At 37.7% G+C, this 60948-nt stretch overlaps 4 long non-coding RNA genes across 4 annotated transcripts in view; all 4 read left to right on the forward strand.

The window, feature by feature from the left end:
- LOC121640066 overlaps positions 1-1013 on the forward strand; it is a 2688-nt gene extending 1675 nt beyond the window's left edge. The window contains exons 3-4 of the long non-coding RNA XR_006010320.1: positions 1-689; positions 730-1013. The exon at positions 1-689 is cut by the window's left edge and continues 707 nt beyond it. This is a non-coding gene — a long non-coding RNA (uncharacterized LOC121640066). The remainder of the gene's footprint in view (positions 690-729) is intronic.
- A 6098-nt stretch (positions 1014-7111) lies between these two features.
- On the forward strand, positions 7112-8138 carry LOC121640069. The gene is made up of 3 exons (XR_006010323.1): positions 7112-7238; positions 7792-7969; positions 8095-8138. It is a non-coding gene; the product is annotated as an uncharacterized LOC121640069 (long non-coding RNA).
- A 17413-nt stretch (positions 8139-25551) lies between these two features.
- Positions 25552-27774, forward strand: LOC121640094. Its single transcript, XR_006010348.1, has 3 exons — positions 25552-25606; positions 26695-26884; positions 26996-27774. It is a non-coding gene; the product is annotated as an uncharacterized LOC121640094 (long non-coding RNA).
- Positions 27775-44885: 17111 nt separating this feature from the next.
- LOC121640084 lies at positions 44886-52540 on the forward strand. The gene is made up of 3 exons (XR_006010338.1): positions 44886-45010; positions 46329-46506; positions 51888-52540. It is a non-coding gene; the product is annotated as an uncharacterized LOC121640084 (long non-coding RNA).
- The last annotated feature ends 8408 nt before the right edge of the window (positions 52541-60948 follow it).

The following is a 60948-nucleotide window of genomic DNA, read 5'->3' on the forward strand; positions in this document are numbered from 1 at the left end:
GTGCATTAATATCTGTATTACAAGAGTGTATGAAATATAAATAAAACTCAGGAACACCAGTGCTTGAAAGAAATGCTTTTAAAACAGTAACATTATAATTATATTAAACAAAAATAAGATAAAAATAAATCTTTTTAAAGTGAAAAAAATAATGACACTTTAATATGAGACATTTATATATATAAAAAAAACTAAATTTAAAAAGATATGTAATAGTAATAGAATTAGTATAATAAAACAGAATATGCAATAACCTGCCATAATCATGTGACATAGAAGGACTGCACTGTGCCTGGGCTTCGCACACAGTTTTATTGTCTAAAACTCTCAGAAGTGAAAACAAATAACATATTTTGTATCAAGAGAGTTGTGTCTCAATATTCAAAACAGTGAACCCAATATTTTCACTGGCTCCAGAGTATCAATACGTCCATCCCTACTTTGCAACCATGTAAAAGAAAAAGGAAAAACCTGCTGTAATTCTTGTAAACTTTTCCTTTTAGATCTGCTTAATTCTGCATTAAATCCAAACAATTCATTCCCCCAAATTTATGCAAATTTAAAGTTTAAAGTGAAATGTGTGATTTAAAATGTGAAAAAAATGAAAAGAAAAAACAAAACAAACATTTTTCATCATGTGACGATCTTTGACCTCGCCTGCTCCTGACCTTGTGTTTTGTCTCCGCTCCGTTCAGTATTTGGACCTGCTGCCAACGGAGCTGACAGCAGGTCCAGATACTAAACGGGGCTGGCCCAGAGAAAATGAGCCTGCCTGATAAGCAGGTTCCACCCAAATCCCTGCTGCATAGTTATTGAGCAATCAATTGAGTAATATATCTATCATTTCAGCAGATTAAAGTTAAATCTTATCTTATTGGAATGTATCATAGCCTCCTGACTACCAGAAAAAAAAATTGTTTAATCAATATTTTTTTTCCCCGACTGTTTGAAGGGTAATGAGAAAACTCTGACAATGAAACTCGTTCTTCTTAATTGAAAAATACAGAACAAAATTCAGGAAATAGCTACAAATGTCCACTACAGAAGACAATTCTCAGACTCTTAAATGTTGTGGTAAAATGTTGTTATATTCATTTAGACAATGGTTTAATGTGTTCTCAAGAGATATCATAAAGAAATATTACAATAATACTTCAGGACTACATTTGCACAAAAAGAAGTTATGCACTTACTTTTCCTCTTCTTATGAAATGTGATTGTGATAATGAATGCCATTTTCCTTGAGGAAAAACAGGATGTTCCCAAAGCCCCACCCCTATAAATGTGGTACCATTCAAAAGCCCTGGATGTCCTTTTTAGAGAACAAAATGAGTGGGTTTATTAGCGTGAAAGGGGGATGAAGACATTCAGCTTTACAAATGTCCTCCACAGAGGACAAATTTATACTACTGGCAGTCAGGAGGTTAAAAAGATATTCCCTCGCTGTAGGCTTCATTTGGACACGCCTCCTTGACTCGATGCAGGCTTTGGGGCTGTTTTGTCAGACGTAGCATCACTATCGCTGCTTTACCAACCAATCCACTGGACTCAGTGTAAAACATAATAAAGTTTGTTCTTTCCTTTTCCTTTTCCTCAGTCTCACTGTGTTGCACTTGTGTCCACACCATTCCTGTTACAATAATACCCTAAACAACACACGGGGGAAATACTCTGAGGCTTTATCTGACCATAGTCTGGGAGGCAGAATTTCAATACTTAGGAGTTTCTAGACATGGTATACGCAGCAACGGTGGAAAACATCTGTAGGAACAGCAAAGGACCAAATAGTGTAAATTTACAGTGTAAAATGAGAAGTACTGTGTGTGATTATAACTTAGCGGCATGTTGGCCTGCAGCTGTTTTGGGTTAAATTTTTTGTCATTATTTTATTATTTATGTTACATAAAAGTGTCTTATTATTGGTTTAATTATTTGTGAGAAAGGGGCAGATAATATCAGATTTTCTTCTTTCTGCTCTTTTTCATTCAGGTGTTGATATTTTATTGTTTTTTTTTTTTTGTTTTGTTTTTTTTTCCTTGTTATGAATTATATAAATATTTTTAAAAATAGCATTATAAATATTGATGATGGCTGCGTGTATTGGAAAAATGAGGAAGTGTATCACAGATGGATGAAATAGTTTGCTGAGACAACTGGATATTTTGGATTTCTACTACATTTCACCACTGTTAGTTTACATATATACTGCCTTGATAAATTCTGGTTCATATTAACCATTTTTTATCATTTAAAGTATGCCTCAAAAATTTTAAAAGCCTAAAGGGTTAACGTACTGGCCGATTTGAACGTGCACCATGGCTGATCCATCAAAGACACATGAGAGCACATTATTGGAGGAAGAGAGTAAATGAAGACAGAAAGAAACAGAGCAAGAGATAGGACAAGAGTCAACATCATACTGAATTAATGGCCGGAGAGCTCACAGTACAGCTAGGATGCAAGATGCCAATTTAGATGTGGAAAAGGGGCACACCACTAAGAAATTAAATAGTGCTTCTTTAATTTTGGGGGGAAAAAATGTTTTTTTAATTTCTTGAAGTGAATGCAGTATGGGTCTATAGATACGGCAGATCTGTGCTCCATCTATCCATCTGTTTTCTTGCCACTAATCCAGGGTCGGGTTGCAGGATGGGCCAGATTCCCTCTCCATTACCACTTCTTCCCGCTCATGGGGGGATAATTATTGCATCAAGTGTACATAAATACAGATTTTCCTGTTAACACTTTTTCATGTTTTCAAATTTATTTGGATTACTATTCAATATTCCAAATTTATGGTAAATAACTCATAAGGATAATTTTTAATGATTGAGTCAAATGCATCAAAGATATCAAATATTCCCTTTATGCTCCAGAGACTCCGGCCCTGTCATGCTGATATAATCACTGTGATGTGTAGTTATGTTGAACTGAATGTTGATTTGATGATTTGAAAAAAAACATGTATGTTCAGTCGGCTGTATCATGGTTGGTCAAATATTTAAAATGTACATCCACACAATGACAAATTGTGGTCATTGCTGAAAACTGCAATAAAGTTTATAGATGCATTGTAATATTAATAAAGAAGAATATGAAAATCAGAATGGATTCCAGTTTAATGGTTTATTGACTGATTTTTTTGTATTTACCATTGAGAAACCAAATGTGTACGTTCTTGTAAGAGAATATAGACATGGTCTCCTGGCTGCAACTGCAGACAAACTGCATTTCCTCCATAATCGGCTGTGTCATACTGTGACTGGTGGTTATTGGTAGTGGTAATTATTTTGCCATTCTTGAACAGTGACACCACTGATTTAAGATATCCTTTAAAATGGGAACAGAAGGTAAAGTAATAAACTCCTTTGACAAGCGCTGTGAAGATACCTGCAAAAACAGAGATATTATACTAGAAACTGGAAATTCAAATGCTTATTTATTTTTATTTCATCAGACTGAAACATCTCAGTACGGATGAAACTGATGGACACAATGCATATCTGCTTTATTGGCTTAAATTTTAACAATTGTTTTTTAAATAACTAAATTCAAACGACTGCCTACTTTCAGAAAAAGTCAGGAGGTTGTGAATCTTCAAAAACAGGTGAAGATAACACACACATTCCAGAAGAGTAATACTGGGTGCTGGACTGAAAAGAAAATATCAGTCCGCACACCAGAAGCTGCTCCTGAAAAATCTAATATGAGTGATGTTTCAGGCCCCTGCCCCACACATCAGGGACCAAGAGGTGAATGCAGGTAGCTGTAATCTCCCCCCACCAGCACCGATGTCAGCCAGCCAGTACCATCTTCTGTGGCACAGCAACCCTCTCATAGAGTGAAGGTCTAGCTCTTAGAGAGCCTTGTTCCACAGAAAAGAATTTAAAATATATGGAGGTCAAATAGGCGATAATGCAACAGACATAAGATATAGTAATATCTATAACACTATAGATGAAGAGACAACAGCACTCAGACAGTGAAGTAATCCAAGCAGGCCACTTCAAGAACATGTTAACCACCAAACATGAGATAAAATAAATGATCTGAAGAGGTTCCTAAGGTCTCACATGGGGGGAAAAAAGCACAAGGAGATGATTCCAGCCTAACTACTTGATCACGAGAAACAACCACAGTTTTGTATAGGATGGTGGGATTTAAGCAGAAAGTCATCCATACGTCACAAAGAAATTAAATTAGAGGCACTAACAGAACATATTCATGCATAGTTTCCAATCCAATCTACTTTACTTATAAAGCACATTTTAAAAAGGAGAAAACCCCAAGTACTGTTGGGGATATCTGAAAGCTGCTCAGGTTTCTAAGCTACTTTAGAGCTTATGTGAAAGACTTTGCCAAAGCCATTTAAGACCTCCTGTAACTCAGCCTTAGCTTAAGACTAGTAAAGGGAAAGACGGCCTGCTGGACTCGAGGGTCCCCATACAGTGGACCCAAGAACATAGGGAGTCCTTGACCAATTAATCTACATGCTTTCCAGTCTGAAAAGCTGACCCTACTGTACACAGACGTTTCTTTAATTTGTACACCAGTCCTGTACCCCCACCAGTGTCACGATGGTTCAGAGTCCCAAACACCATGAAACTCGCCCTTCCCTTGCTTGTTATGGTTCCTGACCCAAACTTGTTCCCGGGCAACAACGGAGCAGCATCAGCTTTCTGGTCATTATGGGTTTATACTGTATCTGCTCAGCTCTTTTGGACCTTTTATCCCCGGTCATAGTCATCACTGATTTTGAGTCCCTGATTTGTGTGATCATATATGAGCTTCAGTGCAAAAGGCCACAGGTCTGAACTCAGTAATCCTTAAGTGAGCCTTTTAATTCTGGGCTGACTGGTTCCCTGCTTGTAATTCTTAGACTTTAAATTAATCTGCATGCCCACAACATGGTCTCTTCACACTTCTGCCATCAAAGAAGAACACGACTCATAAACAGCTTTAACCCATCAGGCTCCTGAACACACCATCATTGTCCTCCCCCCTCTCTTGATCCCACTGATTGTTGACTGGTGCACAAAAGCAAAATACACTTTAAATCTTACTCAGTTTTACTTTTGAAATCTGATATTTTTGTCTTCATTTCTTTTATTTATTCTAATTTGTTATTCCTTTGTGTGTCAGTGTGAGTTAAGGGGCACAAAGTAAGAATTAATTTTCAAACCGGTTTAACTGTGCATATATCTTGAATTGTACCTGTTAACTGATGCTTCACAATTGTTTTACAAACTTTGAAATAGTGAAACCTGAAAATGCTTTGCAATCCTACGATAATCTTGCCAGCTCTGTAATTTTCAGGTTTTAGCAGTAGGATGGTGAAGCAATAAAGATGAAGGAGTGAATTAATTCAAGAAACTTTCAAATTTGCATCCCTTTTCTTCTAATAATTGCAAAGTCATAAAGGTTTAAGCTTTTTGAGACGTGTTTCAATTTATCCGTTGATTAACTTTTTTGGCCTGAACTTCTGCATTTCTTTGTAGTTCTGCTTTCTGAATGCATGTTAACATGACTCTTAACTTCTTATCTTAATGTTAATGTGAAGAAGAACTGATGAAGCAATGTCGATTTTTACAGACATTCTATCCTGAGATAACTGGTGTTTTTTAGAAGATGCGGGGTAACTGCTCATATTATATTTATGTTGGTGTAAAGAAAAAAAAGGGAAAATGAGGCAGCTAAATCTAATCTAATCCATCATCTTGATGGATGGACAGCATTGCTTCAGCGTTGTAGTAATGTCCAGCAAGGGAGGTGTGCAGTGGTTGAATCTGAGAAGCTGGGACATGTAGAACCATGTTTGGAGCTAGCGATGGCAGCAGCTGCAGAGAGACCAGCAGGACGAGCGGACAAGCCAACGCCGCCTAAAACATAACATCCGCCTTGGCGGTGGTATAATAAATTGAAACATTTAAAACATCCTTACTAGCTAAACAGTACTGAAAAAAAAAAAAAAAAAAACATATGTCCTCTAAACTATTACATTTTTTGCTTTAGCAGCAGAGTTGCAAACATCTGTTGTAAAACTAAGGCCTGGTACACACATAACAATTTTTGGGCTGTTTTTGTCTCGATTTTCCCTCTTCACGGTCGGCAAACACCTGATCATGGTGAGATTTCCCTGTCCAATTATCATTTGGTCTGTGGTGTGTTTCGAGCCGATTTGTCCCGATAATCCGCTCTGAAACGGGTCGTAGCCAACAATTGGGAGTATTGAACATGTTCAATATTTCGGAGCCGTTATCTGAGGAACGCCAACGACTCGTTCATTCTGACTGTGTGGATGGTGACGTGGTATGGAATGTAGCCAATCAAAGAGCGAGCTGGCTGGGGAACAAGGAAGTAAATAAAGTCCGTGGTCACGCCGCCTCCAGTCTGTTATTTTTTCCAGTTCTGGCTTTTTCTGTTAACAATAGTACAGACCACCATCATTCCCTCATCCTATATATCCCCTTTCATGCTGTGTGTTGTGTTTTCCGATTGTTACAATGTTTCTTCTTCTTCGTTTTTTGCTGGTTGTTGCTATGGTTCTTCTATGTTTCAACGTTTATCCGGCTCGGAGGACTAGACTGTAGATCAGTTGCGGGACAGCATCGTTATGTGTGTGTTGTTCTGTGATTACATTTTCGGAGCACACCATACACAGTACAATTAAAACTGATTTTTTATCTTCATGTGTGAGGTCTCGACCAGATAAAAAAAATCTCATCAGATTAAAAAAATCATTATGTGTGTACCAGGCCTAAAAGATTTGATTGACATTTGGTGTTTGGGGTGAGGACAGACTAATCAAATTAGTTGAAGTGGATATAGGTGTTGCCTGTATCCACTTCAAAGAAACTTATAATCTATATTGAATACTTTATAAATAAAGTTTGCTTGCCCTCTATTCAGGACCTGTACACCTTCAGGATTCCAAGGAGGGCAGGGAACATCATAAAGGACTCCTCTCATGCTGCACACAGTCTGAACTGCAGAACAATTTTAGTATGATTGAGAAACACCAGATTAGAAGAATTTGCCTGATGCAATGCAGTGTTGGTAATCATTTCCCTCTATGGTGACATACATATATAAAATATTCTGTTTTGACATGATTGGTTGTTTTATTGATAAGCGCAGGTTTAAAAAGGAACTGATATTTACAGCCTCTGTCATAAACTTCACCTCCAGCTGATATTGACTTCCTTCAGACAAACAGCCACGTCGACAGTCCAGAGCAGGTGAGAAAACCTCTTTATAGATAAAAAATTATTTGTTTCAACAAATTTATCATTTTACTGATCAAAACAGGTTGTATCTCTTACTGTCTCCCAGTCAATATTAAATATAAAGTAAATGTTAGATATTTATAGACCAAACATCAGACCTCACATTAAAACTCAAACTGCTTTTTAAGAACTCATCCTCCAGAAAAATCGTCATTTAACATTCATGTTATTTTGATTTACTGATCCAACAGCAGTAGGTTATTTGCACTTTGAAAGTTTCCTTTACAGCAAAGTATTCCTATTTTTAATTTTGTTTTTATTAGAAATTAAACACTAAATTCTCTACACTTGAAAGTTACTGTACACAAGACTAAACAATATATTTGAAACTAAATAATTCTGATTAATACATTTACAAATTACATAATATCTACACAAAAAATAAAAAGAAGAAAACATTCTGTTTAACTTGCTAATTTACTGTTGTTTTTAAAATACTGCTTATATTGTTTGTTACTTTATGAAGTACAGATAACATGTTTAATATTTCATCTTTTCTCTCTAGACAAGATGAAGATGGCAGTCATGTTCACTCTCGCCCTGGTTCTGATCCTGGGTAAAGTCGAAGCTTACAGTAGACATCCGTGTCAGTACAACTCTAACAACAATGCATACGACAATTTTTTTCGGAAGCACTTTCTTCAGTATTCTTTTGACACTGCTTTAGATGAGGAATGGCAAAGGTAAGTTTAACTTATGCTTCTTTCGCTGAGAAATAAATAAGTACTTTTTTTTATTTTTGTTTGATCTTTTTTTAACTCACATAATATTTTTTCTAACAATTTTGGACATTGGTCTCATTCTTCAGGTACTTGGAAAATAATGAACTCTGCCGCACAAACAGACTACACTGTTAAAACCCCAACTACTAATTTGTTACTTTAACATGTCTTTCTGAGTTAGGAGAGCAAATAGTTTTAAAAAGAGCTGAGCTGACTCAAAATGCAAAGTTTATAAATCGTTCGTGCAATGAAATCAAATTCTTAGGTTGAGAAAACTTCAGATGATGAGTTATGTATCCGAACGTTCAACTAAGGACTGACGTCACTTCCACCAAGCGCCTAGCACACAACGCGCATGTGCAGATCTTCACAGGAGCGAAGAAACGCAACGCTAACGTTCACCAACGTTTCCTCTGTCTGTGCCTGAACAGCCGTTTGCAGGTAAGTCTGTACATATAAAAATACGTGTGTTTTAGTGGTTGCTTTTTAAATTCCTCTTTAAACATTAATAATTTGTTGTCAGTTTTGTAAAACCCACCAAATGTTTAACGTTCGCTTCATTTGAACTTCAGGTGTTGACCAAGCTACATAGGGTTAATTTTACGTGTTTGAATTAGCGTACTAATATTTTTATACAAGCTCACTAACCTCTAGTGTTCATTTTACAGTTTACATAAAATGTTGTAGAGTTAAGATGAATTTACACATCCTAAAATTAGGTTACAGAGTTCGAAAGTCCCCCCTCCTTACAGTGTTTAGCGGTAGCAGGAAAAGTACCGCGTTGAAATAATTAGCAAGTATCACTAAGGAACTAGATCATAATTTTTTACACCACTGCGTGGCTTCTAGCTTATCAGTTTTTCTATCAGTGTTAATAGACACATGAATGTACAATTTCAGTGAGTTGTCTTGGCCATACGTCTGCTTTGATTAGCAGCTCCATGTAAACCACATGCTGAAGACTTCTGAGACATGATTCAGCTAAGTTCTGTTAGTGAGATGTTAAAAATGTTTTAATTTATTGGGTTAGGGTTAACCCTTATTTTGTATTATTTAAACATGGCAAATTGCTCTCTTCAGATGGGTGTTTCCCCCATCTGTCTTTAAAACAGAAGCATTGAGGCCCCTTCTGAATAAGAGTAATTTAGACTCAACTATTTTTAGTAATTACTGACCTCTGCTTTCTTTTTGCGTGTGTAGGCATGTGTAAAGTGTTTGAAAGAGAATCAAAAATATTTTTAAATGCCTTGTTTTTTTATATGCATAAACTGCTTTTTTACTATGTAAAGCACTTCATATTGCTTTGTGGCACGTAAAGCGCTTTTTAAATAAAATATTATTTGATTTGAATATTTTTTTCTATTTATTTTAGACAACTGATGTACTTGCCTACAGGAAGGCCACAGCACATGGAGACCTACTTTCACCCAAAGGAGAAGGCTGAAGGCTGAAGACATGTCTGGTAAGATCTATTGCTATTGCCACCAAACTGACTATGGTTTCATAGAGTATCATAATGGTTACAGAACCTGATCATGTTGTTACTGTTTTTTTTAATACTGTCAAAGGAATACTATGAAGATAAAAATGTGCCAAAATGAACAAACTTGTAGATTTGATGTGAAAACTTGTAGAAGAAAATGTGAGAAGTTGTGCATCAAAAATCTGAACTTGTATGTCAAAATTTTCTGCTGTAAAGAAAACTCACACACACGTGAACTGTATTTGAAGTTACAGAGAAAAAATAGTCCATCTGACAAATTATCTTCCATAGTTTACTTGTAATTAAATTTTTTTTCAAGTGTTCATTTTGCTTGACAACCTCAACTTAGCGATTACAACTTCCTGAATCTGCTGCTGCAAGTCACAGATGTGCTCTCGCGAGTCACAGCGTGATAAAACTGTGGCCTGACTTTTGGCTCATTCCTTGCGAGATATTTGTGCCAAAACTAACTTGTGTCTGAAGATGTGAGAGCAGAGGAGGGGGGGTTCAGGGCTTAACCAATCAGAGTGAATGGTCGTGAGACCAACGTCTCCAGAGTTTCTCTTATCGGACCTCTTTGCAGCTATCGCTATGGCGCACCAACCTGGGGAAGGTTACTTCATTAACCATCGTTTTGACTACCCCATTGTGTGTTTTAGGAGTAAACGAACATATGCTCTAACAAAATGTATAAAGAATTACATTAAGATCAAGTGAATACGCTCTTTGGTGTGCATGAAAGGTGACTGCTGGCTAGCTGAACAAATCTGAACAGTTCTAACTTATAAATGACCAAAAACTAGCCCTGCATGGTTCCCATGTATATAATCTACATTCTGTACCATTTGCGTTTAGTCATAATTTGACTAGTAAACCATGTAAATACTGTATTGCCAAAAGTCAGGCCACAGTTTTATCACTCTGTGACTCGCGAGAGCACATCTGTGACTTGCAGCAGCAGATTCAGGAAGTTGTAATCGCTAAGTTGAGGTTGTAAAGCAAAATGAACACTTGAAAAAAAATTTAATTACAAGTAAACTATGGAAGATAATTTGTCAGATGGACTATTTTTTCTCTGTAACTTCAAATTCAGTTCACGTGTGTGTGAGTTTTCTTTACAGCAGAACATTTTGACATACAAGTTCAGATTTTTGATGCACAACTTCTCACATTTTCTTCTACAAGTTTTCACATCAAATCTACAAGTTTGTTCATTTTGGCACATTTTTACCTTCATAGAATACAGTCACTGATCTTTACATTATGAATATTCTGTACTGAGGGAATACCTCTGTGAAGCCTACTACTGTTCTCATGGAAGCTGCTTTGTGTAGCGTCCTTAAAACTTCTTATATTTCTTCATTTTATGTTCCTGTGATTCCAGTGCTTTGGAATATTAGAAACTGGCCTTCGAGTGAAACAGGTTTCTCAGTTTTGGCCTCTAAACCTCTCTGTATACGCTTTTGAAAAGATGCCACACTTGCCAAAAAAACACTTGTACCCCTTCTGTTCATGACAGAAAACCCAAAATGGTCACTGACATAACTTCAAAAGAAAAATAGTTAATTAAAAGGTGACATTACCTTGAAATTGTGCTGCAACAGAAAATTTAAAAACAACAAAAACAATGAGACTTCTTTGGCCCATACTCAAACTGCTCCAGTTGTCTCAAGTTTGAACGGTTTCTTCTCCAAACTGCATGCAGATTTTAGGTCCAGGTTCAGTGAAGGCCACCTTAGAATAGCCCAATGTTTTGTTCTGATCCATTCTTGGCTGTTTTCAGCTGTGGTTTAGTTAACTATCCTGCTGGAGGATCTTTGACCTCATTCTTTCTGTCGTCCATGTTGAGTGTAAAACACACTCTGGGCCAGTTGTTCAAATGTAATCTGATCAGATTTTGTTTATTGTATTGGATCAAATCTTAAAAATGGTTTGTTCAAAAGGGAAAGAAGGATTCTGAAATTGGATTGGAATATGTAATTCAGTCCTAGTTATGATTTGGATAAAGGCTTCAGTTTGTGTTGTTCAAAACCTTTTAGACGGATTTGAATAACTTTTATCTAAGAAAACAAGATTATCCTGATCCCAAGTGGGGGTTGGATTTCAAGGTGGAGTGATAATGTAGATAACGTAGACCTATTAAGCCCTTCAGCGCAGTAAAGCAAAAAATTTAAACATAACATGATCTTGTCCCCATGAAAGAGACCCAACAAAGAAATTTCAATAACAAACACAAAAAAATAATAAATTTCCCTGCCATTCACTGCATGATCAGAGAAGAACCTGTCAACATGTCCAGTCAGTCCCTTATTCTGACAGAAAGCCGGATGATGGTCCAGTTCCTCCAAACGGGGCTCAGGTGCATAACCAGCATCGTCACAGAGATGAAAAACCAGAGAAACCAGAAATCTGGATCAGAGTGATCCAGTCCAATGCTGCTTTAAAAATCCGGCATAAGAGTAAGACAGATTACCAGATCTTGGATAGCAAAAAATGGGATTCCCAAATGTGGATAATTTTGATCCAGATAAAATCTTTTGAACAACTGGACCTATGATACCAAACAGCACACATTGACAAATTTAAATCTTTTTAAATATGAAGTAAGCAGTATGTTAGTGTGCATATTTATTTGGTCTAATAAAACTGTATTTTGCATATTTTGAAATTCTTGTTCTTCTCTGCAGGACACTGACCTGGAGGAATTGTCAGTTAAAGGCTTGAAACTAGATATACTCACTGAAGTGGTCGAAGATTATGTTGGAACCTTCAACTCTGCTTCAACTACAAGGAGCATTGCCTTGGTTATCGAGGAGCAGATTGTTGTAGATGACATCGGCCACTTGCCTACAGCATTTTCTCTTTGGCCTCACATATGCTCTGAACTTGGACTATCCTAAGGACCTTAAGTACACTTTTGAGGCAGTTCAGAAGGTGTTCATGAACTTGGGTACCCACTGCTCAGCCAGGGTTTAGGCCCTAAAGAACAATTTGCTGAAGTAGCCCGTTTTGATGATACCAGTGATGTGCTGCACTGGTAAGTGCTGACCAGATTGTTCACTAGCTTACTTTTTAAAACTTTACTAAGTTGTTATACAATTCAGAGATAGCATCATTGGAGTTATTGTTTGACACTTGTTTGTTCTAAATGCAATAATCAAAAAATGTTATTGATGAATGCTGATGAAAGGATGACATAAATGCTCTTTTTCTTTATTCAAAGTTGATGTTGGCAGCTGTTTTCTTAAAAGGTTATATTTATATTTGGTAAACGGTACAAGCTGGGATAATAGGAGGGTCTTTGGAAAAGCAGTACAGCATTTTCATAAGAAGCAATAAACAGTGAAATAGAAATATAGATTGCTGAATCTAATTCCAAATTCAATAATTAAATCATACAATAAAAACATTCTTTTGCAAAGTGTTTTGTAAATAAAACATTAGTGATTTCTTTTTCCATTTCTGTTTTCTATTCTCCTCTGCATTTTCAAATCCCTCCTTGATGGTTTTCCCTTCATTTATCTTTGGGGCTTTGAGCAGTGAAAACCAAGTTAAACCAATCACAGCTGCTTCTCAACTGTAACCAGCTCTCTTAACGGTTAGACGCCACACTTGTGCCTCTGTCTTGCATCTCCGATTTGGTGAAGTAACATCTTGCTAACAGCTCACTAACTATGTTGGCGGTACCGATGTTGATATGCAGGAGACTGCTGCAGATAAGTCAAAACTTTAAAGAATCTATCCAGCATACAGAATATGAATTTCTCTAAAGTTTGAGAAGGTCACTTTGCAAATTTATATTTTTATTGTATGAATTATTAAATTTGAAATTATATTAAGCAATCTATATTTTTATTTCACAATTTATTACACCTTATGAAAATGCTGTATTGTTTTTCCAAAGACCCCCTTGGTCCTCCACAGGATAAATGCTACTGAGTGTAAAAAAAATTTACAGTTTTTTGGGGGGTGGGGTAAGGGGTTTAACAATCCCATAATGCACCTTTCATTCACTTAATAGTTGACTATTTTTTTATTCATTTATAGAGTCCATTGAAACAAGTTTGTTTTCTATAATTTATTTAGTTTGTCATTAGTTTGATTATTGCTGTTATTTGTAACAAGAAATCAAATTATTTGACAACTCGATTAGTTTTTATTCTCTTTTAAAAGGTGGCATTTGTTTTTAACAATACTGAAAAATATACATCTTCATATGTTCATGTTACCACTTTAACTTGGAACATTTCATGTAAACTGCTCTTCAATTTCTCTGAATAAATTATTAATTTGAAGGGGTATTTGGATTCTTAATTGTAGACTTCACAACTAAAGAATGAGAAGTTCAGCCAACTTAAAAAAGTAAGGCAACCAGCTGCAAAGCGTTTTTGAGTAAACTCAACAAACAGGCGTGTGTTGAATCAACCTACATCAAGAGGGTAAATGTGAGTTGAAAAATAAGTTGGGCAAACTCAAAACTACTCTTCAAACATATTCACACTGTTAAGTTGAGCCAACTTGTGTTCACAAGTTGACTCAACTTTTTTAAGTGTATTTCAACTGAACAACTTGAGTTGATTCAGCTCAAAGGTATGAGTAGACTGGACTTGCCATCTTAAGTTTATTGAACTTAATATTATGCATTGATTTACCTTCTTAATTTAGGTTCACACAATGCAAAAGTCCTTAGTTGAGTTTACTCAAAAACGCTTTGCAGCTGGTTGCCTTACTTTTTTAAGTTCAGTCAACTTTTCTTTTCTTTTCCTCATGAAGGACTGTATACAGTCCTTCATGAGGATGGAGGATCAGAACCTTGTTGTCCAGACCTGTAACGGCAGTGGCAGGCGTTTAAAGCAAAACTTATGCACCAGTAACTCAAAAATGTTGGTGTATGAGGTCACTATCAATAACGATTGCAAAGTTACAAATAAAGAGCAAAGTATGAAACATGTGGTTTTGGCCTGTGACAAAGTGGCCAACGACTGTCGTCCTGTTCATTTTCAAACAAGTTTCAACAATCGACCAAACCGCAGAGTTGTGTGTCAACCTTAGCTCTGTAAAGCTTAGCTAAGTCATTACCTCCTGCTTGCAAAAGAAAACCCAGTAAAACATATATAATGAAATGCTGTTTTGTAGTTTGGTAACATGAAACCATTTATGACCGATAAAATGCTTCTAATTATGTTAAGGATGGATAAATGGTGGAGAGATTATTCACTGAGTGTGGTTTTGTTTTACAGCTAAAGCTTCTTTGCAACCATGTATTAAAAAAAAGAAAAAAAATGCTGTGTTTCTTGTATTTGAAAACTATTCTTAACTTTGCATTGCATCCAAAAAAGTCATTACTCAATAAATAGAAATAAACCAACATTGATCATTTGATTTTCTCTCTCTCTCTCTCTCTCTCTCTCTCTTTCTCTCTTATCAAAATGTTCACCAAAACTGAAGAAACATCACTAACACAGATTTTGTAACTAATGTACAAATTCTTGTCTCTTAATTAACAAACAAACAAAGTCACACTGAAACATTCTACACTAAACTGCTACAAAAATGATGAACAGTACAAAATAACTTAGTTTGGTGAGTAGTTAAATAAATGTTATGATACTATGGGCGGGGCCCCGGGGTTATTTTTTCAGATTAACAGGCCCTTATGTATCTTTATACGTTATATTATATTATTTTCTATTATAAGTATTTTGTGATACCTGAGTATTACCTCTTAGAAATCAAAATTAGTCGGTGCCTCCACTTGTTAATATGTAACTCATAAATATGAAAAATCTAAAATTAAACAACTTAGGAATAAAGACATGTTATTTGAACAGAAACATAAATTTTACTAATACAAAATAAAGATTAAGGGCTTTTCATACTCCAATAATATATATATATATATATATATATATATATATATATATATATATATATATATATATATAAACACAATTAAATTATAGCTCTTAAACACATGTTTATACCTTCTTATTCAAAGATAAAAATAATATTAAATAAAATAACACCATAAAATAATACCAGCCTTTGGAGCTTTTCCAAATCTGTCCTTAAATTAACTCAAATAGTTGCAGGCCTGAAGCAAAACTTGGGAACGTTGTGGTCTAAAACTGGATGACCCTTTCACTTGCAAGCAAGCAAAAAAATAATATTGCACATGCAAATTGTTTTGGTGACTCAACCTCTTTTATCAGTCAGCTGAAACCTCCGGAGTTGAAATGGCATGATGAGGGATGACAGGATATTCTGAATTGATGTTGCAGACAGACGTTGGTAGCTGCGGACCTCCACGTGGCATTCGCTGTCGGCCAGAACTCAGATTCTCAATGCTCCTCACAAATCCAAGGAAAGCCTCCCGAGCCTCTCCCTTCTGCCAGAGTTACAATGTTCTACACCAAACGACAAACTCGGCATGCACCGTGATCAGGGTCGAACAATTTGTTTCTACGACAGCCTGTCCCTATGCACACCATGTGTCTGCTTAACAGGCTGTTCCCCTACAGCACACACAACAGTGCTGCTGTCTAATCCCGCACTTCTTACTTTCTGCATTGGTCTGTCAGCTTAGCAATAACCAATCAAATTACAAAGATGTCAAACCATTCTATCTGACATTAACTCAAGTTAGATTGTGCTCAACCTTAAATGGCTTACTTTTATACAAACTAATTAATAACTGACTTTAACATTGAACATATGTTATATATGAACTGAAAATAAACTTTATCAACTAACAATGACTTAGGCACTTTTTTTTAGACATTTTCTAAACTATTTATTGTTTTAAGCTTTTTGCCCAAAATACACGGCAACTGTATCTGGGCTACAAGTGCAAAAGTCCAAGGCAAGAAATGACACAAGTGCACCCTTAAAACAATGTAAAACTGTGCAATCGACACTCTGAACTATACAAAACGCTACAATAATGATAAAACAAAATAAATAACACTTCCAAGTGTAGTGCAAAAGTCCTGGGTAAGACAAGGCAAAAGTTCAAATCCTTAAACAATGTGAAACAGTACATTTAAAAAACACACATTAAACTACACAAACTGCTACAATTCTAATAAATAAAACAAAATGCTGAATTAACTTACATTCTTCTCTGAGAACCTCTGGTGAAGACAATGATGCCCTCTCTAGCAGCCACTCTAGCAGCTTCTACAGGTGCCCGTTGATGCTGCAAAATTTTTTTAGCTCATCTGGACAAATACAAATTTAATACATTACTTTAAATTTAGAGCAGCAGAATTAAATAGCAGTGGACTACCCTTACAATGAACAAACAGTTGCATAAATACTGCATTGCAAATATAATTAGAAAATTATTACGTCAAACTAAACCTTTTCATTATGTAATTTGGCATTATGACATGCATGCTTTTTATTGCATAATATAGGTGGTACTTTAATTGTTATGTTGTAAAGATATTGTTACAAGACAGTAGCATCTATGTTAGCTAGCGTTAGCCCACTGTCGGTGTCAAGGTGAAAAGTTAACACACACGCTGCCTTAATGTTAATTAACTCAGACATACCTCTACTTTGTCCTGTTGTTTCATTTTATGTAAGCAGCACCTGACCGCTTGTTTTATCTTTTCATTATAAACTTTTTAAAATGATTTTCTTGTTGTCAACACACGGCAAGGTGACGTCATCCATCAGTATTATCATTACCTGGATGTGCCACTCCCTTCCCCCCACTCTCTCACCTTGCCAGCCCACAGCAGCGGGTCAGGTCGTCATTACAGAATACTGTACCTTCTTTTAGTTTTTTATCATTTGTTTTGTCTAGCTATTATTTATGAGGAAATGTAATGGAAATCACATAGGCGTACAAAAAAAACAACAAAAAAAAATAAAAAAATTGACGCAATTTGGCATCCCTTCCAGCAGATGGCGCCCTAAGCATGCCTCCTTGGAGATGTATTCATATTTGTACAATCACACTCCTCTCTGCTTACTCCTGACTCCTCATACTCTGCATGCTGACGCAGTCATTGAATTGTCCATTAGGTTTATATAGAAGTTATTTTTTGTTCAGGGTTTTCTTTTATCTTTTTTATGTGTGTGTCTTTGGTACTTTGGTTGTCATGATACATTTTGTTGCTGTTATGTTTTTTCTTTTTTTTTTTTTTCAGGAGTTCCTAATGACTCAGCTTAATTCACCTATAAAGACTGTAAGAAATTCTCTGTTTCTGTACAGGTGTAAGGCAAGGACAAAGCAAGGCAGTTTATTTGTATAGCACATTTCATGTACAGGACAATTCAAAGTGCTTTACATAAAACAAAGGCATTACAGATATTAAGAAATAGTAAAAGGCAGCAACACATAGCAAGAATCACAATAAAATAATAAATTACATTAAAATGATTAAAAGCAAGATAAGTTAAAAACTTTCCGTGCAGATTTCATGCATAGGCGCATAAGAAAAGAAATGTTTTTAACCTGGATTTAAAAATGTCTACATTTGGTGAAAGTTTAATCTCCACTGGCAGTTTGTTCCACTTATTTGTAGCATAACAGCTAAATGCTGCTTCTCCAAGTTTAGTCTGGACTCTGGTCTGGACTAGTTGACCAGATTCTTTGGATCTAAGAGCTCTGCTAGGTTTATATTCTCTGAACATATCACAGATGTATTCAGGGCCTAAACCATTCTGGGATTTGTAAACAGTCAGAAGGGTTTTAAAATCTATTCTGTGACTGACTGGAAGCCAGTGTAAAGATTTTAAAACTGGTGTGATGTGTTCAGATCTCTTAGTCCTGGTTAAAACTCTAGCAGCAGCGTTCTGGATGAGCTGCAGATGTTTAATGCTCTTTTTAGGAAGTCCTGTTAAAAGACCATTACAGTAATCCAGTCTACTGGAGATGAATGCATGGATGAGTTTTTCTTGGTCTTTCTGGGAGACTAAACTTTTAATTCTGTTGATGTTTCTGAGCTGGTTAAAAGCTTCTTAGTGAAGCTTTGATGTGTCTGCTGAAAGTCAGGTCTGAGTCTATCAACACTCCAAGGTTACAAACCTCAGTTTTGTCTTCATTTAATTGTAGAAAATTCTCCTTCATCCAGGTGTTTATTTGCTCCAGACTCTGACACAAGAAGTCTATTGGACTGCAGTCATCTGGTGACAGAGACACATAAAGTTGTGCATCATCTGCATAACTTTGATAATTAATGCTATAGTTCTGTAAAATTTGACCCAAAGGGAGCATATACAAGTTGAACAGAAGAGGTCCAAGGACTGACCCCTGGGGGGTCATGGCCACTCGCTCAGATTTATAGCTGTCGATTTAACAAAATAACTCTGGCCTTCTAAATAGGACCTGAACCAGTTAAGGACCGCTCCAGAAAGTCCAACCCAGTTTTCCAGCCTGTGCAACAGCATTCTGTGATCTACAGTATCAAACGCAGCACTGAGATCCAACAGAACCAGGACTGATACCAGAATCAGTATTCAACCTAATGTCATTTAACACTTTGACCAGAGCTGTTTCAGTGCTGTGATGAAGCCAGACTGAAATTTATCAAGATTTCCACTTTCATTTAAAAAGTCATGAAGCTGGTGAAATACAACTTTCTCAATAATCTTGGAAATAAAAGAGGGGTTAGAGACAGGTCTATAGTTGTTCATTATAGAGGCATCTAGAGTCCTTTTCTTTAGGAGTGGCTTAATAGCAGCCATCTTTAGTGACTTGGGAAAAATGCCTGATGCCAGTGAGCTGTTAACTATCAGTAGGAGATCACTTTCTACTGACGTAAAAACTGTTTTTAAAAAGTCGGATGGTATCATGTCCAGAGTGCATGATTTCAAATGCCAAACAATTTCTTTTAGGATTTTTAAGTCGACCATATTAAATTGCAACATAACATCAGAAATATTTCTGGGTTTTAGACACAGACTAGTTTTCTTGATTGACTGTGTGGAATTTATACTTTGTCTAATTGTTTTAATTTATTGGCTTAAAAAGTTGGCAAATTGGTTGCATTTCTCAGTGGAAAGGAGCTCTGGGCTTATCTGTTTAGGAGGATTTGAAAGTTTTTCAATATAGCAGCTGGTTGGCTGGTGTTAGGTTGGATTGAAAGCCACTGTCCTTGTGTGAAAGTTAATCCAGTTCAACTCAAATGGATTTCTTAAAAACATAATTCAATTGTATCCAGTACTACTGGATTAGTTGGTAAAGAAGCAAACCGCTGCATCCGTATTAACATTTGGACTAATGTCTATTCTAGGAAAAGAAAAAAAAATCTTAGGAAGTTTTTATTTCTGTATATTGTCCACCAGCACCCACACAGAAGCTGCCTCAAACACAGGAATGCCAAAATCTGGTCCTCAAGAGCTACATTACTGCAGCTTTTAGATGCAGCATGAATCCAACGAATGGCTCGTCAGCAGGCCTCTGCAGGACTGAATGACATGCGCACAAGGGAAGTCAGCCATTTGATGCTTTCCTCTGATAATCTTACCAGCTTTGTCATTTTCAGTTTTTAGCAGGAAGATGGTGAAGAAATGAAGATGGAGTGGATTAATGCATGCAGCTTTCAATTTTGTATCCCTTTGTCTTCTAATAATTGTAAAGCCAAAGAGTTCAAGCAAGTTATCATTGACTTTTTTTTCTGTCTGAACTTTATCTGAACTCCATTTTCTGTAGTTCTGCTTTTAAATGCATGTTAACATGACTCTTAACTTCTTATCTTAATATCAGCATGAAGAAATATTGATTTTCACAGACATACAGTACCATCGTTGCAAAAGTGGTGTTTTTTTTTTTTTTTTTTTTTTTGTTTTGTTTTTTTTGTTTGTTTGTTTTTTTTAGAAGATGTGGTAAGTAACTGGTCTTTGTATTTATAATGGTGTAAAGCAGTGGTTCCCAAGAGCACAGGGGGTCCCTGAGGCTTTGAACATTAAGAGTCATTGAGATTCTTGTCCACAAATTATTCCCTTTTTTTAAAGGAAAATAGTAGGCTATATGTTAATTTATTTAACTTAATGTAACTTTGGCTTTAAGGACAGGACTCAGCCAGAATACATCATTTATGGGAGAATTTCACTTTTGAAAGTATGACACCAAATATGGTTTTAGCACAGGGCGGGGCAGGGGGTCCGTGGCTTTTTATGCATGAAGGGAATCCCTAGGATAATAGTTTGGGAACCAGTAATGTAAAGGAAAACAAGTAAAATTGTTAATTACACCTGGTGAAATAACTGAAAATTACTATCAAATCAAACTTTTAGATACTAGATGTGTCTGTTATATTTACAGACGTCCACATATTTAAAAGTGGTTGTAACACAAATTTACTGAGTATCCACATTTTAACATTCTTTTAGTAGTTGAATGAATGAATGAATGAAATGAATGAATGAATGAATGAATGAAAAATACTTTATTAATCCCAAAGGGAAATTCAATATTGTAGTAGTAGTAATTTTTTTTTTTTTTTTTTTTTTTTTAAAACAAACTGATATATATATGTTATTAGTCTTGGGCCTTCTTATTGATTATTGATTTGTTCTTGTGTTTTATCTTGTAAGGTTACCTTGAGTGTCAAGAAAGGTGCCCACAAATAAAATGTATTATTATTGAGATTGAGATTATGAGCCCTCACAGACCCTGAGGTCCTCCAGTACTGGCCTTTACAACTAAAACTATATGGTGAAGGCCCACTTCACTACCATGGCTCTTATCTGTCTGAGACTTTTGGAGTTCTTAAAGAGGCTCAAGACCTAACTTTTTATTTTAGCTTAAAGGAGATATTACTTACCATCCTACTCATTTACTTGCCTATTTCTTTATTTGGAATATTTACTATTTATATTGATTTTATGCATTGCACTTTTTAAGCCATGCCTGCTCAGTTTGCAGGGTTGTTACCCTGGGAACAGTATTATAGCAAGATTTTCAATGGCATGTGGTTCACTAGACGGGTGATCATATCCTTCTAATGTGTGCTCCATTATATTTACCAACCCCATACAGTTGTGCTCATAAGTTTACATACCCCAGCAGAATTTATGATTTCTTGGCCATTTTTCAGAAAATATGAATGACAACACAAAAACTTTTCTTTCACTCATGGTTAGTGCTTGAGTGAAGCTATTTATTATCTAACAAATGTGTTTACTCTTTTTCAATCATAATGACAACAGAAACTACACAAATGACCCTTATCAAAAGTTTACATACCCTTGAGATTTTGGCCTGAGTACATGCAAACAAGTTGACACAAATGGGTTTAAATGGCTACTAAAGGTAACCATCCACACCTGTGATCTGTCTGCTTTAAATCGGTGTGTGAATGAATTTTAAAATGCTTTTTAGGCTATTATACACACGGTTACTGCAAATGCTGTGACTCCAGATTGACCTTTATCATTGCAGTTAACAAAAATTTTGAAAATATGATTGAGAAATACCTGATTAGAAGAAGTTGCCTGATGCAATACAGTATTGTATTGCATTGTATGTATTGTATATAATCATTTCCATCTATAGTGAAATACAGCAGTTTGATTAAAAAATTCTGTTTTGACATGATTAGTTGTTCTATTTATAAGCGCAGGTTTAAAAAGGAACTGATATTTAGAGCCTCTGTCACAAACTTTTATTTATGATTTATGATTTATGATTTCTTGGCCATTTTTCAGAGAATATGAATGACAACACAAAAACTTTTCTTTCACACATGGTTAGTGCTTTGGTGAAGCCATTTATTATCAAACAACTGTGTTTACTCTAATTAAATCATAATAACAGAAAATACACAAATGACCCTGATCAAAAGTTTACATACCCCAGTTTTTATCACCGTGTATTGCCCCCTTTAACATCAATGACAGCTCAGGGTCTTTTGTGGTAGTTGTGGATGAGGCTCTTAATTTTCTCTGATGGTAAAGCTGCCCATTCTTTTTGGCAAAAGGCCTCCAGTTTCTGTAAATTCTTGGGCTGTCTTGTATTGAACTGCATACTTGAGATCTCACCAGAGTAGCTCAATGATATTCAGGTCTGGAGACTGAGATGGCCACTCCAGAACCTTCGCTTTATTCTGCTGTAGCCAAGAACAGGGCAACTTGGCTTTGTGTTTTGGGTCATTATCATGTTGGAATATCCAAGTACATCTCATGAGCAGCTTCTGGGCTGATGAGTGCAAATTTTCCTCTAATATTTTGATAACACGCTGCATTCATCTTGCCATCAATTTTGACCAAGTTTCCTGTGCCTTGCAGCTCACACATCCCCAAACCATCAGCGATTTTTTTGTAGCATTGGCGTAGTAACGGCTTTCTTCTGGCCACTTGACCATGCAGCCCATTTTTCTTCAAGTGCCTCCTTATTGTGCATCTTGAAACATCCACATCACTTTTTTTCAGATTCCTGTATTTCAGCTGAAGTCATCAGTGGGTTTTTCTTTGCATCTCGAACAATTTTCCTGCCATTGTGGCAGACATTTTTGTTTGTCAAACTGATCGTGATTTGGTTTCAACAAACTCTCATTTTCCATTTTTTAAGAGTTTGAACACTGCTGATTGGCATTCTCAGTTCCTTGGATATTTTCTTATGTCCCTTTCCTGCTTTATACAGTTCAATTACCTTTTCCAGCAGATCTTTTGACAATTATTTTGCTTTCCCAATGAATCAGAATCCAGAAATGTCAGTGCAAGGGTCTGTCAGAAGCCCAGAAACTCACCAAACCTTTATACCAGGGCTACTCAATTCGGTCCTACGAGGGCCGCAATCCAGCAGGTTTTCCATGTATCCCTGCACCAACACATCTGAGTCCAATTAGGTAGCTCTAACAGCCACTCAGGTTCTACACAATGACTCATTAATTTGACTCAGGTGTGTTGGTGCAGGGATACATGGAAAACCTGCTGGATTGCGGCCCTCGTAGGACCGAATTGAGTAGCCCTGCTTTATACACACACTGATTGAAAGCAGACAGATCACAGGTGTGGACGGTTACCTTTAGTAGCCATTTAAACCCATTTGTGTCAACTTGTTTGCATGTACTCAGGCCAAAATCTCAAGGGTATGTAAACTTTTGATAAGGGTCATTTGTGTAGTTTCTGTTGTCATTATGATTGAAAAAGAGTCAACACAGTTGTTTGATAATAAATGGCTTCACTCAAGCACTAACCATGAGTGAAAGAAAAAATTTTGTGTTGTCATTCATATTCTGAAAAATGGCCAAGAAATCATCATTTTTGCCAGGGTATGTAAACTTATGAGCACAACAGTATATTAGATTTTTTCCTGTTGCCAAAGGAACCTCTACACAAGGGACTAAACGACATCAGACCTCAAAAAGCAGAAGGGGCTGAAACTGATAAAATTTTGCAAACTTCATGGAGCCTAAGGTTTCAACACCATCTGTGTCTTCATCGGAGTCTGATGGTGTTGAAACATTAGTTTCCATTAAGTTTGCACAACAAAACTGAAAATTCTCCAAATCGACTCACATCGGAGGCAGTAGCGTTAAGGGTCTTGCCCAAAAGGAAAGTGTTAATATTCGCCCCATTGTAAAATGTGACCTGTCCAATTCACAGGGGACACAGTACCCCACCTCAGCCTTATACAATGTTACAGCTCCTCTTAAGAATAAACCCATTTACTGAAGCAATTATCATAAAGTAATGTATTGCAACAAACACGTCCTGAAAAATCCAGCCTATCATAGACGTTAGAGACTAACCCACACCTAGCCTGCCTATTGGCAATTCTAACCCACAAGCCCCTCTAGCTGTCTTTGCTCAGAGTCAGAATCAGACAAGGAGAAGCTGCATTTAGGCTCTGAACAGCTGAAACGCTGTTTATCTAAATCCAGGTTAAGGGCCCACCTGTTCTCTGCTGAATTTTATTAGTTTTTTATTTAAAAGTCCAAATCTGCACAGTTTTTTCTGAACTTGTATTTTCAAACTTGATCATGTTTTTATTAGTTTATATCTAGTTTTCTTTCCTTTACGTTTTACTTTTAATTTTAAATTATGCTTCTTACGTTCTGATGTTTCAATGTCTCAGTGAAGCACTTTGAATCATCCTGTTGTTGTTGTGGAATTTTTAGTTATCAAAGATCACACACTAGGTGAGAATCGAACAAAGTATTATTTATTAAGAGCTGATCAGCAATGAGAGTCCCACAGTCAAAGGAGTTTGTCTGCGTGAGTCTGGGGAGATACAAGTTAGCTTGGTTAATATACTAGGCATGAACTGATAACATCACAGCAGGTCATTGTTGTAAATTCCTCACAGCCTGGTACAAAGAAGAAAAGTAAAAAGGGGGAAGGGGAGCTCACTAAATCCTTATCTGGGTACACAGTCATTCTCCTCCCTAAGTAAAACATAAGCCAAGCTTTAACAATGCAAAGTGTAGTCTACAGAATATAAGGGTATGTGTATAAATTTTCCATTGTTGAATTGTGTTATACAGAAAAACCTACCTTACTATTTTTCTTTTCATCATTTCTTGATGCTTTCTTCCACATCCTGCTGGGATTCACCTGAAGCAAGTAGCTTTGCTTTTTGTGGCCAAAATGTTTGAATTAAACTTCATCCGCATGTATGTTTGCAAAAAGTTTCAGACTTAGATTTTAATTTGCAAAAAAAAAAATAAAATAAAAAAAAAAGTAAGGTATATTCTGTGATGGACATATTTGTTGTGTTTCCTTCTCACTCTATGAAGCTTATGTATGTGCAGCAGTTGATGCACAGGAACAATTGCCATTAACACTGAAGATCCAAACGTTTGTGATTGAATTTTAAAATGCTTTTTAGGCTATTATACACATGGTTATTGTAAATTCTGTGACTCCAAATTGACCTTTATCATTGCAGTTAACAAAAATTTTGAAAATATGATTGAGAAATACCCGATTAGAAGAAGTTGCCTGATGCCATACAGTATTGGTAATCTGTATAATCATTTCCATCTATGGTGAAATACAGCAGATGGATTAAAATATTCTGTTTTGACATGATTGGTTGTTTTATTGATAAGCGCAGGTTAAAAAGTAACCGACATTTACAGCCTCTGTCACAAACTTCACCTCCAGATGATATTGACCTCCTTCAGACAAACAGCCACGTTGACAGACCAGAGCAGGTGAGAAAACATCTTTAGAGATAAAAATGAGCTGTTTCAACAAATTTATCATTTTACTGATCAAAACAGGTTGTATCTTTTACTGTCTCCCAGTCAATATTAAATATAAAGTAAATGCTAGATATTTATTATGACAGCATGGAGCTGTCACCCAAAAAAAAAAAAAAAAAAAAAAAAAACTGGGACCTTCTCACGTTATAACGTGAGAAGTTTATTGTAAAAACGTGAAACGTATCTCATTATAAAGTGATACGTTTTGTGGTGAAAACGTAGACTATAAACCACATTTGTCGTTGTATGGTGAAACTGTGTGTGCTACGTCCAGAGAAATGCCTAATTGACCAAATGGGATTAAGTTTTACTTGGAGAGATTTGATGAAACTTGGAAGACACTGTGATATTGTTGACGTTGCACCCTTAAAGTAGACAGGACCACAGTTTTGTGTCAGCAACTTATTCCTCCTCAGCGGTGCATATAGCCTTTATAATTTTCATTTTTATTTTCAGGAGACAACATGTTATTAACTAAAAGCAGCACACACTCTCTATTGCACCTCAGACACATGCACGCACCGTCTCACTGCGTGCAGGCAGGTGACGCACCGTGTTGCTCATAACTGTCTTGTGTACAATAATAAACCAGGTCTGCACCAGCCTCTTAACGACCCATTTTTGATTTATTGATCCAACAGCAGTAGGTTATTTGCACTTCTCAGCACAGTATTCCCTTTTTTTTCATTTAGTTTAATTTACTTCAACAACTTGACTGCAGGGGGGTGTGGTGGTTAGCATGCCTCCCAGCAAGAAGGTCTCTGGTTCCAACCTGAGCTGGGGAGAGGTTCTCTCTGGGTATTCCAGCTTCCTTCCAAAGTCCCAAGACATGCATGTTAGGTTTATTGGTGACTTTAAATTCTCCTTGCATGTATGCATGAGAGTTTTGGTTTGCAACCTGTCCAAGGTGCCCCAGACCCCCCCCCGTCACCAGTTTTACTTGCTAATTTACTATTGTTTTTAAATATTGCTTATATTGTTTGTTACTTTATGAAGTATAGATAACATGTTTAATATTTCATCTTTTCTCTCTCTAGACAAGATGAAGATCGTCCTCCCAGTCGCTGTCATGTTCACTCTCGCCCTGGTTCTGATCCTGGGTAGAGTAGAAGCTAAAAATCCTCAACCATGTCAGAGAAACCCTGACAACAAAGCATACAAAAAATTTGTTCGCAAACACATTCTTCAGGAGTCATTTAACACTGGATCAAAGAGGGCATGGGAAAGGTAAGTTACAGACTTCTGTCAATGAGGAATAAGTTTTCCTCTTCAATTTTTGTTTTATTTTCTTCAAGTCACATAATGTTTTTATCTAACAATTCTGAACTCATTCTTCAGGTACTTGAGAAAGTATCGACTCTGCAACAGACCACATCAGTCCATCATGAGGAAAGCGGATCAGAGGCTTGTGCAACAGACCTGTAACGGTTATGGCAAGCGTTTGTATGATAACTTATGCACCAGTACCTCAAACATGTTGGTGTATGATCTCAGAGTTAACACCGCCACTTGCAAAGTTAGAATTCTACAGCGAGTAAGCAGATATGTGGTTTTGGCCTGTGACAAAGTTGCCAACCGCTGCCTTCCTGTTCATTTTCAAACAAGTGTCAATCGACCACCAAGCGGCGGTGCTATATGTCACCCTTAGCTCTGTAAAGCTAAGTCATTACTTTGTGCTTTCAAAATAAAATCCTATAAAACATATAAAATGCCGTTTTGAAGTTTTGCCACAAGAAATTTTTTTGTTTCACATCTTTCAAACTGGTCCAGTAACATTCAGCCAAGGGACCATAACGAATCAACCTTGTGTGTCAACCTTAGCTCTGTAAAGCTTAGCTAAGTCATTACCTCCTGCTTACAAAAGAAAACCCAGTAAAACATATATAATGAAATGCTGTTTTGTAGTTTGGTAACATGAAACCATTCATGACTGATAAAATGCTTCTAATCATGTTAAGAATGGATAAATGTGAAGGGATTATTCACTGAGTGTGGTTTTGTTTTACAGGTAAAGCTTCTTTGCAACCATGTATTAAAAAAAAAAGAACAAAAGCTGTAATTCTTGTATTTGGAAACTATTCTTCTTAATTTTGCATTGCATCCCAATAATTCATTGCTCAATAAAAGGAATAAACCCACATTGATCACTTGCTGAAAAATATTTATCTATCTATCTATATATATATATATATATATATATATAGATAGATATAATTTTATTTTTTTTTTACATTTCATTAAAGGGCCAAATAAAGACTTCACATTAAATTAAATAGAATTTATCACCATTATCAGTGATAATTCAACAACAAAACATGATCAGGTTTCTCTGAAAAAAAAGAAAACAAAAAAAAAAAAAAAATGTTTCAGCTGTAATAAAAAAACAAAAACACTGCTGTGTTTTTAATAGCTAATGTGCTCTGTTAATGTACAACATTAACACGACGGGCTACTAAACGAGATATTCCAACATGTCCAACTTGTTCAGTTTAATTCAGTTTTATTTTGTTTTGGGTTTGAGACATTCAGAGACATTTTGATACTCTTATCTCTACATTCTTCAGCCTCCAGTGTTCAAAGAAAAGCCCTGACCCCCACGATGTTGGAAAACAGACAGTAGCTCCACAATGTACCTAGCAGTTATTTGTTATTTAACAGCTTTGTTTCAGGACGTTAAAAAAAAGAAAAGAAAAAAAAGAGTTAAAACACCATTTTGCAGTATTATAAAAAATACCATGTGCTTAATTTGTGTTTAATATTTTGTTTGATTTTCCAGGGAGAGAGGCTTTTCTATCCAGAAAGTTTCATTAAGTCAGAAATATTGGACAGATTATTATTTTTTTCTCTTTTTCATTATCTCATTAATGGAAAAACCATTATTGTTTTACACACAACGTCACACATCAGCAACTGGATATTATCCCTCTAATCACCAAGTTTTCAAAACTGAGAAAAGCATCGGACCGTATGAGAGCTTAAACCTGTTACCCCTTTCCACGACGACAAACACACTGTGGTGTACGGTTCTGCACGGCACCGGAATGGTGTGACACGTGTGTGAGGGGACTTCCGGTGGGAAGTTGTTGTTGTGGTGTGTGGCCACGAGGCTAAATAAAGTTAGTTGACTACAACGCTGTAGTCCGTGTTTTCTGGACATAACACACACATCTTTTTTTTTTTTTTTTTTTTTTTTAACCTGTCTTGTCCTGCAACATGACACCAGAATGATGGTCTGGCTACCGTGTTGTATCAAACACATTTGCTTTTCCATGAGGAGCTTTTAGGATATGAGGGACCCCTTCAATCTTAAATGTTATTCTTTATTATTATTTTATCATTTATGTAATTTGTTTATTGCCAAATTTACACATAACTCACTGGAACAGACTGGAGAAACAACAGAGGAGAGAAGGAAAGAGAAAGAAAGAAACAAGGAAAGAGAAAAAAAAGGAGGAATCAAACCCAAACACAAAAACCAGACAACCAGCAGCTACGCCTGTAAAGAAACAGTAAACATCTTAAGACAGATGAATCTTTAATGTAACATAACTGGGAGGGAATCAAATCAAAGTTAATGAGGAATTAGAGTTTGAATATACGGAGCTGATAAGGAAGAGTTCGTAGTCGGTGATGCAGAGTGGATTACAGAGAAAACACAACATTTTTTCGCTGTTGACAAAGTACTTTCTCAGCTATTAGCCATCTCTGATTCTGGAGGATTATATTTTCCTCCAGAGGATGACGGTTGGTCATCTAGCACCAGTAAAAGTGATGCTTCTGTTAGAAATCACAGCACATCCATCCATAATAATAACCTGAAGCAACACATGTGGGAGATGACAACTCTGAGCCTTTTCCTAACCGAGGTCTGGGAGGCAGAAGTGGAACATTTAGGAGAGTTTCTGGACATGGTTGATGCAGTAGGGGTGCAAAACGTATCACTTAAAGATCTGTTGGAGCAGCATAGGTCCAAATAGAGCTTTAAAATCGGATGGGTGTATTAGAAAAAATGAGAAAGTGCATCACAGGTGGATCAGATATTTTGATGACTGGGTACTTTGGAAACTAACATTTGATAAATAATAAACCCACTGATTCCCTGTTTATTTGTTTTATTTATTTATTTTTCTAATAGCTAATTTTACCACTGTTACTTTACATTCTGGTCTGTTCATTTTGGGAATAAGATATTTTAATACACACGCATGCACACACTCACCCACACACATATATATATATATATATGTGTGTGTGTGTATATATATAAACAAAGAAAACAATGCACATACAGTTAAAAAAATCTCTCAAACTTTAGGGGTGCTGGGATTCAATTTAGGGGTGTTTCAGTACCCCCAAAAATGGGCTGATAAAGCCTATTCCATGATAGATAGATAGATAGATAGATAGATAGATAGATAGATAGATAGACAGACAGACAGACAGACAGACAGACAGACAGACAGACAGATAGATAGATAGATAGATAGATAGATAGATAGATAGATAGATAGATAGATAGAAAGAAAGAAAACCCGGCCATAGCATCTTTGTACCCCCTTAAAGGTTATATAAGTAACTTCTTTTCCTGTAAAAATAATTTTAAATGTTCTCATTTGTTATGAGGGACCAAAGGAAGCTTTCCTATAAACAATCTGTCTCTCTACATCAACAATGTCTTTGTCAAGCTTTTCTCCTTTCAAAATAAGAGTTACGTGATGGACTAACTTTGGTGCACTGTGTAGATCTTTACTACTTCCTGGTTCCTTAACCAATCATATGCGACTCCCCAAGGTCGCCAAACAACAGCACAGCATTTGGTATTGAAGTGTCTTATTCTCAATATTTCATAACTAGAATGAATTAAAATGACATAGATTAGGATTATACTGGGTTGCAGCTTAAGCAGACTGCAATTCGCTAAGAGTAGCGAAATTTAGACTCCATGTATAGACAGGCTGATTGAAGGCACACTGAGGTTTTTACCATTTAAGGTTGTTAGTGTCTCAGGTGACTTAGAAACTGGACACACAAACATATGTGTCTCCAGATGATTGATCAACTCAGGGAATTAGAGGAATGTCTTTGTCTGAAGAAGCTATATTAAGTGCTTCAAATATGTGTTTGAAAACCTAACAAGCCTCGGCATCCTGCTAAAAAAGCAAACGACCAAAAATGGAATAAAAAAACTTTCTCCTCGACAGGTAAACACCTAAATTTTGCTTAAATTAACCATAAAATTTATCTTGATTTACAAAGATTTTATATTTATTTGTCTGCACTCATTAAATTAATTTGTGTGAGTGTATAGATATATTGGTTGAGTAAACTGGTGGCCTATTAGTTTACAACAACAAATGTAATGATGTTTAGGCCAAGTGAATGGTGTGTTTGGCCTTGTAAACTTATGAAATTACTATCAAATTAATTTATTAAGTGAGACTAAGGGAAAACAGCTGCTGCCTGGAATTTATTGATTAATGTAGCTTTTGTTTACACGCTATTTCATGCTAACATAAAAGCACCAACTCTGTTTTTCTCTTTCGACTGCAGTTCTGATTTGAAACAATAGGTGTCATTGTTACTTATTTTGCCTTTAAATGTAAATATCAAAACTCTCTAAAATCAGCAGGAATCAAAGTGTAGAAGCGTTAAATACTTCCAATATTGTAAATTATTAATAAAATATAAATCTATTCTCCATCTCAGTGATGAATTATAGAGCAGCGTCTTCTACATTCTGTTTGATAGAGAAAAAAAACAGAGCAGACATGAGAAATGATGAATAAGATGAAAACTGTTTCTGGACAAAGTGTGGAAACAGTGTCTCTGTGTCTCCTGCCTGCTCTTCTCTTGTGTGGAAGTTAACTTAACCCGGTTTAACTAAAGACTGAATGTATTTTCTTCATTCAATCATATCCAGAATTATTGGATTACTTGGTAAAGAGGCAAACAGCCAAATCAGTATTAACCTTTAGACCAGTGTGTAGCCTAGAAAAAAAAAAAAATATATATATATATCATTCTGTATATTTTCTACCAACACCAACACCAGAGATGTTCACAAGCCTTTTTGCAAGTTCAAGTCAAGTCTTAAGTCTTATGGCTCAAGTCCAAGTCAAGCTGCAAGTCACTTTTAGTTGTAACCTGCTATGTGACACCTGCCATCTGGTCTGCTTAGAAAACTACATTATAACATCCAAGAAATTTAAATCCATGCTCACCCTTATCGTTAGCTTAAACTGGCTAGTGCTCTGCCCCTTGTTTCTTTGCTTTACTGAATTCAAAAAACTTGTAGATGAACATGGAAATTTATTCAGATTAGTAAAAATGCTCTTAATATAACTTAACCAAGAGTTTTTTAATGTGTACAAAATCCATCTGGACCCACAGGGGAATTTAAAATAGTAAAACTAAAGTTCATAACATTTTTTACTGAATGTAGAGAGGCGTGCCAGTATGCTACACTTTAGTGCAGGATAACCAACTGTCCTGCAGGTTTTAGACATTTCCCTGCAGCAACACGCCTGATTCAAATTGCACCTGATTCAAATGACAGCTTTTTGTTATGTTCGACACAAGCCTCTTAATGACCAACTATAATTTGACTCAGGTGTATTGCAGCTAAACATTTGCAGGACAATGGCTCAACAGATCCAAGTGCTGATCCTGGCACAACTGCATGAGAAAAATCTTAATTGTAAAAAAAGCAATAATAAAAAATAAAAATAAAAAAGCTTGAAAAAACTGTGAGATGAGCACAGACTTTATTTATGTATTTATTTATATTAAATTAAAACAAACTCAATATTTTAATTAATTTAGATCCAATACTAACAGGCCCAATAAATACTCTTTACATTCCTTAATCAGCATCAGCTAAACTTTGCTAATTGGCTCAAGCCAAGCCAACTTTATTTATAAAGCGCTTTATGACAGCAGCCCCTGAACAAAGTGTTGAACACAAAATAACTAAAAACAATAAAACATCAAATAATAAAAGACAAGACAATGAAACCAATAAAACATTTAAATTAATACAAAATAAACAATACAAGCAATAAAACGCAAACTCATACTGGGTGAAACACCAACAAAACGAGGTGGGTCTTTGAAGGGATTTAAAACTGAACAGGGATGAAGCCGGTCGGACCTGCAGTGGCAGAGAGTTCCACAGGTCTGATTCTGCCACAGAAAAGGCCCTGCCCCCTCTGAGCTTCCTCCAGGAGCAGCTGATCCAGTAAAACTGCATTGTCTACACTGTCCCAGTTTGGTCCCAGTTTTACGTCGTCACGGCAAAGTAAAAGTTTATGGAAACTGTGTTGAGTAAATGTCTCATTTTTCTTCTAAACACATTTAGTGCAGCCAATCTGATGGAGTTGACATTATTACAGTACAAAGTTAGTTTCAGTGGTACTGAGCTTGTTGCTAACATAAGATGCTAACATTAGCTTTCATATTATAGTGACTAACCTCTCCAGGTGTGTTTTAAGGTGAGTGTGGTGGATCCAGTGTCCTAGGGCCTTGTCTTTCAAGCTGGCGTAGGAACGCCAATCATAGTCAAATTTTGGGATTTATGAAAACCAAACTTGACAGGAAAATGTTCCTACCTTGGACCCTGGCACATAATCTAAAAAAACGGGAAACGGCGACACAGATGGAACAGAATAAAATCAAGGAAATTATGTGAAATGTAAGACATTTGTGCACAATCCACTATTACCTTTCACACCACATGTTAGATATTAAAGCTGTTTGCATAAATTAATAAAGAGACAAATTTGATATTAATTCTCTTAAGAGTGCATGCTCGGGGGAAAAAAACAAACAACAAAAAAAAAAACAGGATTTTCAAGAAAAAGCGAGATGATATTATGGACCTCAACCACTAAAATATGTTCTGTCAATATTCATTCTGTCATGTACCAGACAGTAAAAGAAAATGTGAGAAGCTTTGGTCATTCATTCTAGGACCCAGCTTAGTGGAATGCAGACAGCTGGAACGTCTAGAAGTGATGCAACGCTTATAAAACACACAAGAGGTGGATTCCCTTTTATTTATTTATTCTTACACAACAAAGATTACTTACTAACAAGCAAAGTCAAGCTTACTAACATTAGATTTCATATCACAGTGGCTAACCACTCCAGGTGTGTTTTAAGGTGGATGCGGTGGATCCACTGTCCTGGACTTTTATACCACAGATATTTAAGTTTGCTGCTTATCTATTTTATATTTTTTAAGTTTTTAAAACCTAAATGTTCCAGTGGCGCTGTTGCAACAGATATGTTGGTACTGCTATTGTTTTTATTGACTGCATGTGCAGACAGGTCTGTGTTTGTGTCATGTTACGTCAGTGTTACGTCTGGAGAAATGACAGCACACAATGGAGACAGCAGACAGGTGATCAGAGAGAGAGAAAATCATTTTAAAAGAAAAGAAAAAAAGATTTTTCCCGAGTCTCAAATCGCAAGTCCAAATCGAGTCTCAAATCACTAAAAATGCTAAATAAGTGCAATTTAAGTCCAGACCTCAGCCTCAAATCCCAATATCTGACCTACACACAACCTGCCTCTAACACATTTAGACCCGAAAGTATCTGACTATTAGCTCACAATAAATAACAAATACGCTGTTACAGCCACTGCCTATTGCTGGCAGCTGCGGCTCATTCTGCCATTGATTGCCTGGTTTGGAGGCCTTTCGTTCTACCACCTGGAAGGTTCCCTGGAACATTACGTTGTGGATGACTCAGCCATTTTTGTCTTGTGGACACGTGTGAAGTCTATTGTTGTGAAGGGCTTCCATCCGGCTACTTCCGGTGGAGACCGTCAGGCAGGTCTCATGCCGAGTGGTGAGTTCACTCCGTTTTGGAGGTTGGCACCCGGCAGCCGATATGGCTCAGTTGGAAGTGTGTGTGTGGGAAGGTTGAGGTGTCAACTGGACTTTCTGTTGTGCGGCTTTGGTGCGGGCGTTCTGGCCTAGGGGCTCATTCTGCCGTTGATTGCCTGGTTTGGAGGCTCTCTGTCTGGAGTGGCTGGATTTAACACACCTCAGTCTCCTCCCCTCTGATTGGCTACTTGGTGGACCAATCAGGCTGCATCTTAGGAGAAGCCACTGGTGAAAAGGCTGCAGCAGAAGCCAGTCAGGAGGGGGAAGGCGTAATGGCTCAGGCCGCTTTCCCCTCACTTCGTGCACTGGGTGTGTGCGTGCGTGTGTGTTTGTGGTATCAGGGCGAGACTGGTTAGTGCAGGTGGTCTTGTCCGGATTATGGCAGATTTGGGGTAGTATGGCTTATTGAGTGTTCGCTGTGCTTCGTGGTGGTGAATCATTTGGTGGCGGACCATTGTTAGTGCAGAGCAGGATGATTCCTGGCTGTGATGCGTCCCATGTTGGGACTTCGTAATGGTTCTGTTTTAGTTGGATTAACCGGTCTGCACTCAGTTTAGTTCAAGCTGTGCTACACTTTTAGTTCTGTCATAGTGGGTGTTTGTGTTTAGTTTTAGTGTTGGGCTAGGTTAGTGTCTTTTTGTTGTGACTACAGTCACATTAGTTATGGATCTGCTGCTCTTTTGTTTGGTTTTAGTTTCCTCACCGAGTTTAGGCATTTCTTTATTTGCACTCGGTGGGTTTTGTATAGGGTTTTGGTATATGTTTTTTTATATTTATTTCAGCAGGCCCACTAACCCCAGCACTTGCTTAATCTGTGTATTTTTCGTTACAGGTTTTCACACGTTGTTTCACGGGATTCTAATAAAATGTGCTTATTTTAATTCACCATCTGTCCTCAACGTTATTTTTTGTTGCGCCCAATCATGCCCCTGAGTCGGGTTGTAACATATGCTGATAAAGGTCCTGCCCCAAGTGGAGGAGTGCCAGTATCTCGGGATCTTGAGTGAGAGAAGAATGGAGCAGCCGAACGACAGATGGATTGATGCAGCGTCTGCAGTGACACAGACTCTGAATCGGTTTACTGTGGGGAAGAATTTACCTGTCAATCTACGTTTCTACCTTCACTTAAGTTCCTAGCTGTGGGTAATGACCAAAGGAATAAGATTGCAAGTACAAGTGTGCAAAAAAGTTTCATTGTCGGGTGGCCGGTCTTTCCCTTAGAGATAGGGTACGAAGCTCAGTCATCAGAGAGGGGCTTAGAGTAGAGCTGCTGCTCCTCCTCACCAAGGGAAGCCAGATGAACCAGCAAAGATCAGGCAAATAGTCGGGATGCCTAATGGACACCTCCCTGGGGAGGTTTTCCAGAAATGTCCCACTGGCATAAGATCCTGGGGAAGACCCAGGACATGCTGGAGGGACAACATCTTTTGGGGTGGATCAGCTTTTTTCAAATATGAAGAATTTGTGCATGCTAGTGACAGACTTTATGACCCATGTCTGCTTTCTAACCAACATATTCAAACATGTGAATGAACTTAATCTGGGATTACAAGACAAACACAAAACTGTCATGGAAATTGTGGAACAGATGTGGGCATTCCAAGTCAAACTGGACATTTTTGCGACTGACTTGAGCAGAGGCCGTATGCTTCATTTTCCAAAGCTCTGCCACTGCATCCCATCCACAGCACAGGTCACAGGTCTGATGACAGATTTTACTGCAAGGCTGAAATAAAACTTTGCTAGTAGATTGGATGGATTCTCGCTGCCCACACAGGTGATGGGTTTTATTAGAAACCCGTTTACTGTTGCAATAGACGGGACTTGTCTTGATAAGCTCAGGACGTGGTCCCTTCCACTGATGAGGACAAATTCATACTGGAAGTGGTTAATATGCAGTCATCGATAGCTATGGCACAGGAACTTTGCATCAATGGGCTTGCAACGTTTTAGTTTAATGTCAGTGTTCATCAGCTCCCTAATGTTAAAAAATTAGCTATTATCATCCTCAACATACACATGTGAATCATGCTTTTCACACATGAATTTAATAAGAAGCAGCTCTTGCTGCTCAATGACTTACAGCACTCTTCACCACAGTCTGCAGATTGCATTGAAATCATACAAACCTAAAGTCACTTCTCTTCTGAAAAATGTCACTTTTCCCACTAAGAGACCAAGCAGGTTACTGTAGCTTACATTTCTAGTTAATTAGGCATGTTTAACAATGTCATTTAACACACTGATTTAAAAATAATGTTACTTTCCGTCTGTGTGCATAAGATATTTGTGTGTGTTATAACTTGTTATGAGTTAATTCACTGATAGTTTGATAGAAAATAGTCACTTTTGTATTCTGTACTTTGAGATGTACCTAGTTCAGATATGACCAAAATACTTATTTTATTTTCATGCACTTTCACATGTGTTTAGTTTGATATTACCGTTTTTATGTCAAAAGTTAGGACAGACATAGAGTACACTGCTTCTTTCCAGCATTTTCGTTATTTTTTTATGAGCATTTTTAATTTGCTTGGTCAGATCTGACTTAATTTTAAAAGAGATAATAAACATGACTCATTTTTCAAAGCATTCGTTTGTTTTCTGTTTCATCTATTGATTTGTTTAGCTTTTACCTTCTACTTATTGGTTAAAAACAATTTTTGGCCTTGTTAAATATTTTTTTCCAGAAATCTGGCCCACCTGAGCAGTCCTGCCATAGAGGTTCCCAGCTTTTTTCAGACTTGTTTAAAGTTATCCAATAACTAACATTTTTTTTTTTTTTTTGGTCTGAACTTCTGCATTCTTTTTAGTTCTGCTTTCTGAGTGCATTTTAACATTCAACATGATGAAGTAATGTTGATTTTTACAGACATACAATCATGAGACAACTGGTGTTTTTTAGAAGATGTGTGACAAGAAACTGATATTTGTATTTGTGATGGTGTAAAGGAAATCAAGTGAAACTGTTCATTAAAATTGGTTAAGTAACTCAAAATGACTGTCAAATCAAACTAACAGATACTACATGTATCACTGGTTATGTTTGTGGATGTTCGCATATTTATAACCGGTTGTAATAATGAATAAGCAAAAAATGAGTAAACAAAAAAATAAGTAAACAAAAAACAGGTAAACAAAAACATACATAAACAAAAAAAAAAAACACCACATAAATGTCTGAAAAGGAGTGGGGAGAAGCTTAAGCTTATTTAACCACCCCCACTACATTAACTTAACAGAAGTATAGTTGCCAATGCTATAGATCACATCTCATATAATACTTTTACTACTTGTGCAATATATATCACAATACTAACTCAAAATCACATTTCACAGGACGCAAACAATATACATTATCATTTCATTTTTAACTAGTCAGTCTTCCATTTCAACATAGGATTTCATCATTTTTTCTTAAACATTTTTTTAAACTGAATTAATGTCGGACAGTCTTTTAGTTCTGGGTCCAACTTACTCCAACATTAACCCCAACAACAGAAAAACAAGCTGCTTTACATTTGTTCTCACATGAGGATTTATGAACATTTCACCCCCTCTAAAATTATAAACAGAGTCTCTTTTTTTAAACAATCCCTGAATTTGAGCTGGTAATTTATTATTCTTAATGTTATACATAAATTGTGACATTTTAAAGTTGATCATGTCCTTCACTTTTAAAGCGTTCAGGTTAATAAAAAGCTGGTTTGGTGTGCTCTGTGGGCCGCTTTATGAACTATTCTGATCGCTCATTTTTAAATCATACAGATCGATTTATTAGTTTTATATGTGTTCCCCCACACCTCTAAGCCATAGGTCATGTAGGGGAGAACCAGAGAACAATACAAAAGATATAAATTCTTTTAATTTAAAAACACTTTGACTTTAGAAATAATTGCTAGTGATTTACAGATCTTTGCTTTAATATGGTTTATATGAGGTTTCCAGCTAAGTTTATTTTGTATAATTATTCCAAGAAATTTGACTTCAGTCACTTGTTCTACATTTGTGTTGTTTATTATTAATTTTCTGTCCCTGTTGACAGCACGATTTCCAGAAATTTGAAATTTAGTTTTGTTTAAATTTAAAGTTAATTTATTTAAATCTGTTAATTCTTTTCCGACTTTATCTATCAATGTTTTTAGTTCTGACCACAGCAAAATATATTGGTATCATCAGCAAATAAGACAAACTGTAACTTTTTTTAAATTAAACATATGTCATTTTTTATACAGAATAAACAGCAAAAGACCCAACACTGACCCCTGTGGGAGACCGCGGGTCACTGCCAGCAGCTGGGAATCAATACCATTAATGTGGATATACTGGGATCTGTTCTGTACAGTTTTTTTTAATAATAATTCATGATTAACGGTATCAAAAGCTTTGGTTAAATCTAGAAATACCCCAATAGCATATTGTTTGTTTTCTATTGCTTTTGAAATATTTTCTACAAGATCCACTAACGCTAAGGTCGTGGTCCTGTTGGGTCAGAAGCCATATTGTTGTTCACATAGTACGTTATGTGATTCTATATAAGTATATGTTTTTTTCATTTTTCTGTATTTTACTTAAAGCATCATTTCTTTGGCCAATTTTGGCCCTATATTAGTAAAATAATCATTAAATTGGTTTGCTATTTCCTTAGGTTGATTAATCATTTGATTTTTTGTTAAAAGTTGAGTTGGAATGTCAGCAGTTTGGTTTACCTTTTTGATTCATTTATTTATTACATTCCAGGTGTTTTTAATATTACTTGTATTTTTTTCAAAAGCAGTACTAAAATAATTCATTTGATTTGATTTGATGATACCTGTTAGTCTATTCTTATATGTTTTATATGCACACACATTCTTTAAAAACAAGAGGACAATGTTTTTCATAAAGAGTGGTAAAAATGTTCAGGAATGTTTCATAAGCCATATTTATGCTATCCACATAAACATCGTCCCAATTTTGTTCCATTAATTCTCTTTTAAATGTATGAATAGCCTCTTGAGTCACACACCTCGTCACTACACTGGTTTTGTTTTCTTTTGCTGATTGAATCAGCCTCTTTATTACTGTAAAAACTGCTAGATGGTCAGATATGTAAGTAATCAAAAGTCCACTAGATATTTCACTTTCAATAATGTTGGTAAATATATTATCAATCAAATTTGCGCTATTTTGTGTAATGCGAGATGGTCTAGTTATTGATGGATACAAACATAAACTATATATGGTATGGATAAACTCTGTGACTGCATTTTGTTTTTGAGGATTCAACAAGTCAATATTAAAATCCCCACAAACAAAGATTATTTTCCTGTTATTTATATTCTCATACAGATCAAGCATTAATTTCTGAACTGTATTAATACAAGACCCTGGTTTTTGATATACACAACTTATCAAAGCATTTCTTGACTTCTCTATTTCAATCTCAGCAGTGACACATTCCATAACTTGGTCCACGGCTAAACTCTTGTTACCAGCCAGTTTACATCTCAGATTCTGATCAATATATAACGCTACTCCACCACCTTTAACAGAAGGTCTACTTTTGAAGGATGCATTATATCCTTCCATTTTGAACAAAGAAGTCTGATCTTCACAATGCCAGGTCTCTGAAATTGCTATTACAGAGAATTTGCTATTACAGACTTCATCAGTCTGATGGTGTTGAAATGTTAGTCTGCATGAAGTTTGCACAACAAACCTGAAAATTTATCAGTGAGCTCCAACCCCTTCTACTTTTTGCATGAAAGGGACAAAAGTTTGTGCAGAATGGAGTTAAAGGGGTGGACTTGCATGTTGTGTCTGTGTGTGTTTCTATAAGTGTTTGATATGTTGCATACTTGTGTTTTGAAGACTTGTATTTTTAACATGTAGAAATGGGTGTTTATTATGTGAAGCACGTGTGTTGCTTTTTTGTATGAAAAGTGCTGAATAAATAAACTCTGGTTTGATTTCAAGTTGAAATTTCAAGTCCAAACTTATTTATAAAGCATATTTATGAAAACTGGCTGCTCAAAGTGCTGTACACTAATAATAAAAAATAAATAAAAAATTAAAACAACGAAAAAGTTGGATCAATGGAACAAATAAGAACAATTTTTTTGGAAGCCCAAGGCAAGTCACAGGTCACTTTCAGTTGTAATGAGCAATCTGCCATGTGACCCCTGTTCTCTGGTCTGCTTAGAAGATATACAGTATAACATCCAAGAGGTGGCATGGCTCAGTTGGTAGAGTGGTTGTCTTGCAGCCTGAGGGTTGCCAGTTCAATCCTCGGCCTGTCAGGCTCATGTCGAGGTGTCCCTGAGCAAGACACCAAACCCCAAACTGCTCCTCATGGGTCGTGATTAGCGCCTTGCATGTGTGAATGTGTGTGAATGGGTGAATGTGATGTATAATGTAAAGTGCTTTGGGTATCATTCCAGGTACAGAAAAACCCTATATAAATACAGACTATTTACCATTTAAAAACTCACCCTTTATCTACCTACCAATCTACCATTTAGTAACAGCACTGGTCATTGGCTTAAACTGACAAATCTTAGTCCCTTTTCTTCGGACAATTTCCTTGCTTTACTGAATTGGGAAAACCTGTACACAAACATGGAAATTTATTCAGATTAGTATATATGCTCTTAATATAATTAACCAAGAATTTTTAATGTAAACCAAAATCCATCTGGACCCACAGGAAATTTTTAAATACTTAAACTGCAGTTAATAGCATCTTTTTTCCAGAATATACAGGGGGCCAATATGCTGCACTTTAGTGCAAGATCATCAACTGTCCTGCAGGTTTTAGATGTTTCCCTGATGCAACACATCTGATCCACATGACAGCTTATTGTCAAGTTCTGCACAAGCCTCTTAATGACCCATAAATAATTTGACTCAAGTGACTTAGCTGTGTGTCAGAGGTCTGATGGGCTGACACAGACTCATAACAGAAAGTTCCACCTGGTAGAATTCTGCACTCCCACCATTTATCTTGTATAAAATTAAAAAAAAAAAAAAAATAAATAAATAATACTAAAAAAAAAACAAACATAAAAAAACACGTATTATCATATCACCACTGTGACTGTCTCGAAAAAGCAATAAATCGGGTAGCGCCAATGCAACTAAAGAAACACAACTATAGACGTTCTGAACATGAAATTTAATGAAAAAGAACATGGTATTCATTAAAACTAATTAATACCTTATTAACCCCTCCCCAATTTCACGAACACCCGACCTCCACTGCCTCTGGTTGGCTAACTGTAAAACTGGGATTAGCTGCGTCCTGTCCATACAGGCCGAGGGTATTTAAAGAGAGAGGGAGAGAGAGAGAAAGCTAATCTAAAGAGATGGATGGAGAAAGATACAGCTAAAGACAGAGTTCCTTTTTAGTTACCATGGCTTGGCCTTTTATTGATGACCCTGCAGAGGGCGCAAGCTTCATTCAAAGCTCATTCAGACCACCAGACCCACGGTTTTCAGAAGGAGGACCCCACCAGTAGCAGTGGTCTCTGACGTTGTCTTGGTATCTACAGTGCAACATATTTACAGCGCTACATGTTTTGAACAAATACATTTCTTCAAAGGCTACCTACCACTCTGAAATATGTATTTGTACTTTATTTTCACCTGCTGCCAGATACCGTGGGGACTGTGGGGGGCTGTGGTTGCTAGCTGATAAATGATGGAACACTCTTAGTCTTCTTTTTAACTGTTTAAATAGGCGTATGCACATTATTACAGTTTTACGTTGCTCAGCTGTCTCATTCCCTTTTCCCTCTGCTGGTAGAGCTAACTAACAACTTCTTCCTCTTCCTGTTACTTCTGTCAGTTAAGCTTGACCATTGCTGCCACCATGTGGCCAGGAGTTGTTATAGCTTAACAAACAAATAAACTAAAAAGCTGTAGTCTCCTTACCTAAATCAACTAATAAACAGTATGTAATATGTGTTGGTGGAACGATTTGAGCCTTAATTCAGAGTTGGTGTTAGTTCAAGCAAGGCTTTCCCGAGACAGCCTGGCTCTCTTTAGCTACGTTGGGGGAATGCCCCCCTGGTGCATGTCCATGATAACATAGGCCAGGGCTGAGTCATTGAGCCAAACGGATCTCAGATTGACTACTGTGCTTCAGCCCTGGGATTCTGTCTCCGTCCTCTTAAAGGCCAGTGATGTCTCATACTCCAGCCCTAGTAGAGTCTGCCTGCTACTCCCTTGACTCCACTTAAATCCTGCACCTGTTTCTAGTTGGGCTAATTGAGTGAGGGTTTGCTTGGGCCTCAACTACTACATAAAACTCAACGTAAAAACAAAGATTCCCACCAAAATAAAAATGCCATGCAGTTCCAAATCAAACTCTCAAGAGTACGCTCCAGACATTTTGCCTGGAGTTTGATAAAAAACTGGGATAAGGGTGTCAACCTCTTGCTGTTTGCTGCAAGTGAGGCAGTGCAGGACTCACTTGGCTTCAGTCCAGCTGATCTTGTTTTTGCATAATGTGCCCGGTTCTTTGAAGCTTTTGTGGGAGAACTAGCTGTGTGATGAGCCTCCCAGTCTCTGATTATCTCAATACTTACCGATTTAAGCTCCATTGGGTGTGTGATTTGGCCAAACCGAATCTTGCTACAGCTGAAGATGAAAGCATGGTATTAGGGCAACGGAAACCAAATGTTTGAGGTGGACGAGAATCTATTTTTTCTGCCAGTTCCTGGCCCAAGCCTGCAGGCTCATTATCGTGGCATGTATGTGGACAGGAAGGTGAGTGATACCAATTACAGAACTGCCACACCGGATCGCACACTGCGCAGTCATGGATCTTGCATTTTATCATGTTATTTATTTTAGCTTTTTTATTTCAGTTTTTTTTAAGTTTGTTTTTAATGCGCTTGTTGTTGCTTCCTGCAGCTTGCTGTAATGATTTGTTTAATGTAAAGCACTTTGAATTGCCTTGTACATAAAATGTGCTATACAAATAAACTGCCTTCCTTTGCCCAACAGTGTTTTTACAGGTTCTACCTAAAATATCAATTAGACAACTGTAGCTTATTCAGAATCTGCTGCTTGTGTCCTCACTCAAACCAAGAAAGTGGACCACATCAGTTCAACTCTGAGGTCTTTACACTGGCTGCCTGTTTGTCTTAAATAGTATAGACTTTAAAGTTCTGCTGCTGGTCTATAAAGCTCTGAATGGTTTAGGACCAAAATACATCAGTGACCTCTTGACCCAATATGAACCTGCCAGACCCCTCAGGTCATCTGGTTCCAGTTTCTTATCAGTTCCCAGAGTCAGAACCAGACATGGAGAAGCTGCATTCAGCTTCTATGCTCCACATGTCTGGAACAAACTCCCAGAAAGCCTCAGATCAGCTGAAACACTCAGTTTATTTAAATCCAGGTTGAAGACCCACCTGTTCACTGCTGCATTTCAATAGGTTTTATTTAGAAGTCCAGATCTGAATCGGTTTCTTTAAAGCTTGTATTTTTAAACTTGTTCATGTTTATAATTCTATTTTTATCTAATGTTCTTTTTGTTTCTCTTTTTTTATTTTAAATTATACTTCTTATTTAAGATGTTTCAGTGTTCTGTAAAGCAGCTTGAATCATCCCGTTATTGCAGTGTTACACAAATAAATTTAACTTACCGTGCTTTTTCTTCAAAATCTTTTCTTGATTTTTTTTTCGCATAACTTCCTGGCTTTCAATTGAATGGATTTGTCTATTTATTAGTAAAACACCAAACTTATGATGGCAAAGAAGTTTTGTTGTTGTTGTTGTTTTGTTTGTTCTGTAAAATTCTTCATCCGAAAATTGCTTTGGTTTTGTGGCCAAAAAATTTTACTTCATCCATATGACTGTATCCAAATATTTCCACACTTATTTAGATATTACTTTGAAAAAAAAAGAAAAAAAAGAATAGAAGGTAAATGTTGTGGCAGAGCTGTGTTTCCCTTCTCATTACACTGTCAAACTTATGTATGCGCAGTCGTTGATGCACAGGAAAACAGTCCATTACCACTGAAGACCATTTACTTTTCTTTTTAAGGTATTATACAGACAATTCTCTGTAAATACGTTGCTGGACTCTAAATTAACCTTTATCATAGCGGTTAACATTAATATTACGATAAAACGATACAATACGATACGAAACAACACATCTTTATTGTTCAAACACATCTGAAATTTGTTTTGTCATATCAGTAAGATGTTCACACAGAAAATGTTGTAATATGATTGAGAAACACCAGATTAGAAGAACTTGCCTGATGCAATGCAGTGTTGGTAATCATTTCCCTCTATGGTGAAATACAGCGGTTTAACTAAACTGTTCTGTTTTGACATGATTGGTTGTTTTATTGATAAGCGCAGGTTTAAAAAGGAACTGATATTTACAGCCTCTGTCATAAACTTCACCTCCAGCTGATATTGACTTCCTTCAGACAAACAGCCACATCGACAGACCAGAGCAGGTAAGAAAACCTCTTTATAGATAAAATTGTTTCAACAAATTTATAATTTTACTTATCCAAAGAGGTTGTATGTTTTACTGCTTCTTAGTCAATATTAAATATAAAGTTAATGCTAGATATTTATAGACCAAACATCGGACCTCACATTAAAACTCAAACTGCTTTTTAAGAACTCATCCTCCAGAAAAATCGTCATTTAACATTCATGTTATTTTGATTTACTGATCCAACAGCAGTAGGTTATTTGCATTTTGAAAGTTTCCTTCTCAGCACAGTATTCCTTTTTTTCATTTTGTTTATTTACTCCAACAACTTGACTGCAGGTGGTGCCTCCCAGCAAGAAGGTCTAGTTTAAACCTGAGCTGGGGAGAGGTTCTCTCCGGGAACTCTAGCTTCCTCCCACAGTCCCAAGACATGCATGTTAGGTTTATTGGTCTTTTTAAATTCTCCTTAGAAGTATGCATTGGAGTGTTGGCCCTTCAATAGACTCGTGTTAAAGAACACTTTTAGAATACACAAGCAATAAAGAACAGGTATTTACCCACAATATACTTACCTGAGGTTTTCTTCTACACATGCTCATTTACCTGGATCACAGATGACAGAAAAACTTCTCTCAAGATTACAAAATTTATTAATTACAGTTAGCTCTGGATCCTTCCGTATAAGTTTTCGTTTTCGCTGGTTACAGAAAAAAAGGAGTTCTACTGTTCGGAACCCAGATAGAACTCCTGCTAAGATCCTGGACCCAGTTTCTAGCCTCTCCTCAGCTAGACAGTGATTGGACGCTAGCTCTTACTTAGTCAGCTGTGATTGGCAGGTCCCATCCTTGCGTCCTCCCTGTCTGGCACAGATTACCTGTTTTTCTGCAAATCAGAGTCATATGCACACAGAGACGCAAAGTGCAGACTTTCTGTGTTATCTTAAACTATTTTCACTTCTTAGAAATTCCCCATGTTACAAAAATACAACATGACCTCTTGTAGAGACACAAGCCCTCAAACCTCGTATCACTTTCACTTCTTTTTCTAATGATTCAGTGCTTGTGACCTTTTGATGCACTACAAGTAGACCAAAACAACTCTGCAATTAGATGTTTGATTAAGGTTATATACATGTTATTCATTCAAAGACTAATTAAAATAACACTAACACTAGCAACCTATCCAAGGTGCCCCCTCTGTCCCCAGCCTTCAAATGAACAAAACATTTTGTTTGACCTGCTAATTTACTATTGTATTTAAAATACTGCTTATATTGTTTGTTACTTTATGAAGTACAGATCACATGTTTAATATTTCATCTTTTCTCACTCTAGACAAGATGAAGATCGCTGTCATGTTCACACTCACTCTGGTTCAGATCCTGGGTAGAGTAGAAGCTAACAATCCTCAACCGTGTCAGAAAAACCCTGACAACAATGCATACAACAAATTTGTTCGCAAACACATTCTTCAGGAGTCCTTTGACACTGGATCAAAGACGTCATGGGAAAAGTAAGTTACACTTAGACTTCTTTCACTGAGATATAAATTCTAAAGTATTTTTTCCCAATTTTTTATTTTTTTTTCACAGTGTTTTTTTTTTTTTTTTTTTTTTTTAACTTGTCCTGTTCAGCATCATAGCAAGCAAAATGATAATCTGGTTGCTGTATCGTGCTGAACAAATTTGCCCTGCCAAGGGGAGGCCTATGGGTAGGGCTCCTCTTGATAATCTGATTAATTTATTTATTTATGGAATCTATGTAATCTTGCTGGACCTGACCGGAGGGGACAGAAAAAGATGGAAAATAGCAAAAAGAGCAAAAGGGAAAGAAGAAAGGAGACAAAAAGATCACAGACAGAAGGAAACGACCCTTCAATCCACACCATCACCAGACAACAAACTGTTACACCTGTACATGAACACACCAGAAAATTTCCTACAACATTTACAAAAGCAGAAACACACACAGAAAAAACAGTGCTGCCAGTCATTAAGAGTTTTTAAATAATAACCAAATCAAAAAGACATAACAGCGACCAGATACTAACTCACAGGAAAAATACAAAAAAAAAAAAAAAAAAAATTAATAATTATCGCTTAGTATTAAAACCCACTGGACAACTCAGTGACTGTGTCAGCATGCAGAGCATGAGAAACAAGGAGTGATCAGTGATGAGTGAGATCATGCAAATGCGACCACGCCTCCACGGAGGCCAGAGGCAGACCAGGGCCTGGGCCGGGCCCTCAGCAGCAGACCCGGAGCACCAACCCAAGCCACCCCAAGATGACTCCAGCCCCACCCGAAGGGCGGCAGAGGAGAGCCCCAGCGAGATCCCACCACGGTCCCGGGGCACAGGCCCCAGTGGGCCAAGATCAGCAGCCGCCGGCCCGCCAGGGACCGGCCACCCAGGGCAGCCCAAGCGAAGGGCCCAGGGCCCCAGGAGCCCAGAAGCGGCCGCCCCACCCCCCCAAAAGGCAGAGGGCCCGCAACATGCCTAGGAGGACCAGGCCCCCCCAGACAGCCACCGGGCGTAGGCCAGCACACACCCCGATGTCCCAGCCGCACACCCCGGGAACCAGGGTGCTATCGGCCCCCTCCCCCCACTCCCCACCTACTTCAATCTGCATCCCATATAACCCCACACTCACACCCTCCCCCACGCCGCACCCACAATCACTCACCACCACACAGTCAAGCCACACACAACCCACCCACCATGCCCCGTGGGGGACACCCCAGGCGGACCAGAGGACAGCAAGCCCCAAGCACCCCCCCCTTGACCCAACACCCACAGAGCCAGCAGCCCACCAGCGCAGCCACCCCGGGGCAACCACTTCCCCCCACCTGCCCCCGGCCACACACAGGGGGAACAGGGGTGTGAGAGTGTCAAGGATGTGGTGTATGGATCCAAGGAGTAAGCTTATGGAGAATGACAAAGAACAGTTTATTGAAGGGTGCAGATGAGGTTGGCTGGGTTCGCAGAACGGACGGGCTGGAGCGGGCAGACAGGGCTTTCCAGGATGCAGGCGAGGCACGGACTGGTTCTTTGGAAGAGAGACGTCAACAGGTTAGTCACAGGAAGACACAACAGAATCTGATAACGTGTACGACTGGTTACCACGATGAGTAGTATAATCCAGCGATGACTGGAGGTCCGGGTGAGGTTTATATGGAGATGAGAATGATGACTTGATATCCTCCAGCTGCGCTGTCCTAATAGCAGTGATTGGTGATCCAAATATGGTCAGCAGGAAGCAGGGAATGGAAATGAGCATGGGCCATGACAGAGAGGTCCCCAATACCTTCTCCCTCCCCGCTCCTGACTGTTTAGGTGGTGTGTGTTGTGTGTAATTAAAATTGAGGGGCAGTGACCGCAATGAGCCGGGAGCCAGGCCACCTAAGTGGCCCTGCCAGACATGCACCGCATGCCATGCCCCCCAGGTGTTGTTTGTGTGTTGTGTTTCTTGTGTTTTGGTGTCTTGGTGCAATTAAAACTGAGAGGCGAGTGGCCACGGGGTGCATCCAAGGAGACCACTGAATGGTCTCCTCCATTCCACCCCGCATGGCTCCACGCCTCCCAACTCCCTATGTGTGTGTGTGAGACAGAGAGAGCGGGAAGTAAGAGGGGTCCGGGGATGTACGTCCAGAGGGAAGCAAACTTCCCTCTGGATGATGAGCCTCTAGTGGCATTAGGCACCCCCGCTCCCCAGGAGGCCCCCCAGGGCAAGACAGGCCAGGAGAGGCCGTCCCCCACGACCGGGCCACTCAGGGACCACAGCCAGTGAGCCGCCACCAACCCTAGAAAGTACCCACCCTCCCACACCCCTAACAGGGAATGAGAGGATGGGGACAGCGGCAGACTCCCGCTCATTCTAACTCATATATGCCCTCTCAGCCCCACCCAAACAATATAAACACTCACACAGCATCCAACCCTCCCACTCTCACTCCCCAGACACACCCCCACTCATCCTAACACATGCATACGCACACACACAAACATACCCCCCCATCCACACAAACATCATCCAAAGTATAGACACACACACACAACATACAAGCATCCCTGTCTCACACCCCAGCACCTCTCCCTGTAATCCCCCGAATCCCACTCAGCCCTCCTTCAAACCCCTACACCCCCCCTGCCCCCAGGGCCATACCCTGGGTCCCAGGGTGTCAACCAGACACCAGGGCATGCACCAACCCACACCACGGCAGCACATCCGCGCAGGCCCAGACCCCCGGGACATACGGAGCCCACCACCCCGGAGGGAGGAGGACCACCCCCGGGCACCAGAGCCCAGAACCACCACCCAGCCCGCCCCGGAATAGCCCGGCCACCCGGCCCAGGACCAACGCCCACTAACCCAGGCACCACCAGTGGCCTCACCCCCGCCACGAGGCGACTCCAACCGCTGGCCCCCACAGCCCCCGACAGGGCCAGACCCAGAGCCACCCCCACTGCAGAGCAGCCCGGTCCTGCATCACGGACAACCACAAAGAACCCGTAACCACCAGTCACTCCCGGCCATTTCTCAAACCCCCATAGCAACAAGGTCACAGTCCTTGCTGCTGGAACTAAGCACAGGGGACCAGAGGGAATGAGACTCAGCTAAATAGTTCTTTGAGGAGGCAGACATTGTCTCACTACTGATGTGGTCAACTAAGAGATTCCTAAACTGCGGAATACACAGATTATTTTTGTTTTTCCAGTTCACAAGGATAGTTTTCTTTGCGATGCATAATGCTGTGCATATCATGTGTGCAGAGTTAATTGCCATATTAATGTCACCCAAGTCACCTAGTAGACATAGTGCGGGGATTGTAGGAATATTACGTTTAAACCATGTTGACATGTCCACACATACCTGAAGCCAGAACCTGCGGACAGGTGTGCAGGACCACAGGGCATGGAGATAGTTAGGTGTGTTTTCGTTGCAGTGTGTGCAGATGTTTGATTGTGACAGACCCATCCTGAATATCCTTTGTCCTGTATAATGAGTTCTATGCAAAATTTTGAATTGTATTAGTTGCATATTTGAATTCTTTGTCATTTTAAAGGTGTTTAAACATATTTGTCACAATTTATCTTTTTTAAAGTTACTGGATAAGTCACCCTCCCATTTTGAAGTTGGAAGACAGATTGAGTCTTCTAGTTTAGATAATAGTCTATATGTTTTTGATAATAGCTTTGGGGCATTGAGATTCATGAATTCTGCCACCCTAATAGGTAGCTGTAAGTTTAATTGATTAATGGTATATTTTTTACATATAATAGATTTAAGCTGGTGATATTCTAAAATTGTTTTGCTACTGATTCCATATTGTGAAGTGAGAATATTAAATGATAAGAAGTTTCCATTTTCTATTATATGTTCTAACTGTTTATTCCTTTATTTTTCCATTGAGTAAAATTAATCAGCTTTTTATTTTGCAGGATGTCAGGGTTGTTCCAGAGGGGTGTAAACTTACATGGAAAAAGTGAGGATTTGGTTATTTTTAGAAAATCCCACCAAGCCACTAAGGAGGAACTGATATTGATGCTTTTAAAACACTTATGTGTTTTGATGGTTGAGCTGATGAATGGCAGGTCAGAGATAAACACATCCTCACACAATGCTTGCTCTACATCTAACCATGATTCATCCAGACTGCTAGGTTTAAGCCATTTGGAGATATACTGCAGCTTGTTAGCTAAGAAAACATGATTAAAGTTGGGTAGCTCCAATCCACCTCTATCTTTAGTCTGTTGTAAAGTTTTTAGACTGATACGTAATGGCTTATTTTTCCATAAAAATTTAGATATATGTGAGTCCAGTGACTTAAACCAACTGGAGGACGGTTTAGTGGGTATCATTGAAAACAGGTAGTTTACTTTAGATAGAACCATCATTTTAACTGTGGCAACCCTCCCCATGAGTGATATGGGTAAGTGCCTCCACCGTGAGAGATCATCCTCCATTGCTTTAAGTAGCTGGACATAATTTAGCTTTGTCAGTTCTGATAACCTGGGGGAAATGTTTATGCCTAGATATCTAATGTTTCCAGACTGTATTGTAGTATTGGGTGTGTTTTGTAGGTCACAGTTGATGGGCATAATAATTGTCTTAGACCAGGTAATAGAGTAGTCAGATATTGATGAGAATGTGTTAATAAGTGTGATTGTCTGGGGGAGAGACGTCGGTGAGTTCTGGAGAAAAAGTAATACGTCATCAGCATAAAGACTTATCTTGTGTTCTATATTTTTGGCATGGATTCCTTTAATATCTTTATTTTGTCTTATGGCAGCAGCTAGGGGTTCAATAAAAATAGCAAAGAGTGATGGAGAAAGCGGGCAGCCCTGTCTGGTGCCTCTCTGCAAACAGAAGTTTGGAGAGGTTTGATCATTGGTCTTCACACATGCATTTGGGTTGTTATATAACATTTGTATCCAATCTATGAAAGATGCATCCCAAATTTGTTTAACGTTGCAAATAAAAATTTCCAGTTTACTCCATGAAATGCTTTTTCTGCGTCTAATGAAATGACTGTGGATTCCAGATTATGTAGAGTAGAATAATCTATGATGTTAATTAATCTACGCATGTTAGTAGAGGTATGTCTACCTTTAATAAAGCCTGTTTGGTCAGGATGTATTATTAGAGGGGTTATTTTTTCTATTCTTCTGGCCAAAGCTTTGCTTTGCTTATTTTGAGATCTACATTTATTAATGAAATTGGACGGTAACTGGATGGAAGTGTCGGGTCTTTACCTGGTTTTAATAGTAGAGTAATATTGGCTAGGTTCATATTTGAAGGTATTTTTTGTTTTTCCCTTATTTCTAATATCATATTGTAGAAAGTGGGTGCAGTGTTTTTTTTCTAACAATTTTGGATTCTGATCTTATTCTAGCTACTTGGCAAAGTATCGACTCTGCGACAGACCACGTCAGTCCTTAATGAAGAAAACTGATCAGAACCTTGTTGACCAGACCTGTAATGGCAAGGGCAGGCGTTTGTCAACTAACTTGTGCACCAGTACCTCAAACATGTTGGTGTATGATCTTACAGTTAACACCGCCAACTGCAGAGTTACAAATCTCCAGCAAGGAAGCAGATTTGTGGTTTTGGCCTGTGACAAAGTTGCCAACCGCTGTCTTCCTGTTCATTATGAAAAAAGTGTCAACCAACCACCAAGCAGCGGTGATATGTGCCAACCTTAGCTCTGTAAAGCTTAATTAAGTCATTACTTTCTGCTTGCAAAAGAAAATTTCATAAAACAAATATAATGAAATGCTGTTTTGTAGTTTGGCAACATGAAACTTTTTGTTTCACATCTTTCAAACTGGTCCAGTAACATTCAGTCAGGTGACCATAACGAATCACCATGTACCATTCATGACCGATAAAATGCTTCTAATTATGTTAAGGATAGATAAATGTGGAGGGATTATTCACTCTGTGTGGTTTTGTTTTACAGCTAAAGCTTCTTTGCAACCATGTAAAAAAAAAAAAAATGCTGTGATTCTTGTATTTGGAAACTATTCTTCTTAAATTTGCATATACAAGCAATAAAACATTTTAAAGTTTTCGGTGTCCCCCAGAATAAAGTTTCATTTCCATATATGAGGTGGTCAAGTCAACATATATGTTGACTTGATTAAATATATTCAGAGGTGCATACAATCATCATTTTCTAAAAGTTTTAATCAACAAGCTTGATCAATTTGTGATCTGAAACTTTATTAACGTGTGTTTATTTCTTTAAGGTATAACCTTCATCTTTACTTTGTGTGATTACTGCCTTTACAATGTGTCAGTTTATGTTTTTTAACAAGGCCTCATTGAAGACTTTTAATAACTTGGACATATAGATCACAAATATTAACCTGTTACTTCTACAAAGGAGGGGGTCAGAAAGTTTAACACTGAGACGTCTGTTATCTGATCTGACAGCCAAAACCCATTGAATGCTCATTGGTTGAAATAATTTAAGACACACACCCCTGTGGGTGTTACCACACTAACACTTCTTAAACTTAGAACAAAGAAATGACTTTCTTTGGATTTTCTTCGAGATGCTTTAGTTTGGCTTCAGATTTCCGGGGACTAAAAGTTCTTCAGACTTGCTCCATGTGCGACATGTTTTTGTACAGACCCAGGATGGACACAGAGTGGCCACAGAAGTGCTACTGAAGTCTCTTCGGAAATGAAGAGATGAGGTTGACGAATTGAGTTTTGCCGTGTTGTAAGCACATCACAACATGGACTAGGTTTGGGCCTGCATTCTTAGCCATACCACCATAAACCATTCACTATTCTACCATCTGTGAGGCCACCAATCCAGCCAAGTCGCAGGACGAGACCACCTCAGCAGAACTTTCTGATCCAAACTTTCGGACCACCATGTGATAAATCTTCTGGTCTTCTTGGGGGTCATTGGGATCGAAACCACCAGTACCAACTACCTAATGTGCCTGGGAGAGTCACCACAGTGGTCGTAAGTCGGCTCGATCCGAACAGAACCGGACGAGTCCTGCCCGCATCAATTATCTGCTGGTCTGCTCAAGGAATGGTTGGTTGTCTGACAGCGGCCTTAATAAATTCATTTTCTGTTTTAGTTAAACTTCCAGCTTAAACTGATGAGATTGAATTTTTTTTATTCTTTCTTTTTATGATTCATAAATCCTTTTCAGTTTTCTTAAACATTAGTTAAATTAACACCACGGGTTAATTCACTTTTGTTTCCATTTCTTGCACACACATTTTTTTTATTCTGACACATTACATGGCCTTGAAATAAATTTCTGGTTTGAACATCATATTTGCATTTTACGATGTTTGACTCATGTTCTCTTTTTTTATTTTAAACCTTTCTAAATATCCCTTCGACATTTATACATGATTAGACTAGTTCATAAATATTTCATATTTATCGTAGTTGGTCTGGTTTTGTGAATGTTCTCCTTTAAATCATGTTATGGGTCACTTCGAATTAGAATTCACATCATTAGTGTCCTGAGACTGATTGATAACTGATTGATTTGACTAGCTTGAATTAATTAATTTATTCAATTAATTAATTTAGGACTGGTGTCCACACAGCCATTAGATTAGTGTTAAAGCTATAGTGTGGTGGTGCTTCTAAGGTTTTTATAGATAATTAGGGTCCGAGCCATACAAAGTATGGCGAGACCCTATTGTTTTCCAAATGTTTATTATTATACTTCTCCTAAGCATTTCGGCCCCAAATTTGACCCCCTAAACACCCATGAAAAGTTGTGAAACTTGGCACACACGTCAAGCCCCGCGTAACTCGGATATTATAAAGTCCGCATACACTTCAATGCAAAATTGGCTCAACAGCGCCACCTGGACACCAAAAAAATCACACAATGAATGGAGTCCTGAAAGTCTACTTCGATGTAGGAACACGAAACTCGGCACACATGTGTAACACCCAAAGTCGACCAAAAAAGTCAATGAAACACCTGTTGCCACGGAAACAGTGTGCCCGCCATCTTGGCGTGTGCGGCCATTTTTTTAACATTTTTTGCACTTTACACACATCGTACTTGAACGAACTAGTCTGAGGGGATTTGTGCGACTGACTCCAAACTTGGTGGGAAGCTTCCTGACAAGTTGGGGACCAAACGCTCCTCAAATCTTTCTAATAGCAGAAAGCATGTTACCGTGGCAACCGACGCAAAATGACCTTCTCGCCATGAAACACGGTTTGCTCATATCTCCACAGAAATAGATGGGATCTGCACCAAAGTTCACAGTATTCATACGTGTCACACCCCAAGTCCAGCAAACAAGTCAATCGAACACCTGTTGCCATGGCAACAAGGAGGCCGCCATCTTGGATTTCATTTCCATTTGAACGAACTAGTCTGAGGGGATTCGTGCGACTGACTCCAAACTTGGTGGGGACCTTCCTGACAAGTTGGGGACCAAACGCTCCTCAAATCTCTCTAATAGGAAAAAGCGTGTTACCGTGGCAACCCACGGAAAAAGCCTTCTCGCCATGAAACACGGTTTGCTTATATCTCCATAGAAATACATGGGATCTGCACCAAACTTGCCAGTATTCATACGTGTGACACCCCAAGGCCAGCAAAGAAGTCAATCGAACACCTGTTGCCATGGCAACGGGGTGGCCGCCATCTTGGCTTTCACTGCCATTTGAACGAATTAGTCTGGGGGGGATCGTCCGACTGACTCCAAACTTGGTGGGGACCTTCCTGACAAGTTGGGGACCAAACGCTCCTCAAATCTCTCTAATAGGAAAAAGCATGTTACCGTGGCAACCGACGGAAAACGCCTTCTCGCCATGAAACACGGTTTGCTTATATCTCCACAGGAATAAATGGGAACTGCACCAAACTTGACAGGATTCATACTTGTTGGGTCCTTAACGCATTACACCACCTGTTGTCATGGCGACATCGGGTGGCGGGGTCCAGGCCGCTCGGACCCGATCGATGCCGCTTGCGGCTTTCATTCATATTATTTCTATTAATTAGGCTGAAAACAACTTTTTTTTCTTCTTCTTCTTTTTTTTCCCCCAGAAAGTTTCATTAAGTCAGAAATACTGGACAGATTATGTTTGTTTTTTCCTCTCTCTTTTTCATTATCCCATTAATAGAAAAAGCCATTAATGCTTTACACACAATGCCACATACTAGTTATTTACCCCCTTAGCACCAAGTTTTTAAAACAGAGACAAAAACCGGACCATGTCTCTAAAAAGAGAGCTTAAACCCGTGATCACTTTCAGTGATTGCAGACATGCATCTTTTTTTCACCTGTCTTGTCCAGCAACATGACACCAGAATGATGGTCTGGCTGCCGTGTTATGCCAAACTAATTTCCTTTTCCATAAGAAGTCTTTAGGATATGAGGGACCCCTTCAATCTTAAATGTTATTCTTTATCATTATTATTATTATTATTATTATTGCACTATCCCCTTTGCTTTTTGCACCTGCCTGGCACCTATCAGAACTTTTCCAGACCCACCCCTGCATAGCTGTGTAGCGTTAAGTGTCATTAAACATTAAAGATGTTTAGTAAAATTATTCATTTTAATAATTTCTTGGAATTATTTATTAATTTCCTAGTGGGGCACCACCACACAGATAGCTTTATATTAACCTAATGGCTGTGTGGACACCATTAGAGTACTAAATTAATTAATTCAAGCTAGAAATCAGTCAGTTATCAATCAATCAGTCTCGGGACGCTAATAACGTTAATTCTTACTTCGAAGGGACCCATAACATGGTTCAAAGGAGAAGTTCACAATAACCAGACCAGTTTAGGATAAATATGGAATATTTATTACTAAACTAATAATGCATAAATGAAAAGGAAATATGTACAAAGGACTTCGCATGGAAAATGAATCAAACATGGGTAAATGCAGAATATGGAGTTCGAACCAAAATTTTATTTCAGTGTGTCAGAATGAATGAAATGTCTGCAAGAAATGAACAAAAGTTAATTAACCTGTGGTGTTAATTAAACTAAGGTTCAGGACTGAAAAAGATCTCTAAATCCTAAAAGAAAAGAGGGAAAACTGAATCTCATCTGTTAAACTGGAGGTTTAACTAAGATGTAGAACTACTAGGTCACTGTCAGACAACCAACCATTCTTGAGCAGAAAAAGCAGAGAATTGATCCGAGCAGGACTCGTCCAGTTCTGTTTGGATCGAGCCGACTTACGACCGTTGTGGTGACTCTGATGGCAAGTGAGGAAGTTGGCGCAGGTGGTTTGGATCCCGGGCGACTTCCAGAAGGCCAGAAGATGCGTCACGTGGTGGTCCGAAGGTTTGGATCAGACAGCTCTGCGGATGCGGACTCTCCCGAGGCTCGGCTGGTGGTATCGATGATGGACAGTGAATGACTTGCGGTGATATGGCAAAGATGAAAATGTCCAGCTTTAGGTCAGTCCAAAAAAGAAGAAACTCTGTGGGATCTATTTAGGATCTATATTAAAAGTCCAAAAGATAAAACATAACTCAAGAAAAGCGAAGTATTAGCTGGAAAAAAGGAATGAACTACGGAGTCCAAAAAGAGCCAAAAATTGTCAATCATGCATCTGGTATGCAGGCACAAACTTTAGTATCGGTAGTGATGTTCTTCACATCACTGCAAACTTAATTCTCTGGCAGCATCTCTCTCTCTCTTGCGTTCAGACGAAGTCCTAACTCTGGAAGAAAGCCATGTCTGGAGAGAAGGGAACTTGAAGTCAACTTGAAGCGGCGAGGGCCACGGAGGAGGAGAGGAGACAAAAGGAAGGGAGAAGAGCAAGAAGGAAGAGGAAGGAGGGGAGAACTAAACTCTTTGTTCTGAGTTCCTAAAAGTGTTAGTTTTGAAGACACACCCCATGGAAGGATGTGTGACCATTATCTTGACCAATAACAGTCTTGTGGGCTGGTTTTGGGTCAGATAGCAGATCCAGAGGGGCTGGTCTGATCATGTTGTAAAGAGTTATCAAATTAAACATTTTGTGAATATATCTATATATCCAAGTTATTAAAGCCTTAAATGAGACATCATTAAAATCCATCAGTGAATCATCGAAAAGACAAGAAAATAGTAAAAAGGTTATATCTCACACAAACACAGTAATAAAGTTTCAGGTCACCAATTAATCAAGCTTGTTGATTAAACCTTGTACAAAATGATAATGATTATATGCATGCGCATGGTATCAAGATAAAACACATATATATATATATGTATCTATTTAATTGAACAATTTAGACTAGTAAAGTATGATCTTTTACTCTTCACACAAAGTCTTTATCTCCTCTTGTGCTGGGACATAGAGAAACATTAAAACACTTTATTACCCTCTAGAATGTTAAGATAAACGTTTCTTGATGTGTCCAGGTGTTCTGTTAAAGGGGGTTTCCGCTTATCAGTTGAAGCAACACACAAATTTAGTAAGAAACTGTTTCAAAGTGGACATCTTGGATGAAGAGTTGCATCTGGGCCCCTTTGGTTGTTAACTAAAAAGCAAATTTATGTTGCAGAAGATTAAAGTTCAGAAATTTCCCAGGTCTCGTAAATAACCTAATGAAGTCCTCCCAGTCCATGTTGGGGAGAGTTGACCTTTGTTGACCTGTGGAGCTGGAAACCAAGTCATAAATTTGAGTCAGACCCCCACTTTGGGAGTGTGACTGTTAGTCTGTAAGGAGAGAAAATCCTCAGAGATTGTTTAATTCAGTCACAATTAAACAAAGGTTCCAATCTTTATTTTGAAGACGCTGGAATCTGCTACAGCTGAAATATAAATTCTTTCTACAGCTATATCCTTTGGTTAGCCACTGTGTTAGAGAAGGTTCTACCAAAAACACCAGGGAAAGAGTCTATGTTAAAACTAGGGGTGGGCCGATAGCATGGTAAATACTCGCCAGTCCTACCAAAAGTAAGGGGATCGGTATCGGCGAATATTTCTTTCTACACACCATCCTAGACCATGGAAACAGAATCATAATTTTTTGTGTTCTGCCCCTCACAACCACACACAGAGACACGATGTTACGCAGCCTTGCATGATCATTGTTTTGAGTTGGCAAAAAAAAAGCAGCTGCACATGACTCCCTGTTGCGCTAACAGCTAACATTTAGCATTAATGGTATGTTAGTAATTTGGCGTCATTACTCATTAGAAAATCCCATTTATTATTCATCTTAGAAGGAGGAAACTAGTGGTTTGTGGTTCATCTTATCTTTAACCCAAAGGATGCACTAGCAATAGCAAAAATTTATCAGTCTCATGTCAATCAGATCCATGTCACTGTCACGTGAAACTGAAGAATGAAATAGAATTTATAGACCTCTTATTAAAATAACATTGGTATCGGATCAGTGCTTGGTATCAGCAGATACCTAAACCCCAAGTATTGTAATCGGTATTGGACAGAAGAAAATGGCAATGGAACATTGTTAGTTAAAACACCCCCATTCTCCATGGAGTGGACGTTCATGGGTTGTTCCATTACTGCTGTGATTGTTCTGAAGTCAATCCAGAGCCACCTTTCCCATCGTGCTTTTCCATGTCCTGCCATCATAATAGAGAAATGACGGATGCATGGAGCTTGTCATGCCACGATCGCGTTAATTGCGTTAAAAATCATAATGCAATTAATTACTTAAATTAATTAACGCCGCTAACCCCTTATTTTTGAACGCCTTAATATAGATGGATCTTAGATAGATCCCTGTATATGCTACCCTAAGGATCATTTTTAGGATTTTAACCCTTTAAATAAGTTTAATTATTTGAATTAATTATTTACTAAAAACACACAAATCATTAAATATTTTCTATAAAAAAATATTGCACTGATTGGGCTTTGGTGGCAATTAAGATCTTATGTCAAAGATTAGCAATGAAACTGATCTGATGTCATTAGTATTTTTTTGTAATATCAAATACTCTCTACGGTGACCTTTGCGGACAAAGCTGTTCTACTGACTTTCATTAAAACTACATATTTTAATCTTAATGTAATTACAGTTAAAAACTATTCATTATTCAATGTCAGCATTTCATTTGGAAGAAAAATAGTAATATTTCACATTTTTACTTGATTTTACCAGATTCAGCTGTTTCCCCATTGTAGGCAGATTCAGGAAATCTGGGTATTTTTGCTAGTTATAGTATAGTATGGCATCATGGAACCACCAAGGGGTGCTAAGAGTGATCTTTTTGCATGTGTGTGAAATTATTTCTGAAAATCAAAATTTTGATTTAGATGGGGATTTGGAACTTATTTCACACATTTAGATATACTAAAAAGATAAAATCTTGGCATCTCCTGGTGGTCCAAGAACTCCACAATTTAACTCTCCATAATTGGAAGAAACATCTGAAACTGCATAAAAAATACTGATTACATCAAATCAATGTTGTTGCAAATTAAAAAAAAAAAAAAATTATATATATATATATCCTTTACCCTCTTGCTGCAGTGCCTGAATGTCATTCTGGCTCTCCTTGAGTTTTTCTCTCAAAGCTTCCAGCTCCCTCAGGAGATCATTGAGTTCAGGGCATGACTGTACTTCAGTGGCATTAAAATCATCCTGGGCCAGAATCAAACCACAGAACAGTAAAATAAACTTGAAAATAACTAAATCCATCTTTCTGTGCAAAGACAGCACCACTCAGTCTTTGAAGCTCTGGTTAACGTGATCCTACTTTAAGTTTTTATATAGTTTAAAGATCACCTGTTCATTTTTAACTACTCATTTGATCCTCTAAGTACCCTTTAACCCTTTATCTTGCCGACTTACAACTCCGATTTATATATATATATATATATATATATATAAATATATATGTGTGTGTGTGTGTGTGTGTGTGTGTGTGTGTATCACTCATTCTTGAGAATTGGGACAAAAGAGGTATAAAAAAAAATCTTTTTTCAAAAATTGTCACTTTCTCCTTTAGAGTTATATATTCATGGAGAGAAAAGTCTTTGCTATTCAACCATGTAAAGGAACAGGTTCCAAATATTAACTTTTTTTTTTTATGTACCTTTATCCCATTTGAACCTATTTTATGTCAACTCCGTCAGACACACTTGGAAGTAACAAATTTTAATTTTTCTAGCCCATCAAGAGCCTAAAGTTCTGAAGTGTGTTGTAATAGGGTGTTTTTTATTTCTGATATAAAATAATATACAATATTTAAAATTATATTCTGACCTCACAGTGTTCTGAAAACTCAAGTTTTCAAATATTTTCATTTGTAAATACTGATTTTAATTTTGATATGTTAAAAACAATTTAATGAAATAACAAAGACATAAAAATATGTAGATTAGAAGTTCCTTCATTATATAAACAACATAAACTCAAGAAAAAGTAAAACCATTTTTGAAAAAATATTAACAAAACTTACATCTGACTCCTGAAAAACAGCTGACGGAGTTGACAAAAAAACTGACAGAGGTGA

This window comes from Melanotaenia boesemani, chromosome 5 (assembly GCF_017639745.1).
Source record: "Melanotaenia boesemani isolate fMelBoe1 chromosome 5, fMelBoe1.pri, whole genome shotgun sequence".
NCBI lineage: Eukaryota > Metazoa > Chordata > Actinopteri > Atheriniformes > Melanotaeniidae > Melanotaenia > Melanotaenia boesemani.